This window comes from Lactuca virosa, chromosome 2 (assembly GCF_052849685.1).
Source record: "Lactuca virosa cultivar CGN04683 chromosome 2, Lactuca_virosa_CGN04683_v6, whole genome shotgun sequence".
NCBI classification, from domain to species: domain Eukaryota; kingdom Viridiplantae; phylum Streptophyta; class Magnoliopsida; order Asterales; family Asteraceae; genus Lactuca; species Lactuca virosa.
The window spans coordinates 122,435,727-122,507,815 of record NC_136427.1 but is presented as its reverse complement, the minus strand read 5'-3'; the positions used below and the strand labels follow the sequence as shown (position 1 = coordinate 122,507,815).

Here is a 72,089-nt window from a genome sequence, read left to right as displayed (position 1 = left end):
GTTACTTTGAGGACATGTGTGAAGTATTTGGAAGAAAAGGGTGAGATGGAAGTTGCAAAGGAGTTGTTGAAATCAAGTGAGGGTTGTAGAGATTTGAAATTTGTTAGTGATGTGGTGGAGGTGAGTGGATGAAGGGAGATAGATGACTTTATCTGGTCGGTTTGACTTAATACAGAAACAACGACTTGATAAAGAAAGTCAGGAGAAGAGAATGCACTTTCAAGTGTCAAGTCCTAACTTTTTATAAATTTGCTTTTATTTACTTTTTCGGACTTGATAAAGAAAGTTAGGGTAGGGAAATGTACCATTTTGGTAATGATTTTCTATTGTTCGGTTTTTAGTTGTATTTGTAAGGTTGATTTTAGCTTGTAAAAAAAAAAAAAAAAAAAACAAAACAAAAAATAAAAAAAAAAAAAAAAAATAGAAAAAACAAAAAAAAAAATAAAAAAATAAAATAAAAAAAACAAAAAATAAAAAAAAAAAAAAAAAAAAAATAAAAAAAATGATCGCTTCCGGTTTCAGAATTAATAATTATATGAATTAGAAATGAGTGTTATTAATTTTTCATAGTCGATTCATTTAAAGTCTAAGTCCAAAATAGAAAATAAGTGTAACCGCACCCTCCGTCCTACACACCGCTATTGGATGATTTGGCACGGTGGGGAGATCACTTAAAATTATTTTAAACTTGGAATAATTAATTGATAAATGAATAAAATAAGTGTAACGATTTTATAATGTTAAAAACATAAACAAAATCCACAAATAATATTCAACAAATTCAAATGTTCACACCCAAAAATAATACAATAAGTAAGAATTAAAACCTACTCCCGGTTGCGATCACGAGAGGATTTAGCCGCACATTGTAGACTTATACAAACTCATATTTGTATTCTTGAATTCTTGATGTCTTGATTTTGAATCTTGAAAAGTCTTGAATCTTTGATGGCTTGAATTCTTTGGAAAAAGAAAAGAATTTGGAAGACTAAAATTCTTCCAAAAAAATATAGAAATTTCCTAAAGAAAGTGGTGGTATGAAAATAGGTTGGTATAAGAGGTATATGAAGTATGTAAGAGTGTATGAGTGTGTAAGAGAGTGTGTAAAAATGTAAGAGGTGTATAAGAATGTAAGAGGTGTGTAAGAATGTAAGAGGTGTGTTTGAAATGGTGATTTTGAGGTGGTATTTATAGTGAATTTTTGGAAAATTAAATACCAAAAAGAATGAAATAAAGCTAGGAATATTAAGCTTTTAGATTGGATCTAAGATCCAATCTAAATCTTATGAAAAAGAATTCAAAAGAATTAAAAAGATGGAATTATTTGGATCTAGGAATATTAAGCTTTTAGATTGGCTCGGCTGGCTCCGGCTGAGCTCGGCTTCGGCTTGGCTTGGCTTGGCTTGGCTTGGCTGGGGCCTTTTCTTTTCCTTTTCATTTTTTTAAAATTAAATAAATTCAATTTAATTACTATAAATTAATTAGAAAATAATTAATTATTTCCCACTAATTTATTTTAATTAAACCTCATTAATTAATTTAAATTCTTTTTATTTTTATTTTTAAAAACATGATTTTTATATATTATTTTTATTTTGATTTTATTAAAAATACATTTAATTAAATTAAATTATTTAGAAAATAATAAAATTATTATTTCCTAAATGAATCATTTTAATTAAATTATAATTATTTTAAAAATACAATTTTTTATTTTTTTATTTTGTTTTCTCGTCTTTCCAAACCCGAACATCTTCAATTCTTTTGTTTTCAATCTTGATTTCTCTTCGTGTAATTCCTTGAACTTCTTTTTGCATCTTTTTGTACCATTTTCATCATATTTACCACCTACAAACATAATTCAAATACATGTCAAAGTAGCACCATTCTTAGATAAAATCGGTTATTTTACATAAATTATAGTATATTAAGCGTGATGTAAAATATACCGATCAAACCTCCCCAACTTATCTCTTTCTCGTCCCGAGAAAGATCCAAATGTAATTGATTAGCGTGCTAGAAAACTTCTTTGATGTTTTTGAAAACTAAAGATATGAATTATAAACTAGTTTTCACATGGAACCATAACAGAATTAAATAACACCAATAAATACCACCTGATCAAGATATAGCAATAAGTGTTAGGATGAGGTCACATTTCTTTCTTTGAAGTGGGGACGTGTTTACACTCAAGGTCGATTTAAAGATATCGCTTTACCATAGGCTTGATCTACCTATACTTAGAGACTACTTAAATATCAATCAAAAGGACTTTCAGGTTGTAATGTTCGGCTAAGGGTAGGGTAGGGGTGTTTTTGGATTGGTGACTTGGGTCTTTTAGACTTTAAGAGCACAACAAAGATAATTATTACAACTCGATAAATACAATACAACTATATACAAACATTAATAACATCTACAACTTATCTAACACGACTCAAAACGTTTAGATAAGACAAAAATCTTTTTGGATTATGTTCAGCTTAAAAATCATGACATTATTTGAATATGTCATTTCAAATTAACATTGTATTATTAACAAAAACACAAAAGTTATTCAAACTAAAATGCTTGGTTCTGGTTTTCTTTTCTTTCTTTCTTTTTTTTTTAATTTTTTTTTCAATCTTTTTTTTTTTTTTTTTTTTTTTTGCACAGCAAAACCCCAAAGTGTATATATATGGACTCAACTTGAAACAAAAATTGCAAACATTTACAAAAATATAAAATATTTCTAACTAACCTTCACTAACGCTATACTTTTATTTTTAACATTTTTTTTTGAACACAACAGATATATATCAACAGGGATTTTAAATACAAATGGGTAGGCTTAAGGGTTAATTGGCTAAAAATAAAAATAAATGAATTGCCTTTATCATTTTGATATTCAGTATTCTTAAAATAGAGTTAAAACAAGTTCTAGAAAGCTGATCTACTGCATGAAATGTATCAGTCTGTTACAGTCCACTTTCTCACTGTTATGCATCCTATTGTTTGTTTCTATATCCATACAAGTAATACTAATTGGTGCTTCAAAATGTTTTTTTATGTTTCCTGCTATAATTTGGTAAAAGCACACTAACATACTAACACAATTACATTCTTTCCTTTTTGGGATAATTTCTTATTTATATTAAAAAAAATCACACAAAACAAACAAAAAATCGAGATCACCTGATAGTTCTTGGTAGAGGAGGCTTTTATATCTTCAAAAATAGGAGAAAAATGTTGAATTTTTTTTTCTTGTTGGGCTCCATCAAAACCAAAAATTGCAGCATATTTGGTTTGTCGCCTTTTTCTCATTTAAGTATACCTCCCCAACTTTAAACTTTGCATCGTCCTCGATGTAAAACACAAAAGAAAACCATTAAACAATAAAATGAAATAAACCACTAACACACCAAATAAAATAAATCCATCATTTTCGCTGAGGATCGCGATTGCACTTGGCATGTGCAACAAGCCTTTTAAACCCCTAGGTTACCCTAATGGACGAGTGAAGTCTCGTGAGGGTTTGCAGTGAACATACCCACAAAGTTCTCGGGTTGCCTCCCGAAGTAGCGCTAAGTTTAACGTCTTCAGCCAGACGTGTTACCTCGAAGCAAAAACTAGATGACGTAAGTGGGTTGTTCTTGTAAAAAGTCAACCCGTTCTACTTGTACCTCATGTCGTGTGGCGGATGAAATATAGGGCTTGAGACGACGCCCGTTTACTTTGAATGACTCACCGCCTTTTTCATCTTTGATCTCAATCGCTCCGTGAGGTGTGACATCAACTACTTCATATGGTCCTGACCATTTGCTTTTCAATTTCCCGGGAAAAAGCTTTAACCGTGAATTAAATAGCCACACTTTTTGTCCTTTTTCAAAAGTTTTGATCTTTAATTTTGCATCGTGGAATGCTTTCATCTTGGACTTATATGTGACAGCATTATTGTATGCCTCATCCCGGAGTTCTTCCAGTTCACTCAATTGTAGTTTTCGTTCCTTTCCTGCTTGATCATACTCCAAATTTACTTCTTTGATGGCCCACAATGCTCGATGTGCTAACTCAACCGGTAAGTGACATCCTTTTCCATAAACAAGTCTATAAGGGGTTGTGCCAATCGGTGTTTTGAAAGCAGTCCGATAGGCCCAAAGCGCATCGTCTAGTCGAAGTGACCAGTCTTTGCGGTCAGGTCTAACGGTTTTTTGTAAAATTTCTTTGATCTGTCGATTAGACACTTCCACTTGACCACTTGTTTGAGGGTGGTAAGGTGTGGCAATTCTATGATTCACACCATATTGTTTGAGTAGTTTGCCAAATTTAAAGTTTTTAAAATGTGACCCCCCATCACTGATGATCACACGAGGGATACCATGTCTCATAAAAATATTTTTATTGACAAACTTACAAACAACATGGTGATCATTTGTTTTGGTGGCCTCGGCTTCAATCCACTTTGAGACATAATCGACAACCACCAAAATATAAATATTGCCGAAAGAAGTTGGAAAAGGACCCATAAAGTCAATTCCCCACACATCAAATATTTCAACAACCAAGATGGGGTTTAATGGCATTTGGTCTCTTTTTGAGATCCCCCCAACTTGTTGGCATTTCAAACAGGATTTAACAAACACATGCGCATCACGAAAAATTGTTGGCCAGAAGAAACCCGTGTCTAGAACTCTGTGACTCGTCTTTTGAGCACTGAAATGTCCTCCACATGCGTATGAGTGACAATGAGCCAATAAATCTTGAATTTCATGGTCAGGGACACATCTCCGAATTATTTGATCTGGTCCAATCTTGAATAAGTCTGGATTGTCCCAAATAAACCGTTTTGCTTGTGCCATGAAATGTTTCATCTTTTGCTTTGTCCAATACTCTGGTATTTTTCCTGTAGCCAAATAATTCACAATATTAGCAAACCAAGGTAATCCATTGATATTCAATAATTGTTCATCAGGAAAGGTATCCCGAATTTCTTCCTTGAAAGTGCTTGATACATCAATGGGGAGTCTAGACAAGTGATCAGCTACTACATTATCACTTCCTTTCTTATCCTGAATTTCTAAGTCAAATTCTTGTAGTAGCAATATCCATCTAATAAGCCTCGGTTTTGCATCTTTCTTTTGCATGAGATGACGCAAAACACTATGGTCCGTAAAAACAACAACTTTTGACCCCCAAACATATGAGCGAAATTTGTCTAAAGCAAAGACAACTGCTAACAACTCTTTTTCCGTTGTTGTGTAATTCAATTGTATATCGGAAAAAGTTTTGCTAGCATAAGAGATTACAACGGGCTTTTTATTCACCCGTTGCCCCAATACAGCACCAACCGCATAATCACTTGCGTCACACATGATTTCAAAAGGTTGTGACCAATCAGGTGATCGCAATATTGGTGCTTGGGAAAGTTGTCCCTTTAGATTTTGAAAGAATTTCATACACGATTCATCAAAAGAAAATGGTGCGTCTTTAGAGAGCAAATTGCATAAAGGTTTTGAAATCGCACTAAAATTTTTGATGAATCGTCTATAAAAACCTGCATGTCCAAGAAAAGATCTCACGCCTTTGACATTTGTGGGAGGTGGTAGTAAGGAAATGAGTTGTACTTTGGCATGGTCAACTTCAAATCCTCTTTCAGAAACAACATGCCCAAGTACAACTCCTTCTTTAACCATGAAATGACTTTTCTCCCAACTTAAAACCAAGTTTGTCTCCGTGCAACGTTTCAAAACTTTTACCAATTGTTGGAGACATGTGTCAAATGTTGATCCAAAAATAGAGAAATCATCCATAAAAATTTCCAAGGACTCCCCGACCATGTCTGAAAAAATACTAGTCATTAATCTTTGAAAAGTGGCAGGGGCATTACATAATCCGAATGGCATTCGTCGGAATGCGAAAGTACCATAGGGACATGTAAAAGTAGTCTTGGCTTGGTCTTCAGGATGTATAGGTATTTGATTGTATCCAGAATACCCATCCAGAAAACAATAAAACTTTTGACCTGATAATTTCTCTATTATTTGGTCAATGAAAGGTAAAGGAAAATGGTCTTTTAAAGTGGCAGTATTTAATTTGCGATAATCAATACAAACCCGCCACCCGGTTACCGGCCGAGTGGTTATCTTTTCACCACTTGAAGTTTCTACGATCGTGACGCCAGCTTTCTTTGGAACGGTTTGCGTTGGGCTAACCCATACACTGTCAGAGATTGGGTAGATGATTCCAGCATCTAACCACTTTAACACTTCTTTCTTCACGACTTCCCTCATATTAGGGTTCGATCTTTTTTGCGTCTCTCTTGATGGTTTTGTCGACGGTTCGGTAATGATTCTATGCATGCAAACTGCTGGGCTTATTCCCTTAAGATCGGCAATTGTCCATCCAACTGCGGCTTTATATGTGTTAAGCACCTTCAGTAATGCTTGTTCTTGTTCCTCTGTCAAATCTGATGCAATGATCACCGGAAGCGTTTGATTTTTTTCCCAAAAAGGCATATTTCAAATGCTTCGGTAACAACTTCAATTCCAATGCTGGTGGTTCTTCCAATGATGGCTTTATCTTTGAATCAATTGAATCTGGGAGATCATCAAAATTATTTGACCAAGTTGACGTGCGACCATGGATAGCATTCAGAAACTCTTTTTGATCTTCAATTGATTGAGATCTGTCACTGTCACAAAAAACATCCTCCAAATCATTGGTTATGTCCAGGAGCATATTTGCGGTATGCTCGTGAACACAATCCCCGATGGTGTCTATCATAAAGCAATCATTATGATCTGGAGAGTTAGCGTTCGGTCCAAAGGCTTGTAGTCTCAACTTGCGGTTGCCAAAAGTCACGTCAATTGCACCATCTCGACAACTAATTTGAGCATTTATAGTTGCTAAAAAGGGACGACCGAGAATGATATTTTGTTGTTTGTCCTTGAAGTGTTTTTCAGAGTCCATAACTATGAAGTCAACTGGGTAATAAAAATCTTCCACCTTGACTATGACATCAGGCAACATCCCCCGTGGTAATTTAAGTGACAAATCGGCCATGGACACAATAATGTTAGTTGGTTGCAATGGGCCAAGGTCATATTTATCATATAAACTACCAGGAAGGACATTGATACTTGCTCCAAGATCAAGAAGTGCATTTTTGATTTTTATGTTTCCAATTTCAATTGTAATTAAGGGTGCTCCAGGATCTTTTAATTTGGGTGGAAGTATTCCTGTCAAAGCGGCACTAACATGTGCTGTACCGTTTGATTTTGTTGGAATTCGGTGACGTCTCTTTTGAGTACATAAATCTTTGAGGAATTTAGCATAAGCCGGAATTTGCTTAATGGCATCGATAAGTGGGATGTTAATTTTGACTTGTCGAAAAGTTTCCCAAATATCATCATTTTTTTTAAAAACTTGTTTTTCTGGGTTTTTCAAAGCTGTTGGGTAAGGGGTGGTATTTGTCTCCACATGTCCTTCCCCAACTTTAGACAGTTCCGAATCATGCAATTTTCCTTTCAATTTATGTTCTGGTTCAATTGGTGTTTTAAGAGTCTTTTCACTTTCATTATCAGAAGATACATAATCCTCCACTAAAACCTCATCAGGATTTTTTAACGAGTTTGGTGTAGGCTTATGCACTTGATTATCATATGATTTACCACTACGTAGAATAGTTACCTCATTTAGATGTGCGCTGTTGTTGGTGTTGGTGGTGGTGGTGTTGCTAGTTGAAGCTCTTGAGTGTTGAGGATTTACTTGCGTGGTGCCCGGAAGGTTGCCAGGTGGTCGCCGATTTATTTGCTCTGCTATTTGTCCCAATTGCTTCTCAAGTATTGAAATTGATTTGGAGTTAATTTCATTTTGCTTGAGACTTTCCTTCATCATGTTCATAAATTGTTCCATTTGCTTATCATGGTATGGTTCACTTGTCTTTCCATGATTTGCTTGAGAAGAAACTGGCCCATGATGTTGATTTTGACTGGATTGGCCCGAATTGTTGTTGCTGACCTTGTTGCCTTGCCAGGGGTTGAAGTTGTTGTTGTTCCGCCAATTTGAACTTGAATTGTTGTTGTTCCTCCATCGGTCATTGTTGCTTTGGTTGTTGAATTGATTGTGTTGTTGTTGTGGTCTATAGAAATTTCGCCTTTCTTCATTCAAGTCAGCCTGATCACCGGAAGAATAAAAGACTTCTTCAACTTTATCATTGTTTTGAGCGAACATGTTCCCTTTTCTGCAGTCTTTAGTCTTGTGTGGTCCTTCACATAAACTGCAAACAGTTTGAACATTAGATTGAGGGTTTTGTTTAAGTTGACTGATTTCAGTTGTCAGTTTCCGCATTTGGGAAAGGACTTCAGTCAGCACTTCATCGGTTTGATGTACACTCTCAAATTTAAGTTGTTTGTTTTTGTTGCCACGATATTGGACCGAATGAGCGGGACTGCCATTCATTGCCATTTCATCTATGAGTTCATAAGTTTCTTCTGGTGTTTTGTTCCTTATGGAACCTCCGACAGCTGCATGGAGTGATTGTTGTGTATGAATGTCCAAACTATTGAAGAATGTTTGGACCTGCCTCCACATAGGTAGCTCATGATGTGGGCATCTTTGGAGTAGCTCTCGGTATCGTTCCCATGCTTCGTATAGCGATTCGCCATCTTCAGCTTGAAATGAAAGGATTTCATTGATCATCATGTTTGTCTTTGATGGTGGAAAGTACTTGGTTAGGAATTTGTCAGCCAAGTCTTCCCAAGTGGTGATGGATTCAGCGGGTAATGTTGAGAACCACCTCTTGGCACGGCCTCGTAGAGAGAAAGGAAAGAGGCGTAGTCGGATTGCATCTTCAGTTACTCCATCCATCTTGAACATGTCACAAATGTCCAAGAAACTAGTGATGTGTGTATTGGGGTCACTATCGGGTGAGCCATCGAATTGCGCACTATTTTGCACCATTTGGATCACATGCATCTTGATCTCAAAAGTTGTAGCTCCTACTTCAGGTCGTTTAATGCATGATTTGGTCCCGTCAAGTGAGGGTCGTGCAAAATCTCCCATGGTTTTTCGGTCTGTCATCTTGTCGTCAGTTTTGTTGGCTTCTTCAAAAATTAAGGCGCGGTGAGTAACACGATTTCTTCTTGACGCTCTTTCGATTTCTGAGTTAAAAAGCAATAGAGAGGATCGTCTCGAATAACGAGTATGCATGCACAACAAAAAAAAAATACAAACGCGTAAAAGGAATTTAACAATTATAAATAAAGACTATAAGAAGCAAATAAATTTTTTTTATATGTATTTTTTATATATTTTTTATATATTTTCGAAGTTATAAAAAAAATCAAATAAACAAAAAAGAAAAAAAAATTATATTTTTTTTTATTTTATATATATATTAGAAAATTATACTAATATATATATATATATATATATATATATATATATATATATATATATATATATATATATATATATATATATATATATATATATATATATATATATATATATATATATCAAATAAACAACTAGAAAGAAAATGTGAAATTTTTTTATCAAAAATTTTGTTTTTAATTTTTTTTTAAATTTAAAATAAAAATCAAAATAAATAACTAAATATTAAGCGCAATAGCTCCCCGGCAACGGCGCCAAAATTTGACGAGCGGTCGTTGTCGCGTCAAAAATAAACCTTATTTCCACTAATCTAGCGAGTGGTAAGTAAGGGTCGGATCCATAGGAGCTTATGGTTAATAGTTTAGTTACTATTTTGATTTAACGATAAAGAAATAATGATTAATTTGAGATTTATAAATATGATGACAAACAAAAAATATATGATTTTAATTCAATTAAAAAAAATGATCGCTTCCGGTTTCAGAATTAATAATTATATGAATTAGAAATGAGTGTTATTAATTTTTCATAGTCGATTCAATTAAAGTCTAAGTTCAAAATAGAAAATAAGTGTAACCGCACCCTCCGTCCTACACACCGCTATTGGATGATTTGGCACGGTGGGGAGATCACTTAAAATTATTTTAAACTTGGAATAATTAATTGATAAATGAATAAAATAAGTGTAACGATTTTATAATGTTAAAAACATAAACAAAATCCACAAATAATATTCAACAAATTCAAATGTTCACACCCAAAAATAATACAATAAGTAAGAATTAAAACCTACTCCCGGTTGCGATCACGAGAGGATTTAGCCGCACATTGTAGACTTATACAAACTCATATTTGTATTCTTGAATTCTTGATGTCTTGATTTTGAATCTTGAAAAGTCTTGAATCTTTGATGGCTTGAATTCTTTGGAAAAAGAAAAGAATTTGGAAGACTAAAATTCTTCCAAAAAAATATAGAAATTTCCTAAAGAAAGTGGTGGTATGAAAATAGGTTGGTATAAGAGGTATATGAAGTATGTAAGAGTGTATGAGTGTGTAAGAGAGTGTGTAAGAATGTAAGAGGTGTGTAAGAATGTAAGAGGTGTGTTTGAAATGGTGATTTTGAGGTGATATTTATAGTGAATTTTTGGAAAATTAAATACCAAAAAGAATGAAATAAAGCTAGGAATATTAAGCTTTTAGATTGGATCTAAGATCCAATCTAAATCTTATGAAAAAGAATTCAAAAGAATTAAAAAGATGGAGTTATTTGGATCTAGGAATATTAAGCTTTTAGATTGGCTCGGCTGGCTCCGGCTGAGCTCGGCTTCGGCTTGGCTTGGCTGGGGCCTTTTCTTTTCCTTTTCATTTTTTTTAAATTAAATAAATTCAATTTAATTACTATAAATTAATTAGAAAATAATTAATTATTTCCCACTAATTTATTTTAATTAAACCTCATTAATTAATTTAAATTCTTTTTATTTTTATTTTTAAAAACATGATTTTTATATATTATTTTTATTTTGATTTTATTAAAAATACATTTAATTAAATTAAATTATTTAGAAAATAATAAAATTATTATTTCCTAAATGAATCATTTTAATTAAATTATAATTATTTTAAAAATACAATTTTTTATTTTTTTATTTTGTTTTCTCGTCTTTCCAAACCCGAACATCTTCAATTCTTTTGTTTTCAATCTTGATTTCTCTTCGTGTAATTCCTTGAACTTCTTTTTGCATCTTTTTGTACCATTTTCATCATATTTACCACCTACAAACATAATTCAAATACATGTCAAAGTAGCACCATTCTTAGATAAAATCGGTTATTTTACATAAATTATAGTATATTAAGCGTGATGTAAAATATACCGATCAGTAGTTCATCTTCTAAGGATTCGAACATTTCAGTCAAAGTTTGGAAACCAGTAATAAAAGAAAAGAATGTTCATTCACAAACTCAGAATTCGAAGGGTAATGTCAGTGAACATTCGAAACCATCAAACACTTATGTTTCAGTTCCTTTAAATGAAGGAGTAAACTTAATTGATAGCCTCAAAACCAAAGTTTGTGATTGGGTTAAAAGTTCTTCATTACATTCGAAATTGAAATCTAATTTCCAAGGACCCAAAAAGCCTTGGGTACCTAAAATTTTTCATTGATTGTAGGTACTATGTGACGAGCAATATGATAACAAATGGTACATCGATAGTGGTTGCTCTCGTCACATGACTGGGAAAAAGGAAAATTTACGAGACTTTCGAAGTCTCAAAAATGCTGGAGTAGTGAAGTTTGGGAACAATCAAAAATGCCAAGTCAAAGGATATGGGAAGATCACAAATGGACAATTCACAGTGAATCGTGTTGCATATGTTGAAGGTCTTCAACATAACTCGATAAGTGTTTCTCAACTTGTTGTGGGCACTGGCAATCAAGTTCTTTTTAACGAAGAAGGGAGTGTAATTTCGAATGTCAACACAAAAGAAGTATTACTGAAATCCAAAAGGAAGGGTGATATGTTCACTTTGGATATCAATCCGATAGTAGGGAAACCTGCTATATGTCTTCTTTCGAAAGCAACAGCAGACTTAAGTTGGCTCTGGCATCGAAGACTTTCTCATCTCAATTTTCGAAACATCAATAAACACCTGTACTTAAATTTGACAATGATTCTTTATGTGCAGCTTGTGAAGTTGGCAAGCAACATAAACAAGGTCATCCAATAACAATAGATTCGAAAATTGTTGCACCTCTGGAGCTTTTACATATTGATTTGAGTGGTCCTTCGACTGTTTCAATTCTCAACAAGAAACGGTATATTTTAGTTATTGCCGATGACTTTTCCAGATTTACGTGGGTTTCTTTTCTCAGACTTAAATCCGAAGTTGCACAAATCATGATTGATTTTATCAAAAAGATGGAAACGACATTGAAGAAGATTGTTCGAAAAATTAAGAGTGATCATGGAACTGAATTTAAGAACAATGTTATTGATTCATTTTTGGTGGACAAAGGGATTTCGCATAACTTTTCATCTCCATACACACCACAACAAAATGGTGTTGTTGAACGAAGAAATAGGTCTCTATGCGAAGCGGCAAGGACTATGTTGGCATATGCGAATCTTCCACAATACCTTTGGGCTGAAGCAGTTTCAACTGCATGTTTTACTCAAAACAGATCCTTCATTCATCGTCAATTTAATATTACTCCATATGAAATTATCAACAATCGAAAACCTAACGTCAAATTTTTCCATGTTTTCGGATGCAGGTGCTTCATTATGAATCTCAAGGATAATCTTACGAAATTTCAAGCAAAAGCAGATGAAGGGATTTTGTTGGGATATTCGCATAATTCAGTTGCATATCGTGTGTTGAATAAAAGAACACGAAAAGTTGAAGAAACTTTTAATCTTACATTTGATGATTACTACATTAAACAAACAGCAACTCAGTTTGAAAATCATCCAATTCTGAAAAACATACAAGATGAATCTGAATCCTCACAACCATTAGATATTGATTATGATTTAATTTTTGGAATTTCAGATCATGCTGTTGATGTTGAAATCAATGCAAGTGATAATCATATCTCTGAACTAACAAAGCATAATGATTCATCAACATCAAATTCTCTAGAAATTGGCGAAAGTATGCAACACCATCCAGTGGAGGGGGAGCACTTGGATTCGAATTCATTAGATGACGAACAACATTCTTTCGAGGGGGAGAAAGAAAGGATGAATGATGATGTTGAGGGGGAGCATAATGTTGAGGGGGAGCATTCAGAAAATATTGAAGATAATAATGATTTTGATGATGCTTGTTCGATTGTAGGCTCAGAACACGATGATATATACGAAGATGCACCTTTGGAATTTGATCCAGCATATCCACCAATGGAAAAATGGACAAAAGATCATCCGAAGGATCAAGTAATTGAGAATCCACAAGAGGGAGTTTTAACAAGAGCTCAAATTCGTGCAAAGAATGAGGTATTGAATACTCATCAAGAATTTTGCACGTTCAATGTTTTCATCTCTAAAATTGAACCAAAAATAGTTAAGATTGCAATGGAACACTCAGATTGGGTTGTTGCAATGCAATCTGAATTGTCTGAATTCGAACGAAACAAGGTTTGGAGATTAATTCCTAAACCTGAAAATGTTTCGATTGTCGGGTTAAAATGGATTTACAAAAATAAAACCGACAAAGATGGAAATATTGTTCGAAACAAAGCCAGACTTGTTGTCAAAGGATATTCACAACAAGAAGGAATCGACTATGAAGAAACTTTTGCCCCTGTCGCAAGACTCGAGGCGGTTCGTATATTTCTGGCTTATGCAGCTCACAAGGACTTTGATGTTTATCAAATGGAGAGCTTGAAGAAACAAGACGTGAAGTGTGCATTTCTAAATGACGTGAAGTGTGCATTTCTAAATGGAGAGCTTGAAGAAACAGTATACGTAGAACAACCCCCAGGTTTCATTAACGAAGAATTTCCAAATCATGTTTATATTTTAGATAAGGCAGTTTATGGTTTGAAACAAGCACCACGAGCATGGTATGCAACTCTTACCTCATTTTTGAAACAATCTAAATTTAAACAAGGATCAGTTGATCCCACATTATTTCAAAAGAAAGTGGGGAATCATCTAATGCTTGTTCAAATTTATGTTGATGATATTATTTTTGGCTCAACTGACCCTGCATTATCTAGAGAATTCGAAGATTTGATGAAAAGTAAATTCGAAATGAGCATGATGGGAAAAATCAATAACTTCCTTGGGCTGAATATTCGTCAAAACAGAGAAGGAATTTTTATAAATCAAGAAAAATATACGAAGAATTTGCTAGAAAAGTTTGGATTGATGAATAGCACGAAGTTACGAGTTCCAATGGCAACGGGCATCAAGCTAACTCCGTCGTTAGATAAACCTGATGTTGACATAACTTTATATAGAAGCATGATTGGTTCATTACTTTATCTTACAGCTAGTAGACCTGATATCATGTTTTCTGTGTGTAATTGTGCAAGGTATCAGTCTAATCCACGAGAACCACATCTCACTGCTGTGAAGAATATCTTTCGTTATCTTAAAGGAACAATTTCGTTAGGATTGTGGTATCCTTCGAACACTGGGTTCTTTGTACAAGCATATTCGGATGCTGACTTGGGTGGTTGTAATCTTGATCGAAAAAGCACAAGTGGTGGATGTCAATTTCTTGATGGCAAATTGGTGAGCTGGCAGTCGAAAAAGCAAACATGCGTATCAATTTCAACAGTTGAAGCAGAATATGTGGCTGCTGCTGCTTGTACTTCACAAATAATATGGATCCAAAGTCAATTGCGTGATTATGCAATAAATATGAAAACGATTCCATTATATTGTGATTCTCAAAGTGCAATACGAATTTGTCATAATCTTGTGCAACATTCGAAGACTAAACATATAGCTCTTCGTTATCATTTCATTAAAGATCACGTGGAGGATGGAAATATTGAAGTACATTTCGTGAAAACAACTGATCAGTTAGCTGATATATTCACGAAACCTTTAGATGAAAAATCCCTTGTGAGAATAATAGAAGGGCTTGGAATGATCAATGGAAATTCTGTTCCATGCGAAAAAGGAGAATGATGGTTGACAAGCAATGAATCAGAGGCGCTGAATAAAAGATAAAGCAAAGTCATTCAGCATTCAGCGGTTACTGTTCATAGTCAACGCTTCGACCCCTTCGAATTCGCACATTTATCACTTCTTTTAAGGGTTGGTTCTGTTTATAGTCAACGCTTCGACCCCTTCGAATTCGTACATTTGTCAATAATAAAGGATTGACAAAATTTTGTGTGTTTGCAACAAGTACAGTATATTTTTTTAAAATTTTCGAAAAAAAAAATCCAAAAAGATTTTATTTTGTTTTGTCATTTAATTTTCGAAAATTTCCAAAATACAAAAAGATTTTCGTTTGTTTTGTCTTTATTTTCGAAAAATCAAAAATCCAAAAAGATTTTCTTTTATTTTTGTCATTTACTTTTAGAAAATTTCAAAAATCCAAAAATATTTTCTTTTGTTTTATCATTTAATTTTCGAAAATTTCCAAAAATACAAAAAGATTTTAGTTTATTTTGTCTTTATTTTCGAAAAAAATTCAAAACAACAAAAATATTTTAATTCTTACTTCTTTTTAGTATTTTGTTGCAGATTATCATGACGATAGAAAAAGGGATTATCTTTGCAGTAATAGGGTAAGGTACATTTTTCGTATGAATTGATAAATTTTTCATCATTCGCACTAGTTAGGTTGTCCCTAGAAGCATGCTGCTGCATGTTGACCAAAGCCTCCATGACTCAATGTGTGTGTACGAAAGCCTTAATGAAATTATTCATACGAAGATTTCTTCCCAATCAGGCTTATATTCACATTAGTCTCTGAGCTACCTTACTCTTCTCAAAATGAGTTAAGAGTTTACTGTTTGGTCCAAACATAACAGAGGTACTTTTCGTGTCTTACATCAATCTTTTTAATCCATAAAATTCTGTCACGATCACACACGAAGACATATGTCCGAGAGGTCTCTGATCAAACCCATCGAGACTTAGATATATCAAAACTCTGTGTTTATGATCTGACATCATGAGACCGTGATGAAAGTGAAACCCAATTATCATTAACTTTTAAGGAATTGACGGGGAACTCAGTTCCAGATTTTCACGAAACTTTTGTTTCTGTACCAAAATTCGAAACTCCAAATCATATTCATTTCGAATAAGTGGTCTTGATCAAACATTCGAAACCCACGATGTTTGTTACTCAACAAGATCCAGAATATAAATTTTTTTCTTGAATATGATTTCCGTGTGAGTTTTATTCGAATATCCTAGTCATATAAAAAATTTTCAAAGCAAACTTGTCACTGACTACACTGGTCAAACAAGTAATTTCTGTTACAATTTCTCACCTTATGTTTAGGATGACATGTAACAAATTTTTTTTAAACTACCCACAAAACATTATAAAAGAAGCCCTTCGATACTTATCAACAAGTATTTGATTGTAATTCACGGGAACCCACACAAGCTATTGATCATTTCTCTTAATGATTAATGAAGTAATCTTTGCCCGAGATTTAATCTGCTTTTGTGTCAATGATTTGACATCACAATATCCCATATTTTTCTTATATTTGTTTCACGTCTCTATTCTTTGAAACACAGCACTCACGAAATCCTTGAGGTTCTGAATAATACCAACTCAGGCTGATGATTTCGAACTTCTGGCGTATTACTTCGCTTTTCATCCCAAAAGTGAAAGAGCCTTGCTTCCATTCGAAGGGTTCTGACGGTTACAATACTATTGGTGATCACAAGACATGCTGTTTTTAAATGACGTATGGTATTCTGTCCGGTTTTCAAGGTGATGTGACAACTACTTTTTGACGCATGGCTAATTTTCAGCAGTAATGGTCCGACTTTCAAGATGCCACGTCGGATTTCATTAAATACACATCCCGCTTCAAATTCAAATTTCAGGGTTACATATAAAAGGGGATTCAAGGGTTCATTGTCCGTTTACGCGATCAAAAAGCAAATTTCCCAAAATTTTCTATTCATCATCTTCTTCAAACCCTAACAATGGCGACTTCTGCTCATGTTGATTCTCATACAACTGAAGATGCCTCTTCATTACCATTAATGAAGATTCAAGCTACAAACTACTACTTGGAGGGTGAAGTTTCTAAGTATCCGGAAGAATTAAAGATGCTCATAGTTGCTTTGAAGAACTCGGTTTTGGCTAAAGCAATGTTCAACTCTTTCTCTGTTCCATTGTCCTGGCTTTCTCAAGCAGGATCGACTGCAACATACAACAAAGCATCTGATACGATTACGTTTCATCTGGTGAACGATAAAAAGGTCAGGCTAACCAAGAAACTATTCTGTCAAATTCTTGATATTCCGAATTCGCCTCCATATGTTTCATGTACTTTTCCACAAATCGTTCACATGTTCAATGAGATGGGATATCAGCCACCATTGTCCAAGATTAGTGATTTTAAGAAATCTAGACTTCCACGAATCTGGAATTTCTTATTTGGAATTTCTAAGATGTTTGACTGGGCAATCCACTGGTCTTGATAAAGGAAGGATGGAAGTTTATGCCATGGTTGCTAGCATATATTATGATATTCAAGTGGACTATTATACTCAATTATGGAAGGAATTTCAAAAGGGAGTAGAACATACGAATGCTATTCATGGCATTTCGTGTGCAAGATATTGGAGCTTGATCTTGCAACATTTCTACAATAAGGAAGGTGTTTTAGTACCCGATGATGAAGAAAGAGCAGTTTTTCAACCATACCACTATCCGAAGGATGTTACAGACAATGCTGATATATTTCCATCAGTGGCTCGTATTCCCGATGCAATGCTTAAAAGAGTTGATCCTTCGAACTCTGTCTTGGTGGCATATTTGCAGACCATCGATACAACAATTGAAACTGGAATACTATTGGATAGAGAAGATACGAAATCCAAGAAGACGAAGAAGAATGAAACTGAGTCAAAATATTCGAAATCTCCCAAAAAGAAGTCTGAAACTGTTGAAGTATCTGTTGCTGAGACTCAAGTCGTTGAGTCCATTCTTGAGGAAACACAAGCAAATGTTATCATTCCTTCGAAGACTGGAATGTTTCGAAGAATTAAAATGATGTCTTCCCATAAACGCAAGTCTCCCACACAACAAATGATTCGAAAGCCTCAAATCAGTCATCAAGGCGTTTTAATTAGGGAAGTGCCAGCACCTGTTTCTCCTATGTCAAAGAAACGAAGGGCTGAAGATATGGCAAAACGTTTGTCGAAGAAGAAGAAGAAGAAGACTCGCAAACTTGTGATTTCTACTGAGTCAACCGAAGATGAAGGTGAAAGAATTTCAGAAACTCCAGAGTTTACTCTTATCATAGAAAGTTCTACTCCTGAGAAGACAGTCGTCATACCACCCGAAGTTTCGATTGCCAAATCAGTTCCTGAGGAGGTTCGAACTTCAGGCATCCCTGCACACGTATCTGATACGGATGCACATGTCAATATGGGTGAAGGAGGTTCGAAGAATGAAGCTACAGGTCCATCTACTTCTGCCCTTCCTACTTCAACAACAGATTCCCCAACATTCGAACACATTCTTGATCAACCCTTTACTTCTATTTTTTCTTCTCAATCTACTGAGCCACCCAAACCAACTTCACCTGTTGAAGAAACTGTTGTCATGGAGACAGAGACTGATAATGAGGGGTTTGGCGGAATGTTTGAAGATTTGGAGTTTCAGGAAGAAGAAGAGCAGTTTCCAGATCACATGCTGATGACCATGAAGCAGTTCAAGATTTTAAATCAAAAGTTGAATTCGCAGATCTAGGGGTTGGTTCGTCTGTTTCAAGTCTTGAAGTTGATTCATTGCTGAAGGTATTTGAATCCAGAATCATCAGTCAAGTATCGGGGATGCTTACAGATTCTGAATCTCGAGTCTTGGAAAAGATTGATCATAATGATCAAAACAATGAACTTCGGAGCAATTCTCAAAATTCAAAATTTACTGGTGATCTGAGAGAGTTGAAGAATGTTGCAAAGGAAAGACACTTTCTTTTTATTCAAGATGTGAAGAAAGTTCGAGAGGATGTAAACTTTCAAATTCACGAACTTTGTGAAGATATGAAAAGAGAAATAGCAACAGTTCAACATGACTATGCATTATTGCATCAAAAAGTTGATATCATTTGTGATGTAGTCACTAGGTTTGTTAAGTTATATGAAAATTTGAGTCCTCAAATTACTCAAATTTCAACATTCGAAAATGCAAGCTTTGAGGAGGTGCTTAAGTTTCTCAAGGAGTTAAAGGAGATTTCTGATAGGCCAATGTCTTCTTCATTGATTACTCCTGAATTCTTATCTCAGAAGTTTGTACAATTCGAAGCCATTCTCAACAAACAACTTGCTCCTATCTTTCGCATATCAAGCCTTCTTCCAACAAAAAATGCCCCGCCTGTTTTCACAGGGGTGCAAGGGGGAGAAAGAATAACTACTGAGTCGAAGGCTAGTGATGAGGATGCGAAAGTTGTGGGAAAAGGTTTTTCTTCGAAAATCCCTACAACTAAACCAATAATTGTTTCTGCTGAACAGATGACTTCAACAGTCGTAACAACAATACCAATTGCAAGACCAATTTCGAAAGGAATTGTGATTGGTAAATCTTCGGAGACTGGTGGGAGTGGTTCGAATCCAAAAGAAACAATTGATAATCCAGCCATGAAAGATAAAGGGAAATCAATTCTTGTGGAAAAATCGAAAGAAGAAAAGAAAGCTGAAGCAGAAGCTGAAATTGAAAAACTGAGGATTATCCAAAGTATTATGACTCAACAAGCCAGTGATCCGAAGGGAATGGATAAAGGTGATCCAGCCAAATATTATAATTACGAAACAATCAAGGCCAAGGTTGCGTTCAATCACATGTATACATTCGAAAAGAAACCAAAGCAGAGCTATTTGGTCACAAACACTAATGCAAGCCATCTGGATTTTCCCATAAATGAAATGGTGTTTATTATGCCTCAGTTCAAAGCAGAAGGGAATTTTAAAAATAAAGATGAAGCTTCACACATGAAAATTCGTTTTCATGCTGTTCTTGGAAAAGCCCCTGAGGAAGTATGGTCATTGATTAAAATCAAGAAAGTGATCAGTATGAAGAAGGATGTGATTTTCGAAAACATAGTCCAGAATGTTAAGTATGTGGTTGCCAGGGCAAATGGAAAGATTTGCGAATTTACGATTGGTGATTTTCCTCTGATGAACTTGTATGATCTCATACAAGTTGCTTTGCTCTTAAAAGACAAATCATTTTCATTCCTTCAAAACACTGAACCAGATGAATTCAAGCTTGGAGTTGCTCACATCAAGATTTTTATCGAAAATTATTATGAGTGCTTGGCACTAACAGATGTGGAGTTAGCTACTGCCAAGGGCACCGATGGCTCCTAAGAAAACTCAGGCGGATTTGAAGAAGTATACTGATGGTGAAATTTGCCTGAAGCCTTTTGGTTTGGTCTTCGCAGGAAAAGACAAAGCTGGAAAGTCTAAACGGTTTCTATTCCAAGCAAGTGAAGTGGAGAGGTATTCAACGTCACAGTATACGAACTTAATTGTTCGTATGAATCATTGCAAGAAGAATAATGAAGGTGACAAGAAAGAGCTGAAGAAGATTATCTCCTGGTACACGGAGATTCGAAGAGTGTTGCTGTATTCTATCACGCTTCTTACAAATTGAAGACTTCAACTATGATTACAAAGGGGGAGATTGTAAGGGTCGAATTGTTGTAATTAGTAGAAGTATGTTTTGGACTCTTCGAATATTTTGTAATGTATTTTACTAGGGCACTTATATTCGAAGCTTTAGTGTCTATGCCTTAGTATATTTTTTGTACGCTTTCAGTTCCCTATAAATAGGGTTATTTACTAGAGTTAGAGAAGAACTTTTACAGACTTGTCTCTTTTACTCTGTAAAGAATTCGAAAGCGTAATAGAGCATAACAGATCATATTTACATTCTGTGTTCAAATCTCACATTCATACTTGAATTCATACTCTGATTAATTCATTACTCGATTCTTTGGTTCATCATGTCACACCCCCAAACCGTCGGAACGGACGGCGGAAACAACCGGAGGCGGGTGACGTCATGCGTAGTACCACAACAGTTGTATCATAGCAAGCGAAGTACACACAACCATTACATTAATATGATTATTTACATCTGTTTGAAAACATAGTTTGTACATAACAGTATATAACAAAAGTAAAAGACGTGACTCCAAAATGCTCCGTCTTCTCCAAAAGTTGGCAAGAGTACCTGTCTATTGTTGCCCTGAGAATACAAGAAGTTTTAAAATATCAGCATAAAGCTGGTGAGTTCATAAGCATTAAGTAAGGTGAAAGAAATGTTTTCTTTGATCCTTTGAAAAGTGTTTCCCAAGAAAATCCTATATTTTCTTATGAAAGATGTTTGATTATCCATTCGTTATTTGTTTAACAGCCTGTTTATGTAAGGTTGAGTTATCCCAGGAAAATCCTATATTTTCCTTAAAAGTTGATAGTTGGTTATCTGTTCTTGTCTGAGGTGTACAAGTATCTACCATACTTGTATCGTTACATGTAGTTTCCTTGAAAAACCCTGTTTGCTCCATGTGAGATGTATTAGCCTTATTACATAAATAAAACTAATAAATATGCGGTGAACTAAATCCTAAGGGTATTATTAATACCCTCTAGTAATCAAATCGGTTATTACTTTGAGGTTAGTTCACTTGTTTCATTATTTCAAAAGTAAGTTCTGTTATCTAGGTTGTGTGTGTCATAACCGTACTTAGACTTGATATGACACGTAACGGGGCCAGTATCTTTTATGACTTCGTCACCCGTAGACCTGACGGTCGCACTGTAGCTAGCAGCAAGGTGCGGGATAGTCAGTCCCGTATAGATCTATATACAACAGTCACGCTCTTCCTACAAGAGATTCTGGTTACAAGTGCTAGTCCTACACTCTCGAATTCGGTGGGGAGTGTTACCAAAGACGTGTCTCCAACTTTAGACTAGCAATTTGCATGTAATAATACCGAAAATCCTGTTTATGAGTTGTATGAATCCTTTATAAAGTATCACATTTTATGACAAGATTCACAAGTTCATTGCTTTAGTTTTGAAAACTGTTTCTACGAGTTGATTTCTTAATCGTTTGGTAAAACTGTTTTCTATGTTAAAAGCATACTGAACATATAATTATTTTATACAAAATAATATACTTTGAGCACAAGTTTCCTTGTACTTTTGCTTGTATTCCCCCTGAAAACATGAGAAACTCGGAAAAAGCGTAGGGGTATGAACTCACAGTTTGACGTGAGATTCGAGTGTAAGTTGCTAGGAATTGCTGAGTGTCAAATAAAGCCTCGGGCACAAACGGATCCTATTTAGCATGTAAAAGTACATATATGCATTAGGTGAGGGCTTAACACTATTTGTTATGGAAGGAAATCATCCTAGGGAACCAGGAAACACTTGAAACTAAGTGTTAGAATTGCATGTGATTTGAAAATGGGGAGTTTGCGGTCGTAAAAGGAGTATACGGTCAAGGGTTTGCGGCCCAATAGGGTTTAGGGCCCATATGTTTACGGCCCAAGGGTTTGCGGTCCATGGGTTTACGGCCGTAAACACTTGGCGAAAAGTGCGATTTTCGGTGTTTCAAGGTCCTTTCTAGCCTTCTGGAAGTGTTATAAGCCTCATGCCCAGCTCAAGGAAGAGTTTAAAGTTCAATAATCGACCAAAAATGGAGTTTACGGCCATTGAAGGGTGTACGGCCGTAAACACTCAGTTCATGCATTTCAGGTCAATTTTTAGGCGAAAATCGATGGTTTCTAGTAAATAACAAGTATAGATGGTAGTTACTTACTGTTTTTTTTGGAAAGGGAACTTCCCTAACGAGGGTTTCCGGGCCAGCTTTCGCGCACCGACTAATCCCCCGCTGCAAACATGAAGCTTTTGCCTCATGCCCTGGAGTCACTGCAGGCGAACCTCCATGGCCACAAGGGCTGAGTGGTGCCAGGATTTGAATGGATTCACTTACTGTTAAGAAGCTTGGAATGAGGTTTTTTAGCCACCAAGAACTAGTGTGTGTTCTAGGTGTTCTTGGTGAGAGAGAAAATCTAGAAAATGATGAAATTTAGGAGATGAGACATGGATTCATCACTAGAATAAGGATAGAAACACAATCAAAGTGAAGAATCACTTACATTCTTGAGGATCCTTGAGCAAATTCGAAGTTTGTAGAGAGAGAGAGAGAGAAAGCTTCTGGAGTGTGTAAAGTGAGAAATGAAGGCCACTCATCCCTTATATAGGGGTGAGTTTACGGCCAAGGGGTGGAGTGGAGGGTTTACGGCCGCAAACAGGGTTTACGGTCGTAAATAGGGTTTACGGTCGTAAACTGAGTTTGCGGCCGTAAACTCCTCTCGAAGGGTTGTTTGGCCCATATGCTATGCTTTGACTTAGAAAACCTCGTTTTTGAATCCAAAACTCGATTGAAGTGAGCTTAGAATATTCCGTTAGACCAAAAATAATACTAACATGAATGGAAATAAATCCGAATTGATTTATTTAAAACGCGAAGTCCTTCCCAAACTAAGGAATTTGACGGAATTAAATAAAAACCCAAATTTTATTAACGGAAACTAGGTAAGGATAACGGAAAAAGTTTCGGGTTGTCACATCATCCCCCCGTTAGAGGGATTTTCGTCCCGAAATTCGAACATAGAATACAAATCATGGATTAGGAAAAAGATGCGGATACTTCTATTTCATCTGATCTTCGCGCTCCCAAGTGAATTCGGGTCCCCGCTTGGCATTCCAGCGAACCTTCACTATCGGGATGCGACTTTGTTTCGTTAGTTTGATCTCTCTATCCATGATTTCGACTGGTTCTTCCACGAAGTTCAGGTTCTCGTTGATTTAAATCTCGTCGAGAGGAATCGTAAGGGTTTCGTCGGATACGCATTTCTTAAGATTCGAAACGTGGAAGACAGGATGAATGTTGCTAAGTTCTTGCGGTAAACGAAGTTTGTAGGCTACCGGACCGATCCTAGCGAGGATCTCGAAGGGTCCTATGTATCTTGGATTTAGCTTTCCACGCTTTCCGAAGCGTATCATGCCTTTCCAGGGTGAGACTTTTAGCAGGAAACGGTCTCCAACTTGGAAATCCAAGGGTTTTCGTCGTTTATCGGCGTAGCTCTTTTGTCTATCTCGTGAGGCTTTGAGTCGTTCCCGGATTTGTACGATCTTTTCGGTGGTTTCGCGGATGATTTCTGGGCCAGTGAGAGTGCTGTCAGGGACTTGCCCCTTGGCTAGCTGCGTGTCACCCACCTCAGCCTAGCATAGAGGGGATATGCACTTGCGACCATAGAGGGTTTCGAAAGGCGCAACCTTGATTTTGGTATGGTAACTGTTGTGGTAAGAAAATTCAACCAAGGACAAATGAGTGTCCCACGACATGCCGAAGTCGATGACACATGCTCTCAACATGTCTTCCAAGGTCTGGATGGTTCTCTCACTCTGCCCATCTGTCTGAGGATGGTAACATGTGCTCATATCCAGCTTAGTTCCAAGAGCCTTCTGCAGTGACTGCAAAAACCTCGAAGTGAACCTTCTATCTCGATCCGAGATAATGGACACATGCACACCATGCAGTCGAACTATATCTCAGATGTAGATTCGTGTGAGTCTCTCCATTTTGAAATTTTCCTTGATCGGCAGGAAGTGGGCGGATTTAGTCAGTCGGTCAACAATTACCCAGATGGCGTCGTGCCCACTCGGAGACTTGGGTAATTTGGTGATAAAATCCATAGTAATTCTCTCCCACTTCCAGTCAGGTATCTCCGGCTGGTGGAGTAGACATGAGGGCTTCTGATATTCGACCTTCACCTTGGCGCAAGTCAGGCACTTGCACATGAAGGTAGCGATCTCTGCTTTCATGTTCGACCACCAATACAGTTTCTTGAGATCGAGGTACATCTTGTCCGAGCCTGGATGAACGGAGTATCTAGTCTAGTGAGCTTCGTTCATTACAACCTCTCTGTAACCACCGAACTTTGGGGTCCAGATCCGATCCATGAAATAATAGACTCCGTCTCCCTTGATCTCTAGGTTCCTTTCCATTCCTCTCAAGGATTCCCCCGGCATGTTCTCTGGATTTAAGGCTTCCAGCTGAGCCTCCTTGATTTGCGCGGATAAATGGGAATGGATAGTCATGGTCAGTGCCTTCACTCTACGACCTGAGTACTCCTTCCGGCTGAGGGCATCTGCCACCACATTGGCCTTGCCGGGATGGTAGCGGATTTCGCACTCGTAATCGCTGAGTAGCTTAACCGATCGCCGTTGTCTCATGTTCATCTCCTTCTGGTCGAAGATATGCTGCAGACTTTTATGATCAGTGAAGATAGTGCACTTGGTTCCGTAGAGATAATGTCTCCATATCTTCAATGCGAAGACCACTGCTCCCAATTCCAGGTCGTGCGTTGTGTAGTTGACTTCGTGTGCTTTCAGCTGTCTCGAGGCATAAGCAATGACTTTTCCCCGTTGCATGAGCACACAGCCTAGGACCTGATTGGATGCATCACAGTAGACAACGAAGTCCTCCGTCCCTTCGGGCAGGGACAAGATAGGTGCGCTGCACAGGGCCTGCTTCAACGTTTAGAACGCAATGTCTTGTTTTTCACTCCAACAAAAGGGTACGCCTTTCTGAGTCAGAGTGGTTAAGGGTTTGGCAATTCTGGAGAAATTCTGGATAAACCTGCGATAATAGCCAGCGAGACCCAAGAATTGACGGATTTCTGTGGGTGTCTTCGGTGCTGACCAGTTCTCTATTGCTTTGATTTTGGAGGGGTCCACGTATATGCCTTCCTCGCTTACCATGTGACCTAGGAAGGTTACTTTTCGAATCCAGAATTCGCACTTGGAGAATTTCGCGTACAACTTCTCCGTCCTTAGGGTTTCCAGCACCGATCTCAAGTGCTGTCGATGATCTTCCTCACTTCTGGAATAGACAAGTATATCGTCGATGAATACGATTACGAACTTGTCCAGGAAAGAACGGCACACCCGATTCATCAGGTCCATGAATACCGCCGGTGCGTTGGTTAGACTGAAGGGCATTACTACAAATTCGTAGTGACCATACCGAGTCCGAAATGCTGTCTTAGGAACATCACTCTCATGGACTCGCAACTGATGGTACTCTGATCTTAGGTCTATTTTGGAGAAGTAACTGGCTCCCTGAAGTTGATCGAAGAGGTCGTCGATTCGAGGAAGAGGGTAACGGTTTTTGACTGTAAGCTTGTTCAGTTCGCGATAGTCAATGCACATCCGAAAGGATCCATCCTTCTTTTTCACAAATAAGATCGGGGCTCCCCAGGGTGAGGAACTCGGTCTGATGAATCCTTTGCTGAACAGCTCATTGATTTGACTGGATAACTCCTGCATTTCTGCTGGTGCTAATCGGTATGGGGATTTAGCTACGGGGGTAGCTCCGGGGACTAAGTCGATGCGAAACTCGACTTGGCACTCGGGAGGGATTCCCGTGAGATCTTCGGGAAAAACATCGGGAAAGTTGCAGACTTCGGGGATGCTCTCGAGGTCTTTAACTTCCTGCTTCTCATTAATGACATGGGCTAGGAATGCATGACACTCCTTTCGCAAAAAATTTTGGGCTTTGATGCATGAAATGATACGGAGGTTTGAACTGAGTTTATCACCGTAAATCATGAGAGTTTCCCCATAGGAAAGATTGAGACAGATAGCTTTTTCGTAACAAAGGATATCAACATGATTGGGGCTCAACCAATCCATGCCGATGATGACATCGAAGCTTTTTATGGAAACTGGCATAAGGTCGATAGGAAATGAATGATCGTTCAAGGTAAGGGTACAACCTACGTATATATCATTGGTGCTCTCTTTCTCACCGTTAGCCATCTCGACGGTAAATGTTTCAGTTAGTGGTTAAGGTTTATGTTTGAGGAGATGTTTGAATGCATGGCTAATAAAACTTCTCTCCACACCAGAATCAAAAAGAATACATGCATAAGAGTTGTCGAGGAGGAACGTACCCAAAACAACGGTGGGATCTGCAACTGACTCTTCTTGGCTCATCGCTAGCACTCTCCCCGTGCTACCAGCCGTTGTTGCCTTGGGGCGGTTTCTCTTGTAGTGCCCGACTTCTCCACAACCATAACAGGCTTGACCGACGCCTGCTCCAGATGCCTGATTGGTTGGTTGGACTGGTGTCTTGCAAACTCGAGCTGTGTGCCCCTTTTTGCCACAACTGGTGCATGATATTTCTCGGCATGGGCCGGGATTATGATGATGGTTACATTTGTCGCACCGAGGAAGGGTACCAACATATTTACTGGTAGGTGCTTGAGTGGCAGGAGCAGCGGCAGGAGTAGTAGCAGCGTGGACTGCCACCGTTTGCTGTTTCTTTGAGGGCTCCTGCGAAGACTGGCCCTTTCGCTGCTTCAAGAATTTTCTTTTCTCACCGCTCACCTTTGTTAGTTCGGGAGCGGTTGTCACTTTATCAAGATCAACTCCGTGATCTATGAGGGTTTGTGCCAGGCACTTGGCGCTGTCAAAGGTGTTTGGCCTAGCAGCCAAGACATTTCCTTTGGTGGGTTGTGTCAGTCCCCAAATGTATCTCTCAATCTTTTTGCTTTCCGGGGTGACCATTCCCGGGCAAAGAAGCGCTAGGTCTTCAAACCTAGAAGTGCAGGCAGCAATGTCGGAATCCTTCATCTTTAGGTTCCAGAGTTCGTGCTCTAGTTTCTGCATCTCGCCCCGTGGGCAGTACTCAACTAGCATGAGTTCCTTTAAACTTTCCCAACCCATAGCATTCGCCACTGGCAGGGTTAGGGATTTGACTCGACCATTCCACCAGGTCAGTGCTCTGTTGGCGAAAGTGCAAGCGGCGAATTTTACTTTGTTGACTTCAGAACAGGAACAAATTTCGAAAATGGACTCGATCTTCTCGAACCATTGGGTCAGGGCAATAACCCCTCCTTTGCCGTCGAAAGATGTGGGTTTCGCGTTCATGAAGTCCTTATAAGAGCACTCCTTCTGGTGTCCCTGACCACCTTCATGATTTTGGGGATGAGTACCACCTCCCTGCCCGCCAGATCCGCCAGGATTAATCTGTGACATCGCGGCAGCCACAGCAGCAGTAACAGCTGCCTGGAACATAGCGGGATCGAACTGAGGGGGTGGTGGTGGTGGTGGAGTATCGTCATTTCTTCTGATGGGTCTTCTTCGGGGAGGCATCTTGTTCTAGAAACAACCAGGAAGAAGAGGATGGTAAGTCCTCAAGATACATGAAACAAAATATATCCCATCCTGATAATAAAGTGTTCTACCAAGCGATAAGCAAAGAAAGGTTACTAATGCAAGTAAGTTATCGCTAAGAAACGAATAGGTAGCAACACTAAGAATGAATTTCTACAATGTATTCGGCTCTGGCTAAAATACTCCTACAGTATTTTAAGTTGTATGTTTTGTTCTTTTGATACTTTGTTGTATGGATACTAGGTAAGTTTTAGGCTTGTTGCAACACCAAAGTCACTCCCAAGCACATGTTGGTCATGTCTCGAATAAATATAGTTGATTAGGATATATTGACCCTAGACATGATTACATAACTGCCCAGGTTTAACCGCAGTGTTCAACATCCAAAATACTTTTGTTTTGTTCTACTCATGATATTGTTTCTGGTGTGTAGGTATACTTGTATACTTTTTGCAAAAAATACTTTTATTTTAAAAGTATACTTTTAGTTCAGAGCACTCCGGCCCCTTAGTGTTTATAGTTGTATACCATGTAAGGTTCGGTATACTTAGTTCACTACAAACAATAGCTCTGATACCAATCTGTCACACCCCCGAACCGTCGGAACGGACGGCGGAAACGTTCGGGGGCGGGTGACGTCATGCGTAGTACCACACCAGTTGTATCATAGCAAGCAAAGTAAACACAACCATTACATTAATATGATTATTTACATCTGTTTGAAAACATATTTTGTACATAACAGTATATAACAAAAGTAAAAGCTGTGACTCCAAAATGCTCTGTCTTCTCCAAAAGTTGGCAAGAGTACCTGTCTATTGTTGCCCTGAGAATACAAGTAGTTTTAAAATATCAGCATAAAGCTGGTGAGTTCATAAGCGTTTAGTTCTGGTGAAAGAAATGTTTTCTTTGATCCTTTGAAAAGTGTTTCCCAATAAAATCCTATATTTTCTTATGAAAGATGTTTGATTATCCATTCGTTATTTGTTTAACAGCCTGTTTATGTAAGGTTGAGTTATCCCAGGAAAATCCTATATTTTCCTTAAAAGTTGATAGTTGGTTATCTGTTCTTGTCTGAGGTGTACAAGTATCTACCATACGTGTATCGTTAGTTGTAGTTTCCTTGAAAAACCTTGTTCGCTCCATGTGAGATGTATTAGCCTTATTACATAAATAAAACTAATAAATATGCGGTGAACTAAATCCTAAGGGTATTATTAATACCCTCTAGTAATCAAATCGGTTATTACTTTGAGGTTAGTTCACTTGTTTCATTATTACAAAAGTAAGTTCTGTTATCTATGTTGTGAATGTCATAACCGTACTTAGACTTGATATGGCACGTAACGGGGCCAGTATCTTTTATGACTTCGTCACCCGTAGACCTGACGGTCCCACTGTAGCTAGCAGCGAGGTGCGGGATAGTCAGTCCCGTATAGATCTATACACAACAGTCACGCTCTCCCTACAAGAGATTCTGGTTACAAGTGCTAGTCCTACACTCTCGAATTCGGTGGGGAGTGTTACCAACGACGTGTCTCCAACTTTAGACTAACAATTTGCATGTACTAATACCGAAAATCCTGTTTATGAGTTGTATGAATCCTTTATAAAGTATCACATTTTATGACAAGATTCACAAGTTCATTGCTTTAGTTTTAAAAACTGTTTCTACGAGTTGATTTCTTAATCGTTTGGTAAAACTGTTTTCTGTGTTAAAAGCATACTGAACATATAATTATTTTATACAAAATAATATACTTTGAGCACAAGTTTCCTTGTACTTTTGCTTGTATTGCCCCCCTGAAAACATGAAAAACTCGGAAAAGGCGTAGGGGTATGAACTCACAGTTTGACGTGGGATTCGAGTGTAAGTTGCTAGGAATTGCTGAGTGTCAAATAATGCCTCGGGCACAAACGGATCCTATTTAGCATGTAAAAGTACATATATGCATTAGGTGAGGGCTTAACACTATTTGTTATGGAAGGAAATCATCCTAGGGACCAGGAAACACTTGAAACTAAGTGTTAGAATCGCATGTGATTTGAAAATGGGGAGTTTGCGGTCGTAAAAGGAGTATACGGTCAAGGGTTTGCGGCCCAATAGGGTTTACGACCCATATGTTTACGGCCCAAGGGTTTGCGGTCCATGGGTTTATGGTCGTAAACACTTGGCGAAAAATGCGATTTTCGGTGTTTCAAGGTCCTTTCTAGCCTTCTGGAAGTGTTCTAAGCCTCGTGCCCAGCTCAAGGAAGAGTTTAAAGGTCAATAATCGACCAAAAATGGAGTTTACGGCCATTGAAGGGTGTACGGTCGTTCATGCGTTTCTGGTCAATTTTTAGGCGAAAATCGATGGTTTCTAGTAGATAACAAGTATAGATGGTAGTTACTTACTGTTAAGAAGCTTGGAATGAGGTTTTTAGCCACTAAGAACTAATGTGTGTTCTTGGTGAGAGAGAAAATCTAGAAAATGATGAAATTTAGGAGATGAGACATGGATTCATCACTAGAATAAGGATAGAAACACAATTAAAATGAACAATCACTTACATTCTTGAGGATCCTTGAGCAAATTCAAAGTTTGTAGAGAGAGAGAGAGAGAGAGAAAGCTTCTGGAGTGTGTAAAGTGAGAAATGAAGGCCACTCATCCCTTATATAGGGGTGAGTTTACGGCCAAGGGGTGGAGTGGAGGGTTTACGGCCGTGAACAGGGTTTACGGTCGTAAACTGAGTTTGCGGCCGTAAACTCCTCTCGAAGGGTTGTTTGGCCCGGATGCTATGCTTTGACTTAGAAAACCTCGTTTTTGAATCCAAAACTCGATTGAACTGAGCTTAGAATATTCCGTTAGACCAAAAATAATACTAACGTGAACGGAAATAAATCCGAATTGATTTATTTAAAACGCGAAGTCCTTCCCAAACTAAGGAATTTGACGGAATTAAATAAAAACCTAAATTTTATTAACGGAAACTGGGTAACGATAACGGAAAAAGTTTCGGGTTGTCACAGAAGCTTACGAAAATTATTGACTATCAGGAAAAAGAAAAAGAAAAACAAATGAAGCAGATATAAAAATTAAGATTCTCAAGACAAAGACTCTGGAAGTAGTCAAAGTAAAAAAAGGCAAAAGTGTCAATCAATCCAAATAACAAAGTATCTTTGAGAACAAGAATGAGCCCAAAGAAGTTTTATGATATCGTTAAATCTTTAAACAAAGAACAGAAAAAAGCTGTTAGAGAAATGGGATTAGGATCTTTGTTGAGAATTGCAACCAATGGAATTTCTGGGAAATTGGCATGTTTTGTTGTGAATTCGTTCAATCCATCAGATATGAAAATGCATCTACCTAATGCAAAGATAGACATAACACCAGCTCTTGTTCATGATTTGCTTGGAAATCCTCCAGGTGGAAAAGATATATATAACATTGATCAATGTGAAGGAAAAGAATTAATGAGCCCAAAGAAGTTTTATGATATCGTTAAATCTTTAAACAAAGAACGGAAAAAGCTGTTAGAGAAATGAGATTAGGATCTTTGTTGAGAATTGCAACCAATGGAATTTCTGAGAAATTAGCACGTTTTGTTGTGAATTCATTCAATCCATCAGATATGAAAATGCATCTACCTAATGCAAAGATAGACATAACACTAGCTCTTGTTCATGATTTGCTTGGAAATCCTCCAGGTGGAAAAGATATATATATATAACACTGATCAATGTGAAGGAAAAGAATTAATGGATTGGAAGCAACAGTACAATTTCAAGGCTATGAGACCATCATATGTTGAAGAGTGGATTAAAGAATCATCAGATTCAAGGATTTTTTCATAACAAAACTTTCTATTACTATTTGTTAATACCATCTGTGAACATAATAAGCCTGGAACTTGTAAAACAATAGTATTGCCATATTTGTTAGGCATAACACCAATGAGAGAAATTGATTGGTGTGGTTTTATAACCAATTGCTTGAAAATGTCAAAGACAACGTGGGATGAAACCGATAGAGGAAACTACTATTGTGGGCCACTTCTTGTATTATTGGTAAGGAAATTTTTTATAAAAAAACACTTTTATTTATATCATTCTAAGAAAACTAATTAATCATAATTTTGTTTACATAAACAGCTAGCTTATTTGGAGTTTATGAGAAATGATAAGAGTGAAAAAAGACAAATACATGCACTACATTTTTGGGATTATGAGATGATGGTGAAAAGAGAAAAAGCAGAGTTAAAGAGTGGTGACTTTGGAACGGAATGATGATGTTATAGCGAATGATGAAGAATCCGACACCGATGAAAATGAAGATATGAAACTCGATGTAAGTTAATAATCTATATAATTAAAAAGAATTATGAAGCTGTATTGCAGATATATGTTATAAAACTGTAGTTAAGATGAATTCATAAAGTGATTCACATTGTGAATATAAATGTGTATTTTATTACTTTTTCTATAATAAATTCACATAGTGAATATGTAATTTATTAAAATGCATTAAAAGTGTGATACCTCATCAATGCATTCATATTGTGAAATTGTAAATTATTATAGAAAAAAGTTAAAGAATTCATTGTTATTGACATTTTTTATTTCATTTTGTAGGAATTGGTATTCAAAGCAAAAAAGAATTATAAAAAACTAGTGAATGATAAAATGAAGTTTGGAAAGTTAATTGAGTTTCCAACAACAAAATTCACAGAAAGCGATGAGTTGAAAGATATAAAGAAAGTCTTTGAACAAGAATTCATTTATAAAAGTCAAAATGAAGATGAAACAAATGTGATGAATGAAGATGATGCAAAAAAGTGAAGAGAATGAAGATGGAGAAAGGGATGCGAATAAGGTGGATGGGAATAAGGGTCATATACATAAAGATGCGAATGTAGAAACTACACCAGCCAAAAAAATAAAGAATCAACCAATCATGGTAACACCAGGAAATTTGTACAATGATCCAATAGTGCATGAGATTGCTGATTCTATTCAATGTATTTTAAATTTTGATGATTATGATGATTTTGTCAATATAAAAAGTTTTGGAGAACAAATAAATAAAAAACAATAATAGATGATAAAAAAAGAAAAAAAAATACTAGAAAATCATCAATGCCTAGTTTTTCACTTGGACTTGGTCTTGGTCTAACACAAGAGTTTCAGGAAGGAGATGAAAGCAGTGAAGATGAACAAGAGAAGAAAGAAAGAAAAGATGAAAAACTTGATGAAGAAGAAAGTTATGATTCAAAAGAAACAAAATGTGACAATAATATCTTGGGAATTAAAGATCATCAAGAGGGAAAAAGATATGTAGGAAAAAGATTAAAAAAACCATCACTGAAGGTATCTTCTCTTTATAATCAAAAAGAGGTTTGTGCATCGAAATTTGTAGATCCAGATGAAGTAAAAGTATCAGATAGAATTTTTTCCCGAATTGGTAATAGATGGTAATAATTCATGTTATCTTTTCTTTAAATACAATAGTATATAAATACAAATATAAATTAATTTTCTATTAACTGCTTTTTTGTTTTATTTGATTACAAAATTAAGTGAGAAGATATTTCAAACTAAGAGAGGTTATGTGCTTGGAATAGGAATAATTGAAACCATGCAGACAGGATTATGGATACATGCAGATGTCATTGATGCTTGGATTGATGTTTTGAACTATGAAGAAAAGCTCAAATCAAATTCTGCAGTGAATCGGTATTTCTTTGATACATCAATGGTGGTAAGTTAATTAAAAAATATATATCGTGATAATGTTGATCATATAATAAATAAAATTTTCAATAGTTCTGAATAAGTAATAAAATTCACAGTGAATCCTATTATAATTCACAGTGTGAATAATTTTAAATTTAAAATTTACCTTATTGTGAGTTTAACAATTTACTCTTTAAAGTTTGATGTATATTTAAATTTTTTTGTAGAGACAGTTCATATTTGACAAAAATATCCCTTTCATTGAAAGATCTGATAAATTTGAGTCAAATATCAAAGATGAAATGAAAAAGGACAAAGAAATTCTGACATTTGAAAAAGTTCACTTGGTAATAAATTGTTCTTTTTGTTGAATATATTACATCTTTTAAACAAAGTTTAACAATTTACAATATTAAAACATGTGTTTTTCCCAGTTCATCAGAAAAATGACTTTTACATCATCTGCATAAACTTAAAGGAACCAGCGGTTAATGTCATTGACAATATGAATTCAATTGCAAAGTTTTCTAGAGCTTATCGTGATGCACCTAATGAATTGGTAAGAAGAGTAAATTTACATTCTAAATATAAGTACTAATAGACTGATAATTTGAATAAAATAATAATTATAGAAAATGACAATTTCTTTTTTGCAGAAAATACTTTTTAGTAGGTACTTGATGAAGGTCAATCACAAATCAGCTTTAATTTTGGAGGGTGTTGAACCAGAAAGGGTGAACATGAATTGGCGCACGAGGGATAATCATATTGACTGTGAAGTTTTTTGCATGCGTCATATGGAGACATATATGTGAAATAAAATAGTAAATTGGACATGTGGGTTGCCAAAAGAATCAAAACCACAACAAAGTGTGTTAAATGATTTACACATTAAGTATTTGACAAAGATACTATTAAGTGACGCAAACACATACATGTCAAAAATCATTGCACAAACAGCTAAGTTTGCAAAAAAGACTAATGAAGAAATACAATATTTGCTCGACAAGGGATGGGAAAAAAGGGGAGAAAGGATATAGTACTTCAAGGATTGGAAAAAGAAGTGTAAAAATTAAAACTTAGTTTTCTATTCATAATTGGTATAAGTTTAGATACACTTTAATTTCTTTAAGAACATATACATGCTTGTTATGTTACAATTTGATGTGAGTTTCTATATAAAATATAATGAACTTTACTAATACCTAAAATATGTTTATATTTTCATGTGAATGTCTACATGTATGTTATACAATTACATGTTTTATTAAAGATATGATATTGGTGTGTGTGTGTGGGGGGGGGGGGGGGAGGGTAGGTATATTTCTACTTTGAATAAAGAATTGAAAGTACATTGTCATTTCATGCATTTACTTCATTTATTTTGGTCTAAATGATTAAATGTTAATGTAATAACTATACAATAGATGTAGAAAATTTACATTGTTTATATAAAGTAACATTAACCTTGTGAAATTTTTATATGTGAGATTCACAATGTGAATTACAGTACATATTATAACATGTATATTTTATATGTGAGGTTCACAATGTGAATTACGGTTCATATAGATCATTAGAACAATTTATAGTTGAGCTTCACAATGTGAATTAAATTACATAAAGACAATCTTTAACATGAAAATTTTATATGTTAGATTAACAATGATAATTAATATACATAAATTAAATCATTAGTATGAAAATTTTATTAGAAAACATTCAAAAAACTAACAATAAAAAAATATCTTTAACCAAAAACAATAAATTCGAAAAAAATATATTCTATTATTAGAAATAAAGTCTAAAACAATGAATATCAAAATAAACATGAATATTTCAACATTTCTATCCATTGAATGATCATTACAAAAATCAAATTTTATTTTAGTAGTCTTAAAAAAAATAGAAACAATCAGCTTTCTGTAACCTTAGATTCTAAATCAGACTTCTTTAACCACAAAATGCAACTCCTAGCATTGTGATTTGGTTTATGACATAAACTGCACAACCTAGAACCCTTTTTAGATGTCTCAATCGCTTTCTCTGTAGTGCTCTTGATTCTTTTACCAATGACCCATCCCTTGTGGATTATGAATGTTGATAACATCAGGTACTGTAGCTCCAATAATTTTTTCAATGTGAACTAATCTACTCGAAGATGCCCTTGATGAGGTACATAAAGGAATACCACTATCAACCTCATGAAGTTGCTTTATATATTTAGCCAACTCATCCTCATTATTTGCTATCTTGTTAATTGACAAACGAAGAATAGCATACGCATCTTGAATCAAACATTCATTTTTACTGCCTTTATGAGGATACGAGTACTTTTTTCTCAACAATCCATCAACTATGATATCTTGTCCCCATCTCCTCAAAATGAAATTTGATGGAATTTCATCATACTCTTTCATATTTAATATGAAAAACATATGAAGATATAACAATCCTTCCTGGACCAAACGCATGCAGCTACAACTAATGCTAATGCTATCACCCCTTCTACTAAATACAACCTACAAAATTATCATTAATAAACAAATTAATATGTGAATAAGAAATTCTATCTCATACCATTCAATAAAAATTATACAAATTAACATTGATTCACATTATTAATCAACAGGACATTAGAAATCATAATACTATAACATAAATATGTACTTCAAATCAATTTCACAAAAAAATACATATTCCATACTAATCTAATGAAAAGTACAAACCAATTTATAACTCTATAAGAATTCACACTGTGAATTGGCAAAACATCTTACATTCACAGTGTGAATTTTTAAACTACATTTTATATTTAATAAACTCTATTTAGACAAAGAGACATACCTTGTAACGAGTATTAGAACAATGAGAAGGAAGACTATTTCGATAAAAATCATCAAAATCTTCATCCTCATTCACATTTTTATCAATCAACTTTTTTTGTCTTCTTATCTATCAAAACATAAACTTCACTTTCATCTTCAATAAGTACAGATACTTTGTAACGCCCGGTTCTAGGTACGTATTTAAATAAAAATTATTCATAATTGTTAAGGGACTCGACGAGTTGGAGGCCCCAAAACTCGTCGAGTAGGAAATGGTTATGTTGGACACGGGACTTGAAGTATACTCGACGAGTCAAGGTGCCTCGAATCGACGTGTAGGTCTGCCAGAGTGAAACCCTAATTTTCAGGGTTTGCACCCTATTTAAACACCTTAACACCCTCATTGTGGCCTCCCGCGTCGCCTCCCTTAGTCCAGAAAACCCTAATTCGAAACCCTAACCCATTTTGAGTGTTCTTGAGCCATTTTTGTGTGTTTTTGGTGGATTTGAAGCTTGAGAAGGAAGAAGAAGCTTGGGAGTTCAAGAGAAAGCAAGTAGATCCAAAGGTTGTGTTCCATTTCTAGCTCATTTGAGGTATAAAGTTTATACCTTGACCATTCATCTATTAGATTTCTTCTTGGAGTAGTTTAGGGCTTTAAGGAACCATTTTTGGAACCATTCACGGATGCAAGCATGTTTTGGGGTATTGAGTTCCGATCCAGAGCCTATGAGAGACTCCATGGCATAAAGGTGCCAACTTTATGGCCATGGGAGTCCCATGCATCCTAGGAACCACTTTTTAGTGCTTTTTGAGCTATATAACCCATGCATGCACGTAAAGTTAGAAACTTTACGTGTTATATCGACCCTAGGAGGCCAGATCTATGTTTTGGATGCGTTAAGCCCGACTAAAATCGAATATTTAGTTTTAGATCATGGGGGACTCGACGAGTCGTGCTTAGGACTCGGCGAGTCGGGTCGTGGTTCCCCAACCTTATCTGTTACTTAGCGACTTGTTGAGTCTAGAAGATGACTCAGCCAGTTAGACGTGTTTTGGACTTAAAGGTCAATAAATCGACGAGTCCAAGGATGAACTTGCCGAGTCAGTGAGCAAATGTCCCGACTGTATGAAGGAGAACTCGACGAGTTCAAATGGAAAGTGCTGATTCTGTCATAAGGAGAAACTCGACGAGTTAGAGGGTAACTCAACGAGTCAGATCGCGAATTTTAGATTCTCTGAATTGTGGTACACGACGAGTTGATGGACCAACTCGCCGAGTTGAGTCAATAAGGATGTTGACTTTGATCAGGGCGTTGAATTTGACTTTGACTTTGACTATTACCAAAGATTGACCCTTAAAGGGGATATGACTATAAAGGAGAAATTAAAGGAGACTATTATGTGTAGGAGTTTGAGGAGAGTTGATCCCAACACCGAGGACAGTTCAGTTACTGCACGACATTGAGGTGAGTTACCTTCCAATAGAAGTGGGTCTACGGCCACAATGTCGGCCCACTAGTAGGAGTTGTATGTCAGATAACTTTCTTTGTGATAGTTATCTGGGTTTGCCACTATCTGTTATGTTTTATGTGCTAGCCTGGTATGATGTCATGTGATAGTGGTAGTAGGGGGAATAGTCCCCGTATCAGGTCGAAAGGACCCAATGGGTAGGTCGGGCACCCCAGTATGCTTGACAGTATGTTTATGTTATGTTGTTATGTGGTAGTGGTAGGGGGTGAAATAGTGCCCGTAATCGGTTGAGAAACACCGGAGGATAGGTCGGGCACCCAGATATGCCTGACATGGGGTAGGTTAGGCACCCCGGTATGCCTAGCAGGGGTAGGTTGAGCACCCCGGTATGCTCAGCAGGGTAGGTCGGACACCCAGATATTCCTGGCAATGTGTTTATAGTTTGGTATGTGGTATGATGGGGGAACTCACTAAGCTTTGTGCTTACGGTTTACAGTTTTTGTTTCAGGTCCTTCTTCTTCGAAGGGAAAAGAGTCGGCTCGGTAACAGCGCATCACACCATTATTTTCCGCACCATGATGTTCTTGGGATTGTACTCTGACATTATTATTCCATGACATGTTTTATGTCATTTGACTTATGGGTTTATGGGTTTGATATGATATTGATGATGTTTTCAGTAAACTGTTTTATAAATTACTTAATTAAAAACAAAATTTTTGGTCTTGAAGTTTGGGATGTTACAAGTTGGCAATAAAGCCTTGGTTTGAGGGATTCAGACACACCTTCGGGGGTGTCTGGAATCAAATCGAGGGTTTGAAAGATTTTTTTTACGAGAAACTAGTTTTGCAAAAATTTAAAATAAGGAGTTTTGAGAAAGAACAAGGTGTGTGATGCGTGCAACCGGCCGAGCTCACGTAAGTTTTCCCCAAGATACCCATACATGTTATGTTAGGATATGATATGATTATGAGAACTGCATGCTAGATTAGGGTTAAGGATCTAGGAAGGATGCCTTATATGCCTATTATATGTTATGAGAACTGCATGCTAGATTAGGGTTGAGGATCTAGGAAGATACCATATGTGCCTGCTGAGGATCTAGGAATGAAATGCTTGGTATGGTTACTCAATGCTCGAATGCTGCTTGCTTTATGCTTTTAGGATTTTGTAATTATCTTTAACTAACTAGTAAACGAATACGTTAAGTTACATATTGCGAGGACTAAATAATTTCAGAAGGTTAGGTCTAGCCCTACTTCGGAGCTCTTGTTTGAGTCCAACCGTTGTAGGGTAGGACCTCTCATTCGAAGAATCATCTGGTCATAGTGATATGTAATGGTATTCACAAGCTAGTTAGGTAGAGGTAGCAGGGATTCCTTATGCAACTGATGGCGGAGAGTAGGTCGGAGAGTTACCCTAGGGTAAGCCTAGGATGGGATTAGTGCAGTGAGCAGTAGTAGTCGAAGGGACTTGGTGAAGTCAAGGCAATCATTGAGGAAAGTACGGATAGATGTGGAAAGTAGTATGGGCCCGTACTACTGAAAGCAGAGGATCTGTACTCGGGTCAAGGTGGGCTGAGATAGAACCAGGAAACTTGTAGTATGTGAGACCTCTCAAGATTATGTATGACCCTGACAATTATGTGTTTTGTTTCAGAATGGTGGTGATTACGCGTCACGGAGCAGGAGATTCAGGGTTTGGGTCAGGATCAGGCTTAGGTTCGGGTGCAGGTTCCGAGCTAGTTGATGAGGGACTACGTGAGTTCATTGCTTCTGAGATCACAAGAGGCATCCTTGAGTCGACCCTGATGATTTTTGGTTCGATCAAGGAAGGGATTTTCGATCTGATGGAGGATCGTCTCAGGGCGTTTCAGAGTGACATGGCGTCCACTCAGTCAGGGACACACACACACCCTCTCCTTCAAGGACTTCAGGGGATGTGGTGCGCTAGACTTCCACAAGATGAAGGACCCCATTGTTGCCAGGAGGTGGATTGTAGACATGGAGTCTGCTCAGTTGACGAGCTTCTGCCTTGAGGGATCGAAGGTCCGGTATGCTGCAGGTTGTTTGAGAGACCGCTCGATAGTGGTGGGAGGCGGTCAGTGATTCCTTGGGAGCCCCGACCATTAAGGCTATGACCTGGTCTGACTTTGAGACCAGGTTTAGGGCTGAGTTTGCGCCGGCTGTGGAGCTTCAGCAGCTGGCCAGGGAGTTTATGGATATGAAGTAGACTACTGAGTCGGTGGCAGAGATTACCGCCAAGTTCAGGGAGAGGGCCTTATTGGTGCCTCAGTATGTAGGGGATGAGGAGATGCAGAAGACCCGCTACCATGACATGTTGAGAGCTGACATTCGGAAACATGTTAGCTACTCGGCCTGTCCGACATTAGATGACATGATTGCGAGGGTGAGGGAGAAGGAGATTGACATAGAGCTCATCAGGAAGAGGAAGGAATAGATTGAGCAGGGTACTAGGGTTTCGGGGAAGAAACCCAAGGGGTTCGACTCTAGGTCGAAGGGCCATCAGGGCCGAAGCCGCTGCGGGAAGTGCGGCAAGCCACATGAGGGGGTTTGTAGACTAGGGTCATCGGGCTGCTACAAGTGCGGCAAGACTGGGCACTTGGGCAAGGATTGTACTGCTCCTACACCTACTATCCAGACATCAGACCTGATTGCTTTCATTGCAATCAGAAAGGCCATAAAAAGGCCAACTGCCCGAGATTGACAGCAGCAGCGCCAGTGGCGGCGCCAGCTCTAGCGACCATGCGGATCACAGATAGCCGACAGGGCAAGACGGATGCTCCAGTGGTGAGGAGCCGAGCCTTCCAGCTGACCGCCGAGGAGGCGCGTGTCGCACCTGATGTAGTGATGGGTATGTTTTCTTCTCCCTAACTCTTATTTCATGTCAGTTATGATATTTATGTGCTATGTTTATGTGTTATATTTAGGATCATTCCATGTGAACATCATCCCAGTTCAGGTGTTATTTGACTCGGGGGCTACCTGATCATTTGTCTCTCTTGCTCTTAGCAAGAGGTTTTCTAAGTCATCATGCATGTTAGATTGTCCTTTAGATGTCGAGATTGCTGATGACCGATCTGTCTGGGCATCAGAGGTTTTCAAAGATTGCGTTTTGAGGTTATACGACAAGCGTTACCTCATGGATTTGGTTCACATTCTGTTACGTGGGAACAAGGTTATCATAGGTATGGACTGGTTGAGCCCTAATTGGGTGGTGATCGACTGTGCGCAATAGTTGGTGCGTATCAGGACCCCAAGTGGGGGAGAGCTGGTGATTCAGGGCGAGTGGCCGCAACGAGGACTAACTTTGTGCTCAGCAGCGATGGCTAGGCGCTACCTTCAGCAGGGTTGCGCAGGGTACGTCGCCTACGTTATTGATACCCGGGAAGCGGGTAAGGCGTCCGTGAGCGATGTGCCAGTGGTGTGAGAGTACCCGCACGTATTTCCAGAGGAGCTTCCTGGGATACCTCCAGAGAGGCAGGTGGAGTTCCGGATCGACCTAGTCCCTCGTGCGGCTCCGACAGCCAAGGCACCAAATCGGTTGGCTCCTCCCGAGATGTAGGAGTTGTCTACTCAGCTGTAGAAGTTGTTAGACAAGGGATTTATCAGGCCGAGCATTTCGCCTTGGGGAGCCCCGATCCTGTTTGTGAAGAAGAAGGACGGGTCGCATCGGATGTCTATAGATTACCGAGAGCTGAACAAGGTAACAGTGAAGAACCGTTACCCAACCTTGAGGATTGATGATCTTTTCGACCAGCTATAGGGGCATCTTGGTTCTCCAAGATAGATTTGGGCTCAGGCTATCACCAGATACGAGTTAGAGACAAGGATGTACAGAAGACTACTTTTCGGACTCGCTATGGCCACTACGAGTTCGTGGTGATGCACTTCGTGCTCACCAATGCTCATGCCGCGTTCATGGACCTCATGAACCGCGTATGCAGACCGATGCTGGATCGGTCTGTGATAGTCTTTATTGACGATATCTTGGTTTACTCCAAGATGCAGGAGCAGCATGAGGAGCACTTGCAGTAGGTGTTGGATACCTTGAGGAGGGAGAGCTTGTACACCAAGTTCTCCAAGTGCGAGTTCTGGTTACGCGAGGTTGCAGTTTCTGGGGCACCTTGTCAACCAGAATGGGATTTTGGTGGACTCGGCCAAGGTGGAGGCCGTGATGAGATGGGAGGTTCCGAAGTCTCCATCTGAGATTCGGAGTTTCCTAGGGCTAGCAGGCTATTACCGGAGATTCATTCAGGACTTCTCTAAGATAGCAGTACCCTTGAACCGACTGAAGAAAGAAAGTCGTTGTATTTCGTTGGGGGCCTGAGCAGCAGATAGCATTCGAGACGTTGAGACATAGGGTGATTGTGGCGCCGATCTTAGCCCTGTCAGAGGGCATGGAGGATTTTGTAGTATGCCACGATGCGTCCATTGCAGGTTTGGGCACTGTATTGATGCAGAGAGGGCACGTCATCGCTTACGCCTCGAGGCAGCTGAAGCCTCACGAGGCGAACTACCCAACACACGATCTGGAGTTGGGGGCGATTGTTTTCGCCCTCAAGATTTGGCGACATTACCATTATGGGGTCCGTTGTGCCATTTACGCGGATCACAAAAGTTTGAGGTACCTCATAGATCAACCAAATTTGAACATGAGGCAACGTCGGTGGCTAGATGTGGTGAAGGATTACGACTGTGAGATCCTCTACCAACCGGGGAAGGCCAATGTTGTGGCCGATGCGCTTAGCCGCAAGCCAGCCCCGATTAGAGATATCTGCTTGCGAATGACAGTAGTGACTCCGCTTTTGGAGCAGATCCGTGAGGCCTAACAGGAGGCTATGAAGGAGGAACATCGAAAGAGTGAGCATATTGTGGGTCAGGCTTCCTCCTTCGACTATGATAGCCGTGGGTTGTTGACACTACATCGTAGAGTGTGGGTTCCATATCATGGAGATGTGCACCAGGTTCTCATGGAGGAGGCTCACAAATCCAGATTTTCTATTCATCCCAGGGCGACGAAGATGTACAAAGATCTTCGTCCTGACTACTGGTGGCCCTGCATGAAGCGGGATATAGCCTGGTACGTCGAGAGATGCTTGACCTGCAGGAAGGTCAAGGCCGAGCACCAGAGGCCTCACGACAAGACACATCCATTGGATATCCCTATGTGGAAATGGGAAGATATTACTATGGAATTCATCACAAAGCTTCCCAGGACCGCGCGAGGGGTGGATTCGATTTGGGTCATCGTGGATCCCTTGACCAAGAGTGCTCACTTCATACTGATCCAGGAGAGCATCTCGGCCGAGAAGCTGGCCGATATTTACATCCGAGAGGTTGTAGCTCGACACGGAGTGCCAGTTTCCGTGATCTCTGACCGTGACGTTCGGTTCACTTCCAGATTTTGGAAGAAATTCCATGACGAGTTGGGTACTCGTCTGCACTTTAGCACGACTTTTCACCCACAGACGGATGGTCAGAGTGAGCGGACCATCCAGACCTTGGAGGACATGCTGCGAGCCTGTGTATTAGACTTCGATGGTAGCTGGGATACCTACCTTCCCTTGGCAAAGTTTTCCTACAATAATAGATACCACACGAGTATCGATCGACCTCCCTTCGAGATGTTGTACGGGAGGAAGTGCACGACCCCGATATGCTTTGGAGAGGTTGGACAGAGGGTCATGGGGAGTACCGAAGTGGTACTCAAGACGACAGAGACGATCCAGCAGGTCAGGAGCAGGCTTCAGACTACTCAGAGTCGCAGAAGAGCTACGCTGACAGACGCCGATCAAACCTGGAGTTCCAGGTCGGGGATAGGGTTCTCCTGAAGGTGTCACCTTGGAAAGGTGTCATCCGGTTCAGGAAGCGGGGCAAGTTGGGCCCCATATACATTGGTCCTTTCAGGGTTGCAGCCCGGGTGGGCAAGGTGGAGTATAGGCTGGATCTGCCAGCCGAGCTTAGTCAGATCCATAATACCTTTCATGTCTCCCAGCTGCGGAAGTGTCTAGTAGACGACTCTGGGGTGGTGCCTCTAGAGGATATCCAGGTTGATGACAGCCTGAACTACATCGAGCGACCAGTAGCCATCCTCGATAGAAAGACGAAGGACCTGAGGAACAAGAAGGTCGAGTTGGTAAAGGTGCAATGGCAGCACCGCAAGGGCTCAGAATAGACTTGGGAGCCAGAGGACGGGATGAGGGAGCACTACCCCGAGCTTTTTCCGGATGCAGTAGCAGACTCCGAGGACGAAGTCTAAAATAAGTGGGGGAGAAAAGTAACACCCGGTTCCTGGTACGTATTTAAATAACAATTATTCATAATTGTTAAGGGACTCGACAAGTTGGAGGCCCCAAACTCGTCAAGTAGGAACTGGTTATGTTGGACGCTGGACTTGAAGTCTATTCGACGAATCGAGGAGCCTCAACTCGACGAGTAGGTCTGCCAGAGTGAAACCCTAATTAATAGGGTTTTCACCCTATTTAAACACCTTAACACCCCCATTGTGGCCTCCCTCATCGCCTCCCTTAGTCCAGAAAACCCTAATTCAAAACCCTAACCCATTTTGAGTATTCTTGAGCTATTTTTGTGTGTTTTTGGTGGTTTTAAAGCTAGAGAAGGAAGAAGAAGCTTGGTACTTCAAGAGAAAGAGAGTAGATCCAGAGGTTGTGTTCCATTTCCAACTCATTTGAGGTATAAAGTTTATACCTTGACCATTCATCGATTAGATTTATTCTTGGAGTAGTTTAGGGCTTTAAGGAGCCATTTTTGGAACCATTCATGGATGCAAGCATGTTTTGGGGTATTGACTTCTGATCCAGAGCCTGTAAGGGTCTCCAAGGCATAAAGGTGCCAACTTTATGGCCATGGGAGTCCCATGCATCCTAGGAACCACTTTTTAGTGCTTTCATGCACGTAAAGTTAGAAAGTTTACGCGTTATATCGACTCTAGGAGGCCAGATCTATGTTTTGGATGTGTTAAGCCCAACTGAAATCGAATGTATAGTTTTAGATCATGGGGTACTCGACGAGTCGTGCTTCGGACTCAGCTAGTCGGGTCGTGGTTCCCCAACCTTCTCTGTTACTTAGCGACTTGTTAAGTCTAGAAGATGACTCAGCCAGTTAGACGTGTTTTGGACTTAAAGGTCAATAACTCGACGAGTCCAAGGATGAACTCGCCAAGTCAGTGAGAAAATGTCCCGAATGTATGAAGGAGAACTCGACGAGTTCAAATGGAAAGTCCCGATTCTGTCATAAGGAGAAACTCGACGAGTTAGAGGGTAACTCGACGAGTCAGATCGCGAATTTGAGATTCTCTGAATTGTGGAATTCGACGAATTGATGGATTCGACGAATTGTGGAATTCGACGAGTTTGAGATTCTCTGAATTGTGGAATATGAAGGAGTAATTGAAGGAGACTGTTATGTGTAGGAGTGTGAGGAGAGTTGATCCCAACACCGAGGACAATTCAGTTACTTCACGACAGTGAGGTGAGTTACCTTCCAGTAGAAGTGGGTCTACAGCCACAATGTCGGCCCACTAGTAGGAGTTGTATGTCAGATAACTGTCTTTGTGATAGTTATCTGGGTTTGCCACTATCTGTTATGTTTTATGTGCTAGCCAGGTATGATGTCATGTGATAGTGGTAGTAGGGGGAATAGTCCCCGTATCAGGTCGAAAGGACCCAAGGGGTTGGTCGGGCACCCCGGTATGCCTGACAGTATGTTTATGTTATGTTGTTATGTGGTAGTGGTAGGGGTGAAATATTCCCTGTAACCGGTTGAGATACACCGGAGGGTAGGTCGAGCACCCAGATATGCCTGATATAGGGTAGGTTAGGCACCCCGATATGCCTAGCAGGGGTAGGTTGAGGACCCCGTTATGCTCAGCAGGGTAGGTCGGGCACCCAGATATGTCTGGCAATATGTTTATAGTTTGGTATGTGGTATGATGGGGGGAACTCACTAAGCTTTGTTCTTACGGTTTACAGTTTTTGTTTCAGGTCCTTCTTCTTCGAAAGGAAAGGAGCCGGTTCGGTAGCAGCGCATCGTACCATTATTTTTCGCAACATGATGTTCTTGGGATTGTACTCTGACATTATTATTCCATGACATGTTTTATGACATTTGACTTATGGGTTTATGGGTTTGATATGATATTGATGATGTTTTCAGTAAACTGTTTTATAAATTACTTAATTAAAAACAAAGTTTTTGGTCTTTAACCAGTCATATTCTTTTTGATGAAACTTATCTAACATTGTTGACCAGGAACTTTCAATATCTTGTGGAGAACATTGAAAATTCCATATAATATCAAAAAACGTCTTTTGGAAGTCCGAATGGTTATAAAAATCGATAGGAATCTAAAAAAAAAGAAATACATAAGAATCATTACATAAGTTGAATATTTGATGTAATTTATAGTAACATAACATTTGTTTCACATTATGAATTCATAGTGTGATTTATGATTTAGATTTGTTTTTTTCATCATATGCAAATTTACATTGTGAATTCACAGTGTGCTTTATGATCTAGATGGTTATAAACATATATAGGAATCAAGAAACAAATAATATACCTTTTCCTCAAGTTTTTGAGTGATGTGCCACATGCATAGTCTATGCTTGGATTCAGGAAAAAAAATTAACAACTTTCTTCATTGATGAATCTTGATCTGTTACAAGCATCATGGGTGGCTTGACAAATGCTTTACGAAACTCTTCAAGCAACCACACATATGCATCTGCTGTCTCACGAGCTAGTAAACCAACACCAAAAGTAACACAACGCTTGTGGTAGTCAACTCCAGTAAAAAGAACAAATACCATAGAATACCTGATTTTTTTTAAGTATTATTAAAAAGAACAAATACCATAAAAAGAATAAATAAGGATTAGGAATTACTTGTTTGTTTGATAAGTAGCATCAAAAGATAGTACATCTCCAAATTCCTTATAGTTGGCTTTCGAAGTATCATCAGCCCAAAAAAGTCCAGTAAGATGATCATCAACATCTTTTTGGACCTCAAATGAAAAATTAGAGAAACACAATTTTCTGTTTGTAAATATATCCACAACCATTTGGGAATCTTTGACACCAATTTTAGAACTCAAATCTCTATGAACATTTTTAAAGCCAACTACAGTCCCTCCCCTAGAATGAAAACCACCCTTCATACTACTCACCAAGTTATAAGCTTTTGAAGCACCAATGTTACAAGTACCAATCTTATGTATAAAGGATTCATCAAGAAAATCAATTGTCCTATTAATCCTTAATAAGTGCAACTGATCTTGAGCAACAAGTTCATAGTTGTGATCTTCAATAAACACATAAATGTAGAACATTAAAGAACATCAGAGATTCTTGAACTTTGAAACAGCAGGGCATTCTTTCTTCTTAGAAGAAGTTCTCCTTCTCTTAACATCTGAAAACTTCATATTAATATTTTCATTATTGAACGACTCCGTGAAACCAGATCTACTACATATGGAATATCTAATATGAATTGTGTCATCACTGTATCTTTTTTGACTTGACATATTCACATCAAAACCAGATTCTTGACCATAAGTATTGTAAATGTCAAGACCAATGTCCAACAAATCAAACAATAATCCTTTGAAAGGCTTCTTATGTATCAAGTTATCATAATGAACAAGCTTAAAAGACTCAGTATTGTAGAGCTCAAAATCAAAACTATAACGATAATTACTGCTATTTGAATGATCAATATTCATACTTGAAGATGATTGATCATGAACTGCAAAAGCAAAAAAACATCTATTTTATTACATTACATAGAAAATGTGAAATTTATATTAAGAAAAAAAACTTAAGTGGTTGTTCTTTAATAGTTGAATGCAAATCTGAACAAGAAATACTGCTATTTGAATGATCAGTATTAATACTTGAAGATGATTGATCATGAACTGCAAAAGAAAAAAACATCTATTTTATTACATTACATAGAAAATGTGAAATTTATATTAAGAAAAAAAAACTTACGTGATTGTTCATTAATAGTTGAATGCAAATCTGAACAATAATTCAGAAAACTCATAATGAATCGGTAACCTGGAGTTTATATAGAGATTAGAATTGATAATGATACAAAAAAGGAAACAAATAAACAAGATAATCACAAAACTTTAAAATATATACACAAGATAAGATAAGATTCTCAAAATCAATAAAAGTTTGGAGATAACTTAAATGTCAGAAGATGCACAAGATAGAATTGATTATCTAAATGTCGAAGATGCATTACAGATGAATGATTACAAAAACTGACGAAGGAAAAATAGTAACATCAAACGCATATTCAACATACGACATAAAATTAGCAAATTAACAATAAAAACATAACTATTTAAAGATTAAACGGTAAAATCAAGAAATTTGACAATCAGACGGGTACAATAACAATAAAAATAAGTTGATAAACAATGAATCGGAAGAACAATGGTAAAATGAAAATCTATAATTGACATAATAATCATAAACGAAAGATGAATAGATGTTAAAAATACCTGATTATTAGCTGAAATCTAAAGAAACTATTAGTAAATTGGATGAAAAAGGTTGAGATTTCGAAGAACAGGCGAGATTTTGGATCAATCGGTGTTGAAGATGAAGGACAGTAACAGAAGAAGCTAACGTAGACAAACATGAATATTAAATGAGAGACTAAAATTACCAAAATGCCCCTCCGTGTTTTTTAGTTAATTAAGGGTTAATGGCCAAGATTAAAAGAAAATAAATGGTTAAGATGGGTTCCTTGGTTCCTTGACCCATATTGGTTCTCTATTGAACTTTTCTCTCTCTCTCTCTCTCTCTCTCTCTCTCTTTATATATATATATATATATATATATATATATATATATATATATATATATATATATATATATAGAAAAGTTCAATAGAGAACCATAATTATTAGTTCTCCAAAGAACCAATTTTTTTTCAAGTTTTAGAGCTTATTGTTTATCGAAAAAAACCTAAAAATTTCTAAATTAATAACTTTACATTGTGAATGCTAAAAAATAAATTATATATTTTCCGAATTCACCGTGTGAATTTGACGATTTTTTTTATCGAATTTGATATTATTGGAAAAATGATAAAAAGTTATGAATTTCTATATTTTTAGTTTTTTTTTATAAAAAAAACTAGCTCTAAATGTTGAAAAAAAGATTGGTTCCATGGTTAATTATGGTTCTCTATTGGACCTCATCATCTATATATATATATATATATATATATATATATATATATATATATATATATATATATATATATATATATATATATATATATATATGGGAGCGTTCAATCGAGAACATTTCTTATCGCGATAACATTTGAGAACAAATTTGGAGCATATAAATTTTTTTAATTAAATTACAAGCTAACATTTATATAAATTAAAAAATAGTTAAAAACAATTAAAAGCACATTAACCAACACAACCCACCACCACCACCACCACCACCACCCACTAACCACTAACCAAGACCATGCACCCACCAACCACCACTCCCCATGTCACAATCCGATAATTTGAGAGCAAACAAGGTCTAAACCCTAGCAGAGTATAAGTGAATTTACAAAATAGATTGAGACCATAGAACTTCGAAAGCCTAGAAGGCATACTTATTTATCTTACATATAAGTATGAACATGGAAAAACCTTGTTAAGTAAGCTAGTACAAGCCTAATACGTAACTTAAAATCATTGTATACCATACATATATGTAGAATTCGGTTTTGGGAATCAAATCCCACAGCCAAAACCGAATTCTCTTCCTTGGATTAAGGTTTGACCGAATTCCTTTTTCTCTTTGACTTGAAATCGAATTCCCTTCTCCATTGGCACCAAAACCGAATTTCCTTTTCTCCACTTAACTTAGGACCGAATTCTCCATGAAAAGTCCATTGGGTAGGACCGAAAACACCACTTAGAAGCCCATTAAGACCGAACACCATCATTATATATATAGTTATAACCGAACACACAATTTATTTCCCACTTTTCTCACTGAATACACACTCATTTTCTCTCAAAAGCCATCCGAAAACTCTCTCAGTCTTCAAGTGTTTCCACCTAGATCTTCAAATCTTCATAAGTCCTTCATATCTTCAAGTGTTTCCTTAAGAACACAAGAACAATCTTCAAAAACTCATATTTTACCCAAGAACACACCAAAAACACTATTACACCGAAAACCCTCTCAAGCCCACCGAAAACGTCTCGCCACACTTCAAATAATTCCTAAGACTTTTTGTAAGTATCTCTTAAATAATTTAGTGTTGTCTAACACTTTAAATTATTATTATTAATTTAAATACGACATCGGGGATAATTACTTTTAGGATACGACTGCTGTCAAGTATTCTAATCCGAGGATCACCGTTAACACTTTGCAACTCAACCGAGCACACACATTCGAGGTGAGTTCATACCCCCGTATTTTTCAAGCTTTTTCAATGTTTCAGGGGGAGGATACAAGTAAAACACAAGTAATCTTGTGTTTAAAAATATAAATTACTTATTATATTTTCTTACCGATAACATGCATTTAAACGTGAAAATTTCTAGATACGCCAAACATCATTACGGTTAAACTACAAAATATCATAAGTCGTAACAGTTTTTACAACAAAGGAAACTATTTCACAAGTTCAGATTTTTACACGGAAAACAAACTTATAAACTATATTAGGTATAGCTTATGGAACAAACAGACTATTTTGCAAAGTTACATGTTATTTACAAAAAGGATTTTCTTTGTTCTACACTTAATCGTCGATATAGCTTTGTGAGACAACGTCTTCAAGTACTTATTTAAGTGCCAACAAAAGTCCTGACCTTAATAACCAGAGTCTCCTGGAAGGAGAGCGTGAGTTTGTGTATAGATCTATACGGGACTGAAAATCCCGCACCTTAACTGTTAGCTATAGTTAGGCCGACAGGCCTGGGGTGACAAATGTCATTAACGATTCCGACGCCTGAAGAACGTCGTGTCAGGCCATCAGTCGTATTAGTATGGTTATGAGAACTCACAATTTGGTATCAGTACTACGATTAGTGTATGACTGTATACAAACAAACTTCACTTAGTTTTATTAAATTATAAAACTATAACAAAGAACTTTACAAACCAGTGGGATCAAAAAGGCTCTTATTGATTCCTTGGTTTATACGTCAAAGTTATACTTGAACATTTCGGTCCTGGAACGATTAACATTTCAACTCGGTTTCTATGGAAAATAGAGGATTTTCCAGGGTCAACATCATTATTTTTCAAGTAAACAACTTACAATCTAACTTTCTGAAAACACAAGGCGATTACTTATCGAAAACAATGATTTACAGTAGGGTAGGTGCAACTAGGAACCTATTTACAAAGGATTCAACATTTATTTACAAGTCATTTTACTTATCATTCAGCACATCAGAAAATATAGGATTTTCTGGAGGAAAACATTAACTTTTTCAATGAACAAAGATCATACTTTCCAAAACAAAATACTTATGAACTCACCAACTTTAATGTTGACACTTTTTCAAACCACTTGTATTCTCAGGGAAATTAGTAGACAGGTACCCTCTCGGGCGTTCCGAAGACGGAGCATGGTTTCTTTACGTCTTATCTCTTGCGATAGTTCAATGTTAAACAAGTATTATTTTGAACACATTGTAAATTATGTTTTTAATACAATGGTTGTTGTTGCTTTGATTACTATTATTCAATTGTTCTGATACTATACATGACGTCCTCCGCCCCTGAGCGTTTCCGCCGTTCCGGTTTGGGGTGTGACACCCCACCACCCTCCACCTCCATCCTCGACCTACCACCACTACCAACCACCCATCACAAAAACCTACAGCCCACAACCACAACGCACTACCCGCAACCACCACCCCCACAACATACCACCACCACCACCCACCCATCAGCACCAACACCCACCACCACCCACCACTACCACCCACCCATCACCACTACCCGCCTCCCCCACCCATACCACCATCAACACCACCACCACCACCCCCACCACCCACCCACCACCACCACCCACCTCCCTCATCATCACCACCACTCGCCACCAATACCACCCATCACCACCAACCACCCCTACCACCCGCCAACCACTACCATCCACCTCAACCACCCATCATCCACCACCCACCACCATCACCCGCCACCATCACCACCACCTACCACCACCACCGACCACCACCCACCACTCATCACCACCGCCATCAATCACCATCACCTGCATCCACTACCCACCACCACCAGCCCCACCACCACCCCTCACCACCAACCACCCACCACTACTACCCCCACCACCATCCACCAACATCATCACCACTTACCACCATCACCACCTACTACCTACCACCTACCACCCACCACCACTAAAATTACCATAGGCAACCACCACTCAACATCACCCACCCATCAACACCACCACCACCGACCCACCCACCACATGTCACCCCACCACCCTTAACTACTACCACATATCACCACCAGTCGCCACCATCACCATCACCATCACCACCATCCGTCATCACCATCTCTACCACCAACCACCACCAACCAACCAACATCTCCACCACCTACCACCATCACCACCATCACCACCCACAACCACCAAAAACCAACCATTATCCACAACCCCACCCACCACCCACCACCACCACCCTTTATATTTATCTAATCACATATGATTATAAAGATAAGATTGTTTTTTTCCATATAAATCATATATGATTTGATACATTTAACCATATGTAATTAGATGTATTAAATCACATATGATTAAAGTTGACAAAGAACAGTTATTGAATCGAGAAAGTGATAATGAATCCTGTCCATACAAATCATATGTGATTCAATAGTTATTCTTGTGTATTTAAATACATATAATCACATCAATCATATGTGATTATATGTATTTAATCACATAAATCATATTTGATTAAATATATAATATAATCACATGTGATTATATATATATATATATATATATATATATATATATATATATATATATCTAATCACAAATTATTTATATAGACAAGATTCGTTTTCTAAATTTCGTTTCAATAATTTTCTCATGTATTTTAATCACGTGTGATTATATACATTTAATCACATATGATTAATATGGAAAAAGAACAAATTTTGAATCAAGAAGGCAAAAACAAATCTTGCGCATATAAATCATATGTCGTTTGATACATATAAACATATGTGATTAAATGCACGAGAAAAAATATTGTATCGAAAACACAAAACGAATATTGTCCATATAAATCAAATGTGATTATATACATATAATCTAATCACATTTGATTAAATAATGAGAACAACTATTGAACCGAGAAGGAGAAAATGAATATTTTCCTCATAAATCATATGTGATTAGATATATATAGTCACATGTGATTATATGCATTTAATCACATATAATTTATATTGACAATATTTATTTTCATTTTTTCGACTTAATAGTTGTTCTCATGTATTTAATCACAAGTGATTGTATGTAGTTAATCACATATGATTTATGTAGAAAAGATTTGTTTTGGCATTCTTGATTCAATAGTTGTTCTCGTGTATATAATCACATGTGATTAGATATATATATATATATATATATATATATATATATATATATATATATATATATCTAATCACATATTATTTATATGGCCAAAATTCATTTTCGAGTTCTTGTTTCAATATTTTTTTCTCATATATTTAATCATATGTGATTATATGTATCTAATCACATATGATTAGAGACATATAATAACATATGATTAAATATAAGAGAACAACTATTAAATCAACAACATAAAAATGAATGTTATCCACATAAATCATATATGATTAGATACATATAATCATATGTGAGTATACATATTTAATCACATATGACTAGTGTGGACAAAGAACAACTATTGAATCGAGAGCGCAAAAATAATTCATGTCCATATAAATCATATGTGATTAGATATATAATCACATGTGATTATATGTATTTAATCACATATGATTTATATGGACGAGATTTATTATCACAGTTTTTTGATGCATATACTCACATGTGATTATAATTTTTTTATTATATGTGGTTAATCTTATGTGATTATACCTTGCGATTCATATGTGATTTAGCGTTTCACATATGATTAATCTATTATCACTTTCTCAATTTTATAATAGTTCATGTTTGAATCTACCACACGATTAATATTTATGCATATGAATTTTTCATAAAAATACAATGTTTTTTTACCTTTTTATAAATTTTCATAATATACTACAAATACACAAGTAAAACTTAAATATTATTTTTAACTAATTACATTTGAAAAAACTATTTAAATATATATATATATATATATATATATATATATATATATATATATATATATATATATATATATCATATAATTGGATATTGTATTTTGTGAAAAAAAAAAGAATTGGGCTAAAAAAATGAGATTTTGCATTTGGGCTAACATTCATGCATTCTAGAGAAAAAAGGAAAAGGTTTGAAATTTGTTTGAACTAATTTCTTTCATCTTCAATTTCAGCCACACAAAGCCATAAACCCACAAACAGTACTCTCTTCACTACTTATCGCCTTCTTCCCTGATTATTTATTCATTTCCATTTCTCAACTTCTTCAATCTATTAAATATTTGATCTTATTCGTTTCTCCGGAAATCTGAGCGCTGTAATAATTTATTCTAAATAAATTGAGGAATTAAGGATAGATTACGTATACCAGTATCCATCCATACCTGCCAAAGAACAACATGATCGGTACCTTAGACCCAACTCTTCCGCTTCGAGCTTCAACGAATGAATTGTTGTCCTCCGAGCATCCAAAACCCAATGACCACCACTTTCGACACCCCCGGCTCCAGCATTTCACTATTCACAAAATTGAATCTCCACTCGCTTTGATGATAGGTACAATGACATAGATTGACTATGATGATTTTCATTCAGCAAATCGATGGTCTAATACTTGTAATAAAAAGTTGTTGACAACCCTGGAGTGAATTCCTTTCATCGCCTATGAGAAATATGTAAAAAAATGATCCAAACTCGAAGATGAGAGACTCGATGCGGTGGTGACCAGTTAAACTAAATCTAGTGGCGATAAGCAAATCGGAGAAGCAAGAGGAGATAAAGGTAGCCAAAGAGGCGGTTTTCAACTTGGGGACGAGTGTAGGCGGTCCGGTGGTTATGAGATTCCGGCGGTGGTCTGGTGTTTTGATTGATTCCGATGGATGTTAGGTGGCGTAGGTCCGATGGTCTCAATGGTGGGGTCGGTATGGATAGATGTGGAGTGTTGTTAATTATATTTTGATTTATATTAATATATTTTTTGATTTTAATTAAGAAAATTTAGTGGTTCAAATTTGTTCTCAAAATAAGAATTGTTCTTATTTGAATATATATATATATATATATATATATATATATATATATATATATATATATATATATATATATATATATATATATATATATATATATAGGAGGGTTCAATTGAGAAAAAAAAGTTGAGAACGAGGGAATGAATCTAGGCCACTCATTACTGGGCCGACGAAACAGATCATATTCATTTATGAATACGTATGAATAAGTGTATTCATATATGAATACGGATATTCATATATGAATAAGTATAACGGAAATGATTATTCATATATGAATATGGCGGCGGTGGGTGGTGGTGGGGGTGACGGTTGGTGGTGGTGGTTGGTTGTGGAGGTGGCCGTGGTGGTTAGTGGCGGCGGCGGTGGTGGTTGGTAGCGGAGGGGAGGTAGTGTATTTATATATGAATACACTTATATTTATATTCATATATGAATATTACTCATCCTTCGTCGGCCCAGTACGTCAGAGCGTTTTGCGGCAAAAGTAAATGATTGGCTGAGAATTATTCCCCCATTCTCAACCTTTTTAATTTTCTCAATTGAACTTATATATATATATATATATATATATATATATATATAGGTAAGAACTCTAAGAACCCGTATGTTATCTTATATAGGTAAAAGATCAAATTAGAACCCCTAAATGTTAAGAGCTCTAAGAACCATTATGTTACCTTATAATTAAGGCCATACTTGTCAATTTAAAATCTTTGGTTTATTTCTTTTAAGATTTAATAAATGGCTAAAATCAATAAGGACATGATTGTCATATTGAAAATTTTAACATCACAGTCCTAACCTAAGACTAGAAAGCAATATCTGATCCTTTTTTCCTTACATTCAAAATATCACACCCACCTTTAAGAAATCAAACATAAACCCTCCCACTATCATCACCAACTACCACCACTACCACTACTTACCATCGACGGCGCCATAGACTGTCACCATTGTAGAGTGCGATCATCGTCGTAGATCGCTACCATCTCATTATCTTCGATTTCGGTGAAGCAAAACCATATCTACATCAGATCTGATGTGTTTAACACACTTCTGGTCTAGATCTGCAACAAATCACCATATTAGATCTGCTTCACCACCTCCTCCTCTTCTTACCCATGATGCTAGATGTACCATCTCCCCTGCCTGCTATCGTCACTGCTACCAAGTACCAATGCGTAAGTCCCCAGCTTTCAAGTCGATGCCAACTAACACCCTCACCGCTGGACGTAAGTATCACCACCGATGTCTACCTCTACACCTTCAGATTTGTGTTCGTCTCCGACTTTCGACCTCTGACCTCCAATTTGTGTTCGTCTCCGACCCCGACCACCGACCTCGCCAAAACACCAGAAAACACGTCGTTCACTATTTTCTTTGGTGCTCTAACACCGGCGACCGATTTTCTCCAACGAGGATCCACCACCTACCTCTAAATCTACTTCTAGTTCCTCTAGATATGCTTCCGGTTCCTCCTGATTTGCATTCGTTTTCTGTATATTTGTTTTGTCTCCAACTGTATCCAGCTACCTTGTTCATCTCCGACCACCAAGGGCCTTTCGTTTGTGACAACATATACTAAGATCGATGCTTATCTCACTTCCTTCTTCGATGCACGTGCTCTTATCCTCTCACCTTCTCTTGATATGAAATTATGTCATTTATGACAAGCATTTTTTAGATCCAGTGGAGTTTAGCTCAAATCGAGGTAATATAACTTCAGATTCGCTTTTGTGCTTGAAGTGTTTGTATTTTAATGCATATTTTGAACACATAGTTATGATTTTGCTCTACCAGTGGTTCTTTATATTAGGATATAGCTTTACCAAAATGATAGCATTTTTGCCATGGAATTGTGTCGATATGTTTGATTTTTATGAATTGATTGTACTTTCTTCAAATTTGTGTGTTTATGATTGTATATGTAACAATATATTGTTAAAATTATTTTTATGTTGCATGAGTCATACAATAGGACGCATACAATGTGTTTGTGTTAGGAATAATGATGAGATAACAAATGCGGAATCTGAAGAACAATCATGAATCAATCACCATAAAGTTGAAGTAATCTGACAAATGTTTTGTGTATATTGATATTGATATGAATGTATAAAGAAAACCCTAATCCGGAAAAAGCTTACATCAAAAGTTAACCTAATGATTATTTATAGGGAACATAAAACATTTACCAAAAATATAAAACCCTAAAAAGGCTTCCCTAAATAACCAAAAATGCCAAATCAGTTTCAATATTTCAAATACTCAACAATCTCCCCCCTAGATGTTGAAACTGATGAAAATCACAATTTTCGATCTTCTTGGCATTTCTCCCCCTAAATTGTGAGGCTCATCGGTACATGGGGTCTTCAAAGCGAGAGAAACAAATATCATCTTCCAAATACGAACTCCCCCTTTAATAATCATCACTCCCCCTTGAATCTTCAACAAATATCATGGAGAGAATCCGGAAAGTTAAGAAGAATCATCAACAATCTTTGCTATCTCATAGAGTAATTTTGGGTATAACCTGCCTTGTCATAAGGAGTGATTTTTCCAAGATGGATCTTCGAAACCCATCAGATTTGATGAAATAAATCGTTTTTGAATATTCGCGATTCTCAAAAATTAAAACCGGAAAAATAACAAAAATTATTTTGTATTTTTTGGTTTTTTTAGACAAAAAGAATAGAATAAGAAGTAGTTTATTTAGATGGGTTTAAAAAGAATAAGACCAAAGAAAAGGATAAGAATTGAAAATATTTTGGAAAGAAGGGGTAAAAAATGGTAAAAACCCTTAAAACTGGAAAGAGTTTAGAATATGGGGTAGAAACTATTAAGTTCTGGAAAGATAGGGACCGAATTTGAAAATAATTACTCATCTTCATGTAATCGTAATGGAGAATGCACGATCTTTGACTCCAAAAGTCAAAATCCAGTTAATGAGCGTATATGATGCGCAACAATTATCGACCAGTAACGATCTTGAACCCAAAGAAATCCCGATTGAGACATTTTCCCAGTCATGATTCCGAGACCACTGATAAACAGTAATTCCGATTTCAGATTTATCAATTTCCGAAACTGATTATGGGCAACAATTCTGAAAGATGAATTTTGAGATTGCGAGTTCCAATTTGGATTCCTAAAATTCCGATTGTGATTTTGTTCCGAAAACAGTCTCTTCCGATTTTCAAATGTAACATCCCAAAAATCAAGACCAAAAATTTCATTTTTAATATAAGAAAACATTTAATAACTTTGTCCCAAACATTGAAAACATTCCATTTAAAATAAATATCAGAGTCTAATCCCAAAGATCACGTAATGCGGAATAATATGGGTGAATGTAATGCGATCGTCCCGAGCTCCTTATCTGAAGACTGAAGATACCTGAAACCAAAACTGTAAACCGTAAGCATGAAGCTTAGTGAGTTCCCCAAATACCATATACCATACATATCAACTGGGCCATGCATGCCATACATAATGTGAGCCATACAGATTAATCATATATCAAATAAGTTGCTATCTGTCGCACATAGTCTTGCTGTTATGCCACGGGCCGCCACGTGGTCTTTCTTGCCAAGTCGGGTGCCACCCCCTGGGTCTTACAGACAAGTGCCAAGAGCCGCCTCCTGGTCTTCCATGCAATTATCACAAAGACAACTAGCATACATACTACTCTACTTAGCTAATGAGCATACAGTGTGCCAGGAGCCACCCCCTGGTCTTTCATACATAGTGCCTAGGGCTAACCCCCGGGTCTTCCTACCATACATAATAGCATACTGTGTGCCAGGAGCTAACCCCTGGTCTTTCATACATAGTGCATAGGGCTAACCCTCTTGTCTTCCTACCATACATAAACTAAATGGGACGACATTATGGCCGTAGAACCATACACACAGTGACGAGACTCACCTCACACTGCTGAAGACTTGCAGATAATCCTCTGGCTGCTAACTGGCAATTCCCGAACTTCTAATTCTTCGGCTCCCCGATCTATCAATACTAAATAACACTTAGTCCAAAGCCAATAATCCTTCTTAGGGTAAAATGACCATTTTACCCCTGCTCTAATTTGGACCATATCCAAGGCCTAATTCCATCTAATCTTTCTAAGTCCACTAATGGCCCACTAAAGGCCCACTAATCGCCCAATTTGCTAAATTCGGCCCAATCCCTCTAATGGGCCTTACCCTAAGCCCAAACATATTATTAGCCCAAATTATCTGACTTCTGATGGCCCACTACGGCCCAAAGACCCAAAGTCCAAAGCATGGGGTGTATGCTGTGCGTACCTGCATGTACGCCCAACGTACTCCTCTGTTAAGCCACTTTTCCCATTAAGTGCTTAATACTCTATTCTAGAAGCTACAATTACAGATCCAAGTCCTCTTCAACGTCTTAATCCATAAAGTTGATTGCTTGGTGGCTTGCAACCCACCAAATGAGCCCAGACTTGAAATATGACAACACACTTCCATGGAAATGACTAGATCTCATGCATGGTCACAAATGGACCTTCAAGATTGAAGCTTTACTGCTTATGGGACTCATATGACACTAAGGGTGGCAACCCTAGACCTAGAAAACGAGTTGAGTCAAAAAGGTCCATTCTTGGGACCTAAAAGGTCCATAAACTCCATTAACATAGATCTAAGCATACTTGAGGAAAGTTTCAGGATTTATACCTCAAGGTGATCTAAAATGGAACCAAAATCTTGGATCTACTGCTTCTCCTTTGATCCCCACCTTGCTAAGCTCTTCACTTGCTTGGAAAATAGCTTCACAACTCCAATATGCTCTCTAATGGCCCCCAAAGCTCTAAGGACACTCAAAGGAGGTTTAGGGTTTTGTGGTGGCTGTCTAAAGATGAGAAGGAGGTTGATATCTAGGGCATAATGTTCTTTATATAGTGACATGCCCTAAAAATTAGGGTTTAGTGACTCTGAGCGTACGCTGGGCGTACTGCTCAACCTTCCGCGTTTCACTTATCCACCACTACGCCGGGCGTACTTCTCGTACGCTGGGCGTACTTCCGCGCCTGCCACCTTGCATGCATGGTACCTCCTTGTCAGTTTTCTCCATTTGGGACCAATATTGCCAATAACTTCAAACTGCTATAACGTCTTCGTCCCAAGTCCGTTTCCGACGAACTTTATATCCACGAAAAGGTGGCAAGTAGCCCTACGCTCCTAGCTACACCCTCAAGCCTAAAAACATTTTGAATAGAACCCGAGACCCATAAAAGACTGAATCATCAGATTATGCTTATGCCTTGTCCTCCGAAGCCACGGCCGAACATTTTCAAAACCGGGTGTTACATCAAAATTCTGATTCCGACTTGTTCAGTTCCGAATGCAGTTTCGTTCCGATTGTAGTTACCAAATTCCGATTCCGAAAGTGTTGAAGTTTCAGATTTCAATTCATTCCGAGTGCATGGTATATGAACAGTAATACTGAGTACATCTTCAATACCGATTTCGTTTTGCGAATACGAGTCCGATTTCCAATGCTTATTTCGATTAACTTCCTTTAGAAATTCCAATGTCGATATTGTCAGCAAATGAATTCCGAGCGTGACCTATAATTCCGAAATGTACCCTTAAAGTTTTAAGGAAATGACAGATGTCACCCAAAGTTCTGAAACTAACTTCTTTTTGTCAATAATTCCGAATTTGACCCCAGTAAAACCAAAATATCTGAATCTGACCCTTATTTTAGAAAAGTGTGACAACTTGCACCCCCTTTTGCATAATTGTCAGATTGCAGCCCTCTTTTTGCAGAAAAAGTCACTTTTCACTCATTTTTTCAACTTTTTCAACTTTTTCAACTTTTTCAACTTTTTCAACTTTTTGTCATTTCCAACCATTAAAAATCAATAATAATTGATTTCATCCTTCAAAATTTCACCATTTTTACTGTATTTTTGTCAGCTTTTGTCCCCTTTTTTTTAATAAACTTTTATGAAACCTTTTTTACCCATTAAAGATTCAAGATTGATGAAGACTTTTTGCACACCCACTTCTTTGACGAAAAGCGATCATCTTCTGAAAACGATATCCGCTTTTTAGTTGGAAAACAAAAATTTCCAAAAATTTCATTAAACCAACCAAATACTCTTTTCTCTTTCCTCCAACTTCTAACATCTTCATTTGAAAAAAAGTGAGAATTGCGTTTTCTTTGAACATGCTTGACTTCAATTTTCTGAAGATTTTCACAAGCTTGAGGGACTTGTACCTTGGGCATCGAAACCTTTTTCACTTTACTCTTCTTCTTTTTCTTCTTCTTCCTTTTCAGATTTTGATGTTTCAGGAATGCTTTTCGGATCTGAAGAACCTCATTACATTTCGGTATCGGATCATCATAAGCCTTTGGTACACAAACTTTTTGAGTTTCATACATTTGAACATCTTGAACGATTGACTCCCCCTCAAAAACATCATCAGAACATGAAAAATCATCTGTTTGAGTTCCAATAGAACAAAACTTCTTCACTTTCACTATTTCAGAAGAATTTCTTTAAGATCCGTCTTCAGAAATACCAAATTCGGAATGTAACATTTTTGAAAAACTTAAACCACTTGACTCCCCCTCAACAATGTCACACCCCCAAACCGGATGGCGGAAACGTCCGGGGGTGGAACGATAATCACAATATCACAATAATTGTATACATTGAAACACAAGTACATAAACAACCATCATATCATATGATTATATCAGTTACATGACCCAAATGTTACTTAGTATCAAAATACATTACAAGGTTTGATTGTTATCAAATAAAGTCGTTCTCATAACGATATTTGGTGTCTTGTCTTCAAAAGTAGCTCCATTGACTCGAGATTAATTGTTTCTTGAGATTACATGCCGTTTTAAAGGTCAACATAAACTTGGTGAGTTCATAAGAGTTCAGTTGTAGAAAAATCGGATATTTTTCCTTGGGTAAAAATCGTATCCTTGTAAAATGTTTTGTAGTTGTACGCCTTCAGTGTAAAAGAAGAATGTAAGAAGAATGTATGTGTGTAATATGTATCCAAAAGCCTTTATAAAATAAAAGTTCCCATAACTTCTAAACTTATAAAAAGTGTGACTTGTCATGTGATTTTTATTATCCATGAATTGAGTGTATAAGTAAATAACCATACTTATAAAAGTTGTGTATAAGTAAATAACCATACTTATAAATGTTGTGTATAAGTAAATAACCATACTTATAAATGTAGTGTATATGTAAATAATCATACTTATAAATGTAGTGTATAAGTAAATAACCTTACTTATAAATTTAGTGTATAAGTAAATAACCATACTTAAAAATGTAGTGCTTGTTCCTAGAAAATCCAATATTTCCTTTAAAATGAGTTGTAGTCTTAAAAACCCTAAGACCAAAAATGTATAAGTATTTCTATACTTAAAGTAGTATTCCGTAGTTTTATTCTTATATAAAACCATTTGAACGCATGTTATCCTGTAAACTAAATGTATCGTTGATTTCCCATGTGAGTTATTACAACCATGCTAAAACCAAAGTTGGCCTGCTGCGACTTTCTTTAGGCATCGGAATGTTAGACATTTGTCACCCCAGACCTGCCAGTCTAACTGTAGCTAGCAGCTTAGGTGTGGGATTGGCAGTCCCGTATAGATCTATACACAAGTATCATGCTCTCTTACCGAAATTCTGGTTATAATACAGGACTTTAGTGTGTACTCTGGTAGGTACGGTGAAGACTTTGTCTCACATAATTGTTTCAACAAGTTTACATTTTGGTGTAATGAAAACCCTTGTATGTGTAAATATCACTTTTCCATAGAATTAATATAGTGTATATTAGTATTACCCAATGGATAATGGTATTATCCAAGGGGTAATGGTTTATCCAATGTGTAAACACAAAGTTTTAATCTTTCAAAACTAGACTTTCGGTAAAAATGTTAGTTTGTGTTTATCCCATGTGTAATAATATTATCAAATGGATAAAGGTATTATCCATCATAAAATAGATCTAATACTAGAAACTTGTGCATATAAAGGAATGAGACTTGTGTGCTTTCTTTGAAAACATGAATATATATGTCTATATATCTTCATAAAAAGAACATAAACATGCATGTAATGGTATTACCCAAAGGTTAAAAGTTTTATCCAACATATATTAGATGTAGGACCTTTTTGTAAATTTATTGTCCAAAATGTATTTTGTTTGCATGGCATGTAACCTCCCCAGAAAGAGTAAAACGATTGAAAACTAATAGAAAAAGGGGTATGAACTCACCTTTTGTGCTTTCCCTAGAAGATGGCAAGAAATGGTGAGAAAGATGAGGTAGAATTCAAGCTTTGGAAGACAACGCCTCCTTGAACTTCAAGATTCTTGCCTAGGGTTTTTGATTAAAGATTATGAGTAAAATAACCAAAAGATGATGATGGATGGGTGACAGAACTCGAAAATTTGGAAGAAAGCTTACCAAAAATACTTTGAAACACTTGGAAAGGCCTTAAATCAACTTTGAACTCTTGGAGAGCACTAGAGAGTTTGTGTATGATTTTTTGGAAATGAATGAGGGTGGGAGCGGGGTGCTCTCAGCCGAGTTTTAAAGGGGGGGGGGGGAGGAAAGTGATGAGTATTCTTGCATGGGGAAGAGGCAAAGTAAGCCCTTTCCATTAAAATAATAAGGTATGGTATTGTGAATATTTTAATGAAGGTAGGGTTCTTTGATTAAAATAATCAAGGTAAGCCTCTTTGATTTCTTTAATATAAAGAGATCATGATTATATTGGATGTTAAGATATGGTGGGGAAAGAGGGTACACCATTTGTCTTATGCAAGTTTTTATAAAAACTAGACCCTTTAAAAAAGATTAGCATTTTTATAAAAGTGTGGTGTAATATGAGAAATTGGTAAGGTTTAATAACTAATAAAAAAGATGTTATTTAATATTATTAAACCTTATAATTTGACTATTTCTCAATTTGTTATATAAAATACGAGTGTTACATCGTGATAACTTTCGTTTTCTTGATGTATGATTTTTTTTCTAGAACAACCACCGGAGTATCAACAAAATACTAGGTCATATGATGTTTGAATCGCGTTTATAGATTTGTGAACACGTAAACCTCGTGTTATGAACATTACCCAATTCCCAGTAATATTTGTGTGTTTTATTGAATTACTACATTACCGTAGTTTATTGATCGCAATAAAAGCATTTATTCGATAATGGATTTCAAAATAGTGTATGTAGCATTGTAATATTCGATAATACATTAGGAATTCTACGAGAATCACATTTCGCCTTTTTGACCTAGTATATGCACAATTGACTTTTGTTGAGCCTTGTTGACTTTTGTTGACAAAAATTTGACGGTTGTCACAAACAAGAACATATGGAGTCACCTTTTCGTTAGAAACATGAAGAACATTATGAACTTCACCAAGAACGCCAAGAACATCTTCCTTTTTCTTTTCATCTTTTTTCATCTCCAAAATTTGTAGTTTTTTTTCTCGATCTAAATGTCTATGGATAAGATGAAATTGCTCTACTATTTTCTCATTCTTTTGTAACTCACCCACATCAACACATGAGTATTCAGATATTTTCTTATCAACAAAAAGATTATACAATTCAATAGCATCATTCAATGTAGATTGACCAAAAATATGCCACATAGTCACTTTGTTAACACCATAGATGGAGTCAAACAATAAAAAATCCATTAGATCTTCAACAAGAAACTAAACTTGAAGAGAGAGAAAGTAGATCTGATAAAAATTCTAGAGAGAGAAAAAGGATCTGAGATGGTTTATAGAGAGAGAGAAAACAGATCTGAGACGATTTTTAGAGAGATAAAGTAGATATGAACACAAATATGCGAATAAACATGAAATTCTTCTTCTATTTCTCTTCCAAAACACGAATCAAGAACAAATTAAGTAAAATAATAGATTTGAGATAGGTTTTGCAATAAAATGAGATATTTCACTTTTTCTTTTCAGAAAACTTACAAAACTTGAAGAACAAAGTGAGATTCATGATAAAATATCACCATAAACAAGATCGATTCTTGCAATAATCATTGAGATCTACAAGAACCCGCTCTGATACCACTTATTAGGAATAGTGATGAGATAAAAAATACGGAATCTGAAGAACAATCATGAATCAATCACCATAAAGTTGAAGTAATCTAACAAAGCTTTCGTGTATATTGATATTGATATGAACCTATAAAGAAAACCCTAATCAGGAAAAAGCTTACATCAAAAGTTAACCTAATGATTATTTATTGGGAACATAAAACATTTACTAAAAATATAAAACCCTAATGATTATGTTTGTACAAATCAATTATCATAAGAAAATCATTAATACTTATCAAATTTTTGAAGACTTGAATTAAGTAAGGTTATTAAAAATTTAATCTGGAGCAAAATGACAATTTTAAAATATTAAATTTATCTATATAAATTAATTCATATTTCGTAAACTAGACACCGATAATAATTAAATAGTCAAATGTATAAACAAACAATATAAATATAAGTTCTAAACATAATTTTTTTTAACTAAAAGTAGTATTTTTTATTACATAATAACTAATAATAAAATCTAATAATTATTTCACCGTAAAAAAACTATTTGCCAAAATAGTTATTTATCGTCGCTGTTTTGCGCGGGCACACATCTAGTGTATATATATATATATATATATATATATATATATATATATATATATATATATATATATAATTAAATTGTGAAACATATATAAATATATAATTTTTTTGCGTTATACATATATTTTTATTAAACTATGAATAAAATATGAATGGTTTTATTAAACTTTGAACGTATGTATCAAAATCTGAATACGAGTATCGCAAGGTGTTCGATGATCGTATGCATTAAGTTGTGAATTATGATGTTTCGAATATTGTTTAGTTCTGTTAATATTAGTTTTAACTGTTATTAATAAGAAAATATAAGGTTTAAATAGTGAATTCATGAGTTTTATATGTTTTAAGTTATGAACTAGTTACGAACAAGTCTGTTAGAAATATATAACAATCTGATTACCACGAATAAAAGGCTCGGTTACCTGGGTGACAGATATATATATTTAATGAGATTATATGCGGAAAGATAAGAAGTGCGGAATAAATAAATACTGGAAAGCTATAAATGACTGAAAGCTATAAATGAAATAAATGACAGTATTTAAATGACATAAAGCGTTAATAAAATATATAAATATATATATATATATATAGTAGGTGGTGTTAGAACGTGACTTGTGGAACGACTGTTTTGTCAAGTTGTTAGTCAAATAAATGACTAACAGGCTTAGGGTTGGACTGGATTATAATAGATTGTGTCTCTATTTGTTCAAAGTTCAATCCGGTAAGTAACAATAAGTTCTTTTTATGTAACAATGAATTGTTTACAAAACGATACAAAATACACGGGTAATGTTTTTTTTTGTATGTGGGTATGGGGTTTATTAAGGTGATTTGATGAGGTTGAAGTGGGTATTTGGAGGGTGGTAGAAGGTGTAATAAGGTTGTAGTTTTGGTGGTATAAGGTAACAAAGAGGGTGATGTTGAAAGAGCTTTGGGTGGTTACGAATATCGATTTTCGTAGTAAATCTCTCTGGATAGCCAATTCTCTCTCGCGTCTCTCTGGGGTTTGCAGTGGTCAAAAAAATCGAGGAAAATTCCTGGATGTAGGTAAGGTCCTGAATAATTTGCGGTGCAAATCTCTCCCGTATTATCTTGTTGAATTGTGCTCGGTGAATTTTTTCTTAACTTGCAAATTCTGATGTCGAAAAACAGCAAGGTGGTGATGGTTGTGGTGATTTGAAAGGGTTTTTCCGGAGGAGGTTTAAGGAGGGTATTTGGAGGGTGTTTGGAGATTATTTTGAGGTTGGCTATGTGTTTATTCTTCTGGAGTTGAGTGAGTAATAGGAGATATATTACAAGGAAACACAAAACACACACAAAAACTCATGTAAACATGCATCTATATATATGCAAAGGAATCAAGCAACTCTTGTTTGTTTAAGGAAAAGTAATGAAGTGATTGATTGTAAAGGTTGGAAGCACACATGATGTTTGGTACTTTTGCTTTTGTGAAGATTTCTTTCCAATATATATATATATATATGCATGATTCATATATATATATATATATATATATATATATATATATATATACAATATACATACATATATATATATATACAATAAAATATATATATATATATATATATATATATATATATACACACACACGAACACTTATATATATATATATATATATATATATATATATATATATATATATCCAATTGTGAATTGAATTTCCATTTTTGACCCTTGAGGTTTTTAAATTCTTGACAATTTTAATCTTGATTTGTTTTGTCTTCAAACGACCAAATATTGCGTCTATTTTTCCGTCTTTGCGTATTTCGTCTTTTGCATATTTTTCTATTTCATAATTAAGCACGAATCCACGCAACCTGAAATAACTGATAATATTTGTTAGATAATATAAAACAAATTCGTCTTATTTCAATGATGATCACATATAAAAACATTTTTCAACAATTTCCCCCTATGTGATCATTGATGAAATAAGGATAGATATAATCACATTAACAGTTTTAATCTTGAAGATTTGGGATAAAAGTTTTGTCAATGAGAAGATATATATAAAACCATTGTAATCGTTTTGAAAGTTTGTGACTTGGTTTAACATATCTTATGTAAAAGATTTTCAGAAATTTGTTTCCGAATCAAAGTCTCGGGTTCGGTTATCAAAGGGTAGTCATATATGTATCTAAAGAAATTTCCTTAGATTTTATAGCATTATTAATGACGACAAGTGGTCTAACAAGTCGATTCAGATGAACGCTCATAGGTATAGCTCACACTTCACTTGGGTGTTTGGTTGTTCTGGCAGCAGAACAAGTTAATGATCACTAAAAATGAGTGATATCTCTCTCTGACGACTCACACTCATATTGGAGGTGTTCAGCTATGCTTTTCCTGTAAAGTCACTTAGTCTCATTATTAGATAATCAATCACATAAGACTGGTTTCGGCATTACTCAGCGGGTTTCTTCATTCATGCCATTAAAGTTCACTCTCTCTCCGTCGGGAAATACATGTAGAGGGGTTTAGCAATTTTCATAGTGCAGTTTGCAACTAAGATTCTTCAGTGATGAAGGCTACAGTATCCCGGGAAATCCATTGTTGTTGCAGCTTCTTCTTTGATAATATCCTGTTTGTTGATTAATATCGATTTATTGTAAAAAGATATTTTGTTTTAGCATTGAGAATTTGCTACATTTGAGACCTTTTTAAGAGTATTTGACTTGAGTGATTGAGATATCTTCTTTTGTGAAAAATGGTTAAAACAAATCGCGGGATTTTATGATTTTTGTTTTGAAATAACCATTTGGTTGAAAGTTTGTTTGAAAATACCAAATATAGAATATATATTTTTTTTGTTTGGTATATCTTTATTGAATCCATTTGTTTTCTTGTTGATTTGTCTTTGAGGATTGGATGTTGATAGATATTTGTTTTTCCTTTGGTTTTCTTGTAAGGATATGTCGTTGTTTGCTTGATGGATCATGGGATCGCAAGTCTTCATTTTTGGTTGGCTTTTATCTAGGTAGGGATAGGTGGCATAAAAGACAGTTTGTCTAGTATGTAAGAAATGAATGTATCGTCCCTGGTCATTTTGATATCTAAGCAAAAATGAGACCGTGACAAGGTATAATTGGGTATACCTTATAAGCAATAGTAACACACCTAAGCTCACAAGAAATGATTTCCACAATGATTTAGATCGACGAGGCACAAATTCTCACATGGGTTTTTGTTTTCATCTGAACCTCCTAACCTTATGTCCCTTGATTGTTTAAAATCGTCAATAATGAAATAAAATCGAAGGAAATAAAGTTATATACATTATGAAAAGTAGGATATTTGAACCTTCACTCCAATTGAGAATCAATATGACTTAAAATCTTCATCGAGCATAAGCATCTGAAAATTAAGTCAAGAGAAGATTAATCACAAGGTTCTATAAAAGCTTATCATGGCAAGTCTTTTATTAATTTTTTTTTTGAAGATTTGTTTTTCTGAATGTTTTTGGAAATATTGGTTATTTAAATGTTTTTGGTATTTTTTAAAGGAAAACAATTTTCAATTGTTTTTGAATTTTCCTTTTGAATGAAAGTAAACACACTTTTGTACAAACAAAAAGTAAAAGTTTAAGGATGGATGTTATCTGGATTTAACATTCCTAGACGGCCTAGGAAGTATTGAAACTTTGTTTCATCGAGAGCCTAGTGAAGACATCGGCAATTTGATCTTCGGTGTTGATGAAGTGCAATTCGATATGACCCTTTTGAATGTTGTCTTTGATGAAATGATATCGAATGTCGATGTGCTTTGTCATGGAATGGTGAACGGGATTGTGAGAAATGGCAATTGCACTGGTTGAGTCACAAAATATGGGAATTTGTGAAATTTTGAAGCCATAGTCTCGCAGTTGAGTTTGCATCCATATGACTTGCGAACAACAGCTGGCGGCAGCGACGTATTCAGCTTCTGCTGTTGATGTGGATACACAAGTCTGTTTCTTTGAAGTGCAACTCACTAGTCTACCTCCTAGGAATTGACAGCTACCAGATGTACTCTTTCTATCTAACTTGCATCCTCCATAGTCTGAGTCGGTGAAAGCGTTCAGCTGAAAATCGGATTTAGCTGGATACCAAAGGCCAAGTTTGGGAGTGCCTTTTAGGTATTTGAAGATGCGTTTCACAGCAACTACATGGGATTCCATAGGATTTGCTTGGTATCTGGCACAGACACATGTAGAAAACATGATGTCAGGTCTGCTGGCAGTGAGGTATAAGAGTGATCCGATCATTCCACGATACCTTTTCTGATCAACAGGTTTGCCATTTAAGTCTGCATCGATTTTGTATCCAAAAGCCATTGGGGTTTTTGCGGTATTGGATTTGTCCATTGAAAAGCGAGTGAGTAGGTTTTTGACATAATTCTCTTGGTTGATGAAAATGCCATCAGTTGACTGTTTGATTTGAAGTCCGAGAAAAGTAGTCATCTCCCCAATCATGCTCATTTCAAATTTGCTCTTCATTAGATCTGCAAACTTAATACTCAAATATTCATCAGTAGAACCGAAAATAATGTAATCAACATATATTTGTACGATTAAAAGATGTTTATTATAGATTTTACGAAAGAGGGTTTGATCGATTGAACCTCTTTTAAAACCTGATTCTTCGAGAAAGGTTGTCAATGTGGCATACCAGGCTCGTGGTGCTTGTTTTAAGCCATAGACAGCTTTCTGCAATTTGAAGTTGTGATCAGGAAATTTGGGATCTTCGAAACCTGGTGGTTGTTGGATGTATACATCGCGATCTAACTCTCCATGTAGGAATGCACATTTAACATCCATTTGGAATACTTTGAAGTTCTTATGTGCAGCATATGCAAGAAAGATGCGAATTGCTTCAATTCTGGCAACTGGAGCATATGTTTCATCGTAGTCGATTCCTTCTTGTTGTGAATATCCTTTGACTACGAGACGTGCCTTGTTTCGACAAACGATTCCTTGATCGTCAGTTTTGTTTCTGAATACCCATCTTGAACCTATAACAGAAACATCGGGTGGGGTAGGGATAAGATTCCATACGTCATTTCTTTCAAATTCTTCTAGCTCTTCTTGCATAGCTTTTACCCAGTCTGGATCTTTGAGAGCAGAATGTATGGTTTTGGGTTCAGTCATGGATAAGAAGGCTCCAAATAAACAATGATTAGAAGTTGTGGATCTAGTTTGGATGCTTGAGTTTGGATCTCTGATGATTTGGTCAGTTGGGTGGTTTCTGGTCCATTTTATTAAGCGATTCTCTTCCGCTATAATAATTGGAATTTCAGTATCCCATTGTTCTTCTCCGGGAGTTTCATCTTGGAATAGGTTTGAAGGTTTCCTCATAAATGATGCATCGGGATTGTTTTGGATATTTGGGGATGGGGTATTTAAAGGAGGATTTGGTGTTTGTTCCAATGAATAAGTATGTGTAGGTGGTTCCCCCTCGAATTGATCTGCATCATTTCGGTTTGTTTGTGGAGTTCCTTTAGTGGTTGTTCCTGTAGAATCAATAGAAGTAGTTAGAAGTTCAGAATTGTAAGCGGTTTTGGGTTGTTCAAAAAGT

At 36.6% G+C, this 72,089-nt stretch overlaps 2 protein-coding genes across 2 annotated transcripts; both read right to left on the bottom strand.

Annotated features, from left to right (window-relative positions):
- Nucleotides 1-6,402: 6,402 nt before the first annotated feature.
- Nucleotides 6,403-9,042, bottom strand: LOC145157713 (uncharacterized). The gene has a single exon (XM_079076714.1). The coding sequence runs from the start codon at nt 9,040-9,042 to the stop codon at nt 6,403-6,405; it is 2,640 nt and encodes an 879-aa protein (XP_078932840.1).
- A 27,039-nt stretch (nt 9,043-36,081) lies between these two features.
- Nucleotides 36,082-47,689, bottom strand: LOC145157712 (protein FAR1-RELATED SEQUENCE 5-like). The gene is made up of 5 exons (XM_079076713.1): nt 47,247-47,689; nt 46,991-47,177; nt 46,544-46,702; nt 36,863-36,970; nt 36,082-36,537 (listed from the first exon to the last, which is right to left on the bottom strand). The coding sequence occupies exons 1-5, from the start codon at nt 47,687-47,689 to the stop codon at nt 36,082-36,084; spliced, it is 1,353 nt and encodes a 450-aa protein (XP_078932839.1).
- Nucleotides 47,690-72,089: the final 24,400 nt, after the last annotated feature.

Excerpts from the sequence above, each read along its gene's own strand:
- LOC145157713 (XM_079076714.1), bottom strand. The coding sequence starts at position 9,042 with ATGGGAGATTTTGCACGACCCTCACTTGACGGGACCAAATCATGCATT.
- LOC145157712 (XM_079076713.1), bottom strand. The coding sequence starts at position 47,689 with ATGTTCTACATTTATGTGTTTATTGAAGATCACAACTATGAACTTGTT. Across the intron at positions 36,971-46,543 it reads GGTTAAAGACCAAAAACTTT|ATAAGAAGACAAAAAAAGTT; the intron begins GTTTTTAATTAA and ends ATGTTTTGATAG. Across the intron at positions 36,538-36,862 it reads GTTCTAATACTCGTTACAAG|GTTGTATTTAGTAGAAGGGG; the intron begins GTATGTCTCTTT and ends ATAATTTTGTAG.